The sequence below is a fragment of the Nicotiana tabacum genome, chromosome 23 (assembly GCF_000715075.1).
Source record: "Nicotiana tabacum cultivar K326 chromosome 23, ASM71507v2, whole genome shotgun sequence".
NCBI classification, from domain to species: Eukaryota; Viridiplantae; Streptophyta; class Magnoliopsida; order Solanales; family Solanaceae; genus Nicotiana; species Nicotiana tabacum.
Genome location: NC_134102.1, coordinates 8,505,349 through 8,577,437, shown reverse-complemented (window position 1 = coordinate 8,577,437; position 72,089 = coordinate 8,505,349). Strand labels below are relative to the sequence as shown.

At 39.1% G+C, this 72,089-nt stretch overlaps 1 non-coding gene and 1 pseudogene across 1 annotated transcript; both read right to left on the bottom strand.

The window, feature by feature from the left end:
• Positions 1-16,208: 16,208 nt before the first annotated feature.
• Positions 16,209-26,070, bottom strand: LOC107762174 (ferric reduction oxidase 6-like; annotated as a pseudogene).
• Positions 26,071-33,772: 7,702 nt separating this feature from the next.
• LOC142177823 (small nucleolar RNA R71) lies at positions 33,773-33,879 on the bottom strand. The gene has a single exon (XR_012706371.1). It is a non-coding gene; the product is annotated as a small nucleolar RNA R71 (small nucleolar RNA).
• Positions 33,880-72,089: the final 38,210 nt, after the last annotated feature.

The window sequence follows — 72,089 nt, the reverse complement described above, 5'->3', positions numbered from 1 at the left end:
TCTAGTAAGGTCGAACATAACCTGAGTTTAATTATGGCCGAGAGCCAGTAGGTATTAGTTCGAGCAAGGTCGAACATAACCTGAATGCAAGAAAGACGTGCTGATAAGCGTAAAGTTTATTGTTTTGGCATTGTTGCTTTTGTTACATACTTGGAGAAATTTACAGATTTTTGGGTGTTGGCTGGCGTTCCAGTCCCGGTCTATCTAGTCCCTTCATTGGTCGATCTGGAGAATAGTGAGAGGTCAAGCAATGAAATAGCAACCACGGCCCTACCTTCATGTACTTCGACTCGAAACATTTCCTTCACTGCCTCGTTAAAAACCTCCTTGAGAAAACCCAAATGGGACAAAACTCAGCTGAGAGAAAAAAAGTATGACTTTGGGGACGCTTTTTCTCTTAGAAGTTGAAGTATTTGAGGTGGCTGATATTTCAATTGTTTGGTAGTAGCTTTTCTTCCATTGTCTTTAATTGGAACGAACCCTTGTTTGCTTTTACTCTCATTGTTACTTGTGCCGCTCTCATGGGAGTACCTTAGTATGGGTTCTCCGAACTCGATTGGTATTACTGCCTCGGTCCCGTAGACCAAAGAGTAAGGCGTGTCTCATGTGCTTGTTTCTGGAGTTGTTCGGTAGGCCCACAATACTTCTGGTAGTATTTCCGGCCACAGTCCTCTGGCGTCTTCGAGCTTCTTCTTCATGATGTTTAGTATTGACTTGTTGGATGATTCTGCTTGTCCGTTACCAGCGGGGTGGTATGGGGTCGAGAGTATCCTCTCGATATGCCATTTCTCTAAGAATTCGGCGGTTTTCTTTCCTGTGAACTAGGGTCCGTTGTCATAACTGATTTCTTTGGGAAGGCCGAATCGGCAAATGATGTTTCTCCATATAAAGGTGATTACTTCCTGTTCCCATATTTGGATGAATGCTCATGCTTCCACACACTTAGATAAATAGTCAGTTAAAACCAAAAAGAATCGTACATTACCTCACCCTGCTGGTAGGGAGCCCACGATGTACATTTCCCATTTGATGAACGGCCAAGGGGATGTGACTGAGTGGCGATGTTCGCCTGCTTGGTGGAATATTGGGGCGTACTTTTGGCACTACTCACATCGCCTTACAAAGTCTGCGGCATCCTTTTTCATGGTGGGCCAGTAATATCTTGCCCGTATGAGGCATCTGACGAATGCCCGGTTGCCGGAGTGAGCCCCGCAATGGCCCTCGTGAACTTCTTCGAGGATGCGCTAAGTTTTGTTCGGGCCGAAGCACTTCGCCAGAGGGCCGCCACAGGTCTTCTTGTACATATCGCTACGGAGGATATTGTACTTGCCGCTTGCATTCTTAGTTTTTTGGCCTCCTTTTTATCGCTAGGGAGTGTGTCGTCCTTCAAGTACGCGAAGATACGATTGTGCCAATCCCAAGTTAGGTTTATGGTTCTTACCTCGATTTGGTGTAGTGATGAGTTGAGTAGGTGGACGACGTTTTTGTCTCCGGTTGCGATGCTTTAGGTGGCTGCGGCTAGTTTGGAGAGGCCACCTGCCTCGACATTCTGTGCCCGTGGGATTTGGTCGAGCTGACATTCGTCGAACTCAGGCAGTAGCTTGCAAATTTTGGTCTAGTACTTTTGCAACTTTTGTTCCTTGATTTGGAAAGTCCCCGTGACTTGATTGACTACGAGCTGGGAATCACAGCACAGTTTCAACCGTTTTTCTCCATATTTGAGAGCTAGTCTTAGACTTGCAATTATGGCCTCATACTCGGCCTCATTGTTAGTCATATCCGGGCACCTTATAGACTGGCGAATCACTTCGCCTATTAGGAATTCGAGTACGAATCCCAGTCCGGCCCCCGACGTGTTGGATGCATCATTGGTGTATAGGACCTAGAGGTCTTGTGTTTGGAGGGAGGTTTGGACGACCTCTTTTTCGACTTCAGGCATTATCTTTGCACTGAACTCCGCTACGAAGTCGTGAGTACTTGTGATTTTATCGTCGTTCGCGGCTGATAGGTGATATCGTGCTCGCTCAACTCGATAGCCCACTTGTCTAGCCTTCCCGATAGTTCGGGTTTATGTAAAATGATTCTACGGGGAAGGTCATGACGACCGAGATCGGGTGACATTGAAAATATGGTCTAAGCTTTTGTGAAGCTACGACTAAGGCCAAAGCCAATATTTTGAGGTGTGGGTACCTTGTCTCAGCGTCGGCAAGTGTTTTGCTAATGTAATAGATGGGAAATTGCATACCTTTATTTTCTCGAATTAAGACTGCGCTTACAGCTACCTCAGATACGGCTAGATAGACGAGGAGACGCTCCTCCGGCTCGGGCTTTGAAAGCAGAGGTGGAGATGATAGGTATGCCTTTAGTTCTCGCAGGGCCTGGATACATTCGGAAGTCCATTCAAGGCCGTTATCTTTCTTGAGTATGCCGAAGAATTTATGGCACATATCCGACGACCGCAAGATGAACCTCGATAGAGCGGCAATGTGACCGGTCAACCTTTGGACTTGTTTCTCGGTGGTCAAGAGTTCTGGTATCCCCTTCATGGCTTTGGTTTGGTCAGGATTGACCTTGATCTCTCGCTGTGATACTAGAAAACCCAATAACTTTCCCGAGGCTACACCGAATGCGCATTTTTCCGGGTTCAGCTTCAATCCCTACCGTCGGAGTATGTCGAAAGTTTCTTTCAAATGATCGATGTGATATTCTCCCCTTTTGGACTTGACTAGCATGTCATTTATATATACCTCCATTGTTTTTTCGAGCTGGTCTTTGAACATCTTTGTCACCAACCTTTGATAAGTAGCTCCTACATTCTTTAGTCTAAAAGGCATGACCCTATAGCAATACATTCCTTGGTGGGTGATGAACGTGGTTTTTTCCTAATATTCTTCTTCCTAAGGATTTAATTATAGCCTGAGTATGCATCCAAAAAGCTTAGTAGCTCTTGCCTGGTCGTTGCATTGATGAGTTAGTCGATATGTGGCAACGCGAATGAATCCTTCGGGGATGCCTTGTTCAGATTTGTGAAATCCACGTACATCCGCCACTTTCCATTCTTCTTTTTGACCATCACTACGTTATCAACCCATTTTAGGTACTTTGATTCTCTGATGGAACCATTTTCAAGCAGTGTTTTCACCACTTCGCACACTACGCCGTCATTAATTGTGGAGTTGAATTTACGCCAGACTTGCCTCACTGGGGGGTAGAGTGGGTCGACGTTTAATTTGTGAGTGGCGATTTCTTTTGGGATGCCCGGCATATCTGCATGACTGAAAACAAACAAATATGCATTAGTTGTTAAGAATTGACCGAATTTACCTGGTTCCCGAAGCTTACAACCGATATAGGCCTTGTTGTGGTCGTTGAGATCCAACTGAACGGGGTCGAGGTCTTCTATGGTCTAACCAGCGGCTTCGGCCGTATCTAGTTCCTTGATGACGTTCTTTGTTTCTTCTTGCTCTGATCTCGACCCTGTTGATTGCTGCCTCCTTTTCTTTGTCCTTTCTCTATTGGGTGGCCATGTTGTCTAAGGCAATGCGGTAGCATTCTCGTGATATGTATTATTCTCCTCGTATACTGAAAATCCCCCATGGAGTTGGAAATTTAATTACTTGGTATAAGCTGGAGGGGACGGCTTTCATGGGATGTATCCATGGTCGTCCCACTATGGCATTATATGCAGTGGCCTGGTCCATGATGTGGAACATTGTCTCCAGATTTATGCCGGCCAGAAAAGGAAGTGTAATTTCCCTGGATGTCTGCTCAACTGCATTATTAAGACCAGTTAGTGTGATGGAGCGCGGCACTATCTTATCTTCAAATCTTATTTAGGTAAGCACTCGGGGATGGATAATGCACGCGTCGCTCCCGTCATCTATCATAATGCGTTTAACATCGGTATCTAAAATACGTAAAGCAATAACAAGGGCATCATTATGAGGAAAGGTCAAACTGTTGGCATCCGACTTGTCGAAGATGATACTCTCTTCGAGTTTGCCGTACAGCTCGCGGGGTGATAGATCGCTTGAGTTTGTGGGTAGTCGTGAACTTCACGCTTTTGATAGAGGCGTCATCGCTGCCGTCGATGATCATGTTGATGGTGTGAGCTGGTGAGGGTGATTTTTGTGGTCCTTGGTATTCGCATCCTCTGGCGAAGTTGGTTCTTCCCCTGTCGCTTAGTAACTCTTTGAGGTGCCCTTGTCGCAACATGTTTACGACTTCTTGCCTCAGGGCAATGCAATCTTCAGTTTTGTGTCCTCGTTCCTGGTGGAACTCACAGAGGGCATCGGACTTTCTGGTGTTCGGGTCCGATCTCATCTTCGGCGGCCACTTCACTTTCGGTCTGAGTTTAACCAGAGCATAGACTATCTCTATAGGTGACACACAAAAATTGTGAGCAGATAATAGGGGAGGCATACCTAGGTCATTCCGATGAGTTCCCGTCCTTGGTCTAGACGGACCTTCTTCGTAGCGGGGGGAGGGCGCAAAGGCCGCCCTGATGTATGGTTGATGTCGTTCCCTGTTAGGTTATGGAATTAGATGATCTCTTCTGGCGTTGTCTCTTCAATCTTTTCTTGATTATGCTTGTACCGAGGTTAGTCGCTGAGTTGGTCCGTTGAGGTTGTCCTCATCTGTACGGACCTCGGCATAGTAAGCATTGTAGATTTTGTCCCAAGTGGTTGGGGGATACTTCATCAACCGACTCAACACTTTTCTAGTTGCTCTTGAACCATCTCTACTCAGCCCGTTCTGAAAGGCAGCCACCGCCATCCCTTCAGATACATTTGGCAGAGTCATCCTTACTCGGTTGAACCAAGCGAGTAAGTCTCATAGTCCCTCTCCCAGGGATTGCTTAATAGCAATATGTCGTTCACTCTTGCCTCGGCCTTCTTGGCTCCAATATGGGACGTTGCGAACTTGTTAGCCATTTCCTCGAAAGTCTCTATGAAGCATGCTGGTAGCTGCGAATACCATATTAATGCCCTTCCTGTAAGGATTTCTCCAAACTTCTTCAGCAAAATGGAAGATATTTGTTCTTTGGCGAGATCATTGCCTTTTACGGCGGTGACGTAATGAGTCACGTGATCTTCAGGGTCGATTGTGCCGTCATATATCCTAAGGTAGGGCGGCATTTTAAAGGTCTTCGGTATGGCATGTGTGGCTGTATCATCACTATATGGTTGTTCGACGAACCGGCTAGCGTCCCTTTTCGGCAATAGCTTAGGAGCACCCGGTATTTTATCGACCCTTTCTTGGTGGTACTTCATTTGATCTCAGAGCGCCTTGTTTTCATTCTCCATTTCTTCCATCCTTTTTAGAATGGATGCTAGGGCGTTGTCATCTGTACTATCAATGACATTGTGACTAATACCTGTCGTTGGAGGAAAGAGTTGGTTGCATTGCTCGTCTGTTTGTTGTATCATGCAAGTCCTTGCGTTTTCTGTAGTTGTGCCCTGAGCGGGCTTGTTGAGGACACTTGTTAGCGTTTCAATTAGCCACGCTTCGAGGAGTTTTTTCACAGCTAGGGGCGTCTCTTCCTCCACATACGTGGAGGCTTCTTTACCATATGATTTTGTTATGCTACAGTTAGGGGGCGGTGACCCATCTCGTCTAGGGGAAGCACTGGGCATCGCGCCCTCGTCTGCCATTTCACAGCTTTCGTTAATGAAGTTCATAAGGTTGGTTGGGAGGTCTCTTGTTATTCTCATCATTTCTTCTCGGTTACCTACCATGTTGGAATTTGTGTACACAAGAAAGGAGATCTTGTTTTTTGTTTTATGTTAGTGACCCGTGATAGTTGTAGATCTAGAAGAAACTAAAAGTTTAACTAAGAAATTCCCGCAGATGGCACCAAATTGTTTGACTTTCAAATAATTAAATTTATGTAACGAGGGGTTAATCTTATCTAGTAATAACATCCCTAAATGAAGCTTTCAAACATGCAATAAACATTAGATGGGTTCGGTTAGACAATGATAACAACATGCAATAATTGTTCTAGAAATCACGAGCAATAATGTAGCATTCAATAACAATGAATAGTAATAAATGACATTTAAGTAAATAGGAGGAATGATTCACCCAATAAAGGATGAGATAGGTGGATGTTCCTCCTGAAAATGATGAATGACCAACAAATTCTTGAATATTCGAATTATTCTCGGATCTGATGAAAAAGTATGGACAAGAATTTTAGTGAAAAGGTGGTGTTTGTATCTTAGCGAGAGAGAGAGAAAGAGAGAGAAATCTTTAAGTCAAAGTATTTTTTTTACAAATGAATATCAGATGCCCTTATCATTGTCTCATTTTTTCTATTTATATGGGACATGTTCCTAAGAAATCCTAATAGTACAAGTGCGTGGAATATCCAATAGAATATCCTCTTTCAACATTATATCTTGAAAACTAGCTGTTACAGCTCTATCAACGGTGCTCGACCTCGACCTTTATTGACATCTCGACCACGGCTCTCGTCGACTCTTGGACTATGGATTTTGCTGCTTCTTGGGCCATCTTGACTGACGACGACTCGAGAATTCTTTCCTTAGTAATATCTTGTCTATTATCTTGTCTTAAATATTCTAAGGGAAGATTTTGACCCATACATGCAACTGGAGTGAAAGGTAAAGGTTGTGGTGCACAGATCAAAAGACTACGGTGCTAATTATCAGTAAGGATGTAACATTCAATGAATCTACCTCACTGGAAAGTCAGAGGGAGAAGGCAATAGCAGAGGAAGTGGATGAGGTGCAAAATATTGATCAAGATGATAATGTTGATGCACCTGCGCAACAACAACCATATAGCATTGCAATATGCAAAGAGAAGAGAGTGATCAATCAACCGCAAAGATTTGCAAACATAGTTGATGGGAATCTTCTTGGATATACGAATCCCGTGGGATTTTCCTTGGTAATTGCAGAGACCGTTGATGCGTTTGAGTGTTATAGCTATCTAGAAGTTATTCCGAGTATAGAACTAAATCGACGGATTAGTGCTATGGCTGAAGAGATTGAGTCTCTTAACAAGTTTAGGCGTTGCTTAGACTTGGTTTATGTGTACGGCAATGGGTAGAGCCCTCGCAAGGGCTGAGGGCAAGGTAGAGAGACGTTGTTCCTGTTGATGAAGAGAATTCAAGCCAAGGGGAAGATCTGTTATTTTGCGGCTTGAATTATTTCCTTGTATTGTTAGAAAACCCATAATCCCTATAGGTTTAGGAAAATTCATTGTCCTAATAGATTTGGTAAAGGAAAAGCTATTGTCCTTGTCAAATTGGAAAATATTTCTTTTATAGGTTTGGGACTATTTGGGATCTATATATAGGGGTTGTAGTTGAGAATTCTATAGATTGTATTGCGCTTTTCTTCTCATTCATAGTGAAAAATGCTCTCTGCTTCTGTCCCGGGGATTAAGCTTAGCCGAACCTCGTTAAATCCTTGTGTTGATTTTTCTTCTCTATTTGCTTTGTATATAATTGTGTATTAGTTAACCCACGATCTTCCGCAATAGTTTGCTTAGGTTCTTGTGAAAAAGACTATGTATAGGAGTAATTCCTCTACGAACTTGCTCGCAATATTGCCTGTTCCAAGCCTCGTAAAGAAGGAGAATTGTGATATGCTAACTAACGGTGATAAATTCTCACACGATAGAGGTTTCATTGGTATCTGCTCAGCCTTGTAGTAGTTGTTTTAAACAAACAGGAGTACTAAGAGCTTAACGGAAAAGGAAGATCAATGTAGATGATACCTATTAGTTTGGAATAGGTTTTAGACTTGATAGAGAACTTCTATTATTATTATTATTATTATTATTATTATTATTATTATTACTACTACTACTTATATATATTTATTTAATTTTAGTAATGATAATGAATGAGTTCAGCTTAAAGATAAGTGAGGATTCGTTATTTATCGTCGACTCCAACTTGTTTGGGACTGAGGCATAGTAATTGAAGTTATTATATGAGTAAATGTTCAAATATGATATATTCGCCTTCATTTTCAGTTTTTACTACTTCCGAAAAGGTAAAGAACCCAAACATTTGCTTAATTTAATAGGAATAATTCTTTTAATGAGATCAATAGTACTACGTATTATTTTTTTAGCGATCCGTAACAAGCATGTTGTTTCTTCGGATCAGAGGACAAATTACACATGGAAATGTGTTAGGCTTCAAAGTATTGTTGAGCTGATTAGTTATTTGACCATTATTGGGCAAGCAAACATGTCCTAGGTAGTTGAACAAAATCGCAAGGATCAATTGTCAATAAACTGTACTATAGGAGAAACTATAGGAAAATGAGAAACAGTAAACCAGTTAATTAACATTTCATTCTGCTGTCTTTTAAAAAAAAAATTATTTCGTGGTTTTGTTAGTCATGCTACTCGAGAGGAAAAAATATGAATTTCTTAGAATGTTCTATGTGTATTAACTCAGTTGCAAGATTACCATCCTATCAATGGTGCCAACCAATAGAGAATAAAAGGGCAGCCCGGTCCACTAAACTCCCGTTACGCGTGGGGTCCGGGAAAGTCCGGATCACAAAGGTCTGTTATACACAGTCTTACCTTACATTTCTACAAGAGGTTGTTTCCGCAGCTCAAACCCGTGTGACCAATACGACAAGGGTCTCTTCCCAACCAATATAGAATATTAGTTTAAAACTATAGAAAAGATCTTACCAACTAGTGTTGTATCAAATGTCCACAAAATATCGTTGTTCTAAATTTCATCTACGCATAACTACTTTCAGAAATCTTCTTGACTTAAAAGTAGTACAACATCTCACCAAATCGTCATAGTCCCCCAATAATTAACTTCCCCTATATATACCCTTTAGTACTAATGATCAAACTCAAATCATCTCAAAACACAACTTAACTTCCTTGGAAAAGAAAGCATCAATCTTGAGCAAAATAAACAATGGCTGCTTCCAGTTGCAACTGCTCAATCCTTTTCTTGATCATAGCATTATTGTCCATATCAAGCATCACTATATACAAAGAGTACTATTTATATACGTGCCTCTCGTTTCAAGGCATAAATCATTACATTGAATCACAATTTATGATATTGAAGTAGTGTACTGCCTGTCCGGGTATCTCTGTTACACGACTTAACAGAGTGTTTTATTTTCTATTAGTATATCTTTCTGAATGTAACTTGTCAAGTTATGTTAGTTCTATATAATTACCTTATCTTCTAATGTGGATTATTGGTACACCTCACATATACTGGAGAAATGCACTTAAATCAATAACAGATAACTGCATGGAATTAATACAAAGGCTACTACATAATAAATGTATAACACTCAGAGAGCATAACTGATACGATACATATCGTTAAGAATCACTCAAAAGATAAAAACAACAACAGAGAAAAAGGGAAGAAAAAAAAAATCAAACGGCAGAGACCATAGGGTAAGACAGGAAAATGTTGGAAGCTGCAAAATCAGTTGGATGGTGGAGTTGCAAGTGTAGGAATGGTAGGAAGTGACGGCATTTTGGGAAGAGGAATATTGGCAGGCATTGGTGGTAGAGTCATCTTTGGTACAGAAGGCAATGTAGGTAAAGATGGTAAATTAGGTGTAGTTGTTGGAAGTGTTGGCAAAGATGCAGCACTTGGCAATGGTGGCAATGTGGCTGCTGTTGGCAAATTTGGGATTGTAGGCAATTGTGGCATTGTTGGCTGAGGCAATGATGGGATTGTAGGCAAGTTCGGAAGTTGAAGTAGGCCGCGAGCAGCATGTGTTGTAGTGATGCTTGATAAGGACAATAATGCTATGATCAAGAAGAGGATTGAGCAATTGTTGGAAACAGCCATTGTCAATAGGAGTATGTGTGTTTTGACTTAGTTTGCTAGATTGCTTTGTGTTCCAAGCAAATTCAGTTGTGCTTTGTTTGATCATCTCTAAAGGGTATATATAGGGAAAGATCTTGAGGGTCTATGAGGATTTGGTGAGATGTTGCATATGCTCTAATTCTAAAATTCTATTGTTAGTTAATCTTCTCAAATGTTGGTTTGAGAAAAATGCACCAGCTTTCAAGTCAAGAAGTTTTCTGAAAAAGTAGTTATGTATAGATGAAATTTGGATCAACCATATTTGGTTGACAATTTATACAATACCAATTGATGAAATCAGGGAAATGTTTGCTTGCCTAATGATGGTCAAATGACTAATCAGCTCAACAATATTGTGAAGTCTAAAACTTTTCCACGTGTAATGTTGACCTTAGAAGAATTAATGTGCTTGTTAGGAAGCTAAATCTAGTAATATTAAACTCATGGGTATTCGTCCTGCTAGATTAAGCAAATCTCTCTGTTCTTTACCTATCAGGAAGAAGTAAAAATTAGGGTTCATTTATTGTCGCGAATATTTACTTGCAGCATACAGTGGCGGATCCAAATTTTTATACAAGCGGGTTCAAACCTTAAAAATAATCGGCAGTAAAAGAGATATTGAATTAACAAATAAACATAGTTTACCTAGTGCTCTTTATTTTGGTTCTAACAAAACCTTAAAGAAAATTTGCCTATGTATATAACAACTGATCTATTTACCCTTACAATTTGACAAGTTATTAAACTTCAGAAATTTTTATAAATTTTACTGTAACAAACATAAGTTTGATCTATATTTATAATACTAGACTTTATTTATTAATTTTACTTTAACTTGCACTAACTGTTACCAAAACAAAAATAGAAAAGAGCTAAGCTAAATTAATAATTTCATAAAGAAAGTTCCTTAACTATGGAAAGAGACTAAACTAAAATTAACAAAAAAAGAAGACTAAGAAGAAGAAGTGATAACGAGCTTGAAAAAGTGAAAAAAACCCAAATAATGCTGAAGTTTTGGTTCGAACACGCGACCAATTGCAGAAGTTGACCCCACTTGAACCATCCGACCGGCACAACCTTGGTTAAATGAGTTCAACTACTTTCTTTTTATAGCAATTTCTTTATTCAAAAAATAATTTTCGCACACAAATAGTAAAAAATATTTACGAATCAGGTTCAGTTGAACTCCTTGAACCAATGTGGGACGTCCGCCCCTGGTAGCATACCATATTTCAATGGATTGACGTACTTTTTCTACTGCATATACATTCCCATAATGATGGTGTTTTTCCAAAATCAAACTTTGTTGTTCAACATCATGAACTAGTCATCCCTTAGAAGGTATTGTTACTAGAATTAATGAACGTAAATATATCACATTTGCTCGATATTGGTATCCTGCTCCTGTAATCTCCCCACTTTAATTCCTTTCTTTAAACAATCCAAGGGGTTCGTTTAGGGGGTGATTTACTCCTATTTATCAACAACAATTAGTACAAATTTGAGTAGTCTCAACGATATCTATATTAGGAGGAGTCATTAAGAATTGACTAGCTTTATGGCAGTTAGTCTATCATAATCCTCCTCCTTTATTTTGACTTGGGACATGTAATGTACGCAAGCTCATAGGGCTATGCATATTCTTTTTTCACATGGATCGATTATTATATTAGAAAATCTATATATTCAAACTTCACTTTGGAGGAATGTAAACTAATGAAAATATACTGCTTTTCAATATAATATGTAGAGGCAGAGTTAAAGCTGATTAATTACTTTTATACTGGTCATGGTCTTATTTGGAATTTCTAGCATAGTACATTCCAAAAATGTTGAACAAGAACGGTTTACTTCTTGAAAGCATCCTTATAACAACAATCACATACGCTGTAAGAAAGTTAATAAATGAATGCAGTGTAAGAAAGATTCCAAGTATTTGATTGAAACGAAGATAATTTGCATTGATTTGTTGCTATGGTAATTGGTTGATTTTCATGTATTTACAAGAGTTCTATTTATATACGTGTCGCTCATTAATAGTCATAAACCATTGTCCATTGCATCAGAATTTATGATTTCTAAATTTATTCAGGCTATTTTTCCGTTTTTATAGTACCGCATCATTATTACTGGTTTTTATTATTGTTTTTTCACCTATTTTCTAGTCCTAACGATGCTAGTATTATCTGTCTGGCTCCTGTTGCTGTTACTGATCTATTTGTCTCTTTTCGTATTCTTGAGCTGAGAGTCTATAGATAGTCTCTCTACTCCTCCGGGGTAGGGGTAAAATTTGCGTACACACTACCTTCCGAGACCCCGGTGGGATATGTTTCATGGGTTGTTGTCGTTGTAAATTTATTCAGGCTGATATTGAAGTAGTGCACTGCCTGTCCTGGTGTCTCTGTTACAGGATTTAGTAGTGTGTTATTTTGTATTATCTCTTTCAGTTTCTGAGTGTAACTTCAAAAGTGCATTATTGGTATGGCCACTGTTCTACTGAAAATGAACTTGTCAAAGTATAGTTTTTTGCGGAGTTTAATTATCAGTCACATATACAGGATATTCGAGAACTGCACATAAATCAATACTAGATAACTGCATGGCATTAATACAAAGGTTACTCAGCAATGAATGTATAATACTCGGAGAGTATAAATGATACCATACAATATCGTTAAGAATCACTCAAAAGATTAAAACAACAAAAGGAAAAAGGAAAAAGAACATCAAATGGTAGACACCATATAGGATAAAACAGGTAAAATATTAGAATCCGCAAGATGATCAGTTGGATGGAGGAGTTGCAAGTGTAGGAATGGTAGGAAGTGAGGGCATTTTGGGAAGAGGAATATTAGCGGGCATTGGTGGCAGAGTCATCTTTGGGACGATAGAGGGCAAAGTAGGCAAAGATGGTAAATTAGGTGTAGTAGTTGGAAGAGTTGGCAAAGATCCGACACTTGGCAATGGTGGCAATGTAGCTGCTGTTGGCAAGTTTGGAATTGTGGGCAATTTTGGCATTGTTGGCTGAGGCAATGGTTGGATTGTGGGCAAGTTTGGAAGTTGCAGTAGGGTGCGAGCAGCACGGGTTGTGGTGATGCTTGATAAGGACAATAATGCGATGATCAAGAAGAGGATTGAGCAATTGTTGGAAGCAGCCATTGTTATATAATTTGCGAGGTTGCTTTGTTTTACAAGGAGATAATTAAGTTGTGTTTTGAGTTGAGTTGAGTTGAGTTTGATCATAACTAAAGGGTATGTATATATAATAGGGGAAGTTTTTGAGGGACTACAAGGATTGGATAAGATGTTGGGTGTAGAAGCATGGGTACTACACTCCATATATTGTTAGCTCACCTTCACAAATGTTTGGTTTGAGGGCAGATGCACTAATTTTAATTAAGTCAAGAAATTTTCTTAAAGCAGTTATGCATAGATGAAGTTTGGAATAAATCATATTTGGTGAACAATTAGTTCGACACTAATTGATGAAATCATCTTTTATATCTTAATTGACTTTGCTACATATGCTTTCATGAAATATCAAGTCTTAACTGCCCAAGAAAAATGGCTTATCATCACTGCATGTGAATATAACTCTCTTCATCATAATTATTTAGCTCACTCTTCTCTGTTCCTATCTTAAGTAATTCACCCTCTTTCTAAACAGTGGTTTTGTTCTCCTTTAAAACTTTTAAAAATATTCAAACCAATATAGTATATAATATTTTGTATATGAATAAAAAAATACTTTGTGCCATTTTATATTAAATATGGCTGATCCGTACTTCATCTATGTATAACTACTTCCAAAATATTATTGACTTAAAAAATTTGTGCATCCTCAAATCAACATTTAGGCAGGTGAACTAACAATAGAGAGTTCTCATGTTTCCACAGCCAAAAATCACATACAATCCTGCTAGCTTTTTCAACAACTTTTCCCTATTTATACCCCTTTAGCAAATGATCAAACACACTCAAATTAAACACAACTTCCAACTTCTATTATTAACTTCATTTCCTTGAAACAAAACAATATATCAAATTAACACAATGGCTTCTTCTAGCAACTATTCAATCCTTTTCTTGATCATAGCATTATTTTCCTTATCAAGCATCACTACAACACATGCTGCTCGCGGCCTACTCCAACTTCCAAACTTGCCAACAATACCGTCATTGCCTCAGCCAACAATGCCGCAGTTGCCTAAAATTCCAAACTTGCCAACAGCAGCCACATTGCCACCATTGCCAACACTTCCAACAGCAACACCATTGCCTTCTTTGCCTACATTGCCCTCTGTTCCGAAGATGACTCTGCCACCAATGCCTGCTATGAATCCTATTCCCAACATGCCTTCACTTCCAAACATTCCAACTATTCCAACCTTGCCTACATTTTCACCTCCTCCATCCAATTGATCTTGCGGATTTAAAATTTTACCTGTTTTATGCTGTGTGATGTCTACCGGTTGATTTTTCTTTATTTGCCGTTTTAAACTTTTTGAGTGATTCTTAATTATGTATCGTATCATTTATACTCTCTGAGTGTAATGCATTTATTGGCTCAGTAGTAAGTGTCTTTTATTAATGTGATTGACTTTTGTGTAGTTATCCGGTATATTTTCATGATAAGCAAAGATCAATCTATTTGCATTTTTCGAAGAAATTTGATCATAGATATACATAGGGGAGAATTAAGTTATTTTGAGAATCCTACTTAATATAATATAATGAATTTAATAAGCTTTATCATTTCCATTTTTAACTGAAAGCAATCGAGAGTAGAGGAAGTTCAAATAGAGCGAATATAAAGCTTCCCAAACATTTATTGTTGTTCCGCAATGTGGCATTTCATGAATTTACAGAAAAAGAGTGATCATATATGATAGTACTAAAAAGGGACTAATAACTTAAACATGCTACATACAGCCAAGAATTGAAACAAGGGGATTCAAAAATAAAATTTTCTATGCTAAGGGAATTCAACAACTTACGTATAAACAAGTAAATTTATTTTTATTTTATTTACATAATATAATTTTCGGCCAAAGAGGATTCAATTGAACCCTTGCACCCATTTGGCTCCTCCGCTAAAAGGAATAAAGAAAATATATGAAGATAATTAAACTCCGCAAATTTGGGCTACTTTTCCTGTGATGACCCAAAAGGTCATCTTATACTTTAGAATTCGAATCTGCGCTGTTAAGCCTTAAAATCTTATTTTTACCCTCTTCGATTTGTGTGCGCAGTCTGGGCAGGTTTCCGGAAAGTTTTTATATTGAAAACTAATGAAAATAAGAATTTTTTGTCTTAAAAGTTGATTTTAGTTGATTTCGATCAACATTTTTGGTAAATAGGCCCGGATCCATATTTTGACAGTTCTGGTAGGTCCGTATCGAATTATGGGACCTGGGCGTATGGCCGGAATCGAATTCAGAGGTCTCTAGCTTGAGTTATGAATTTTTGATGAAAATTAAAAGTTTGGAAATTATTTGTTTTTAAGAATTGATTGATATTTTGCATTGTTAGTATCAGGTCCGTATTTTGGTTTTGGAGCCCGGTACAAGTTCATTATGATATTTAAGACTTGTCGGTGAAATTTGGTGAGAAACGGAGTTGATTTGACGTGATTCAGACGTCCAGTTGAGAAAATAGAAATTTTAAAGTGTTCTTGAGAATTTCATTTGATTTGGTGCTAAATTCGTAGTTCTAGGTATTATTTTGGCGATTTGATCGTGCGAGCAGGTCCGTATGATATTTTTAGACTTATGTGTATGTTTGGTTTGGAGCCCCGAGGGCTCGGGTGTATTTCGGATAGGCTACAGGGTGATTTGCACTTAGAAAATTTGAGATTTTTGCTGCAGCAGCTGTTCTGGTGTGCCCTTCTTCGCGTTCGCGTAGGTAGTGTCACGAACGCGAAAGGTAAAATGGGGGCAGGGGAATTTTCTTCTTCGCGAACGCGAAGCGTTGGGGGTGGTACCCTTCACGAACGCGATCTGTCTCACGCGAACGCGATAGTTTAAGGGACCTCGGGGGGGGGGGGGGGGGGGTCATGTTCTTCTACGCGAACACGTCCACTGGGTCGCGAACATGAAGGCTTGGGGGGAGCTGCCTTACGCGAACGCGTAGAAAGACTCGTGAACGCGAAGGCCTTAGGCCGCTGTGCATCGCGACTGCGACAGGCCTCTCGCGAACGCGATGAAGGCATGTCCAGTGACTTAAAACAGACTCCAAACACGGGTTTAAGCCATTTCTTCAACATTTTTCAAAAACCAAACGGGTAGAGGCGATTTTCAAGAGTCATTTTCTTCCCCAAATTATTGGTAAGTGATTCTAAACCATTTTCTTTCAATTACCTGAGAGGAGAAGCATGATCAAGCCAATTAATTAGTCAATGACTTGATAGCTTTAATAAAAGAAAATTGTATACTCAACAGATATGGCTGAGTATGTACATACATTAAGTGGTATGGGGATTCATTCCCATAAGGACCTTCAACAGACGCTGTTATCTTCCTATTATGCTGTAAAATGGGCTCCATCTCAGATTGTTCAATCGAAAGATTCAAGATGTGTCCCTTCAGTTTTTTAGTCCAATCTCCAAGAACCTTTATGAGAATCGCAAGATGATGTTTCCCATCAAGAGGACTAGAGGAGACACTGAAAGGGTGCCACTGCAGCCAGGACAACTCGGGTACTTGTAAAAATATCCAGCCAAGGGCGTTGTAACGTAAATATACATTATAAGAGAAGCAATATTAGAATCATTGAAAAATGCAGTGGAAATAAAATTAGTTGATGAGATTTATATTTACTCAAAGGTTTTGAAAGAAAAAGTTCAACGATTCCACAAGGAAAGCATGTGGCTGAAAGTATGTCAACAGTCTTTCATGACTGGAAGAATCTAAGGAACCGATCAAGCATGAAAAGAAAGATCCCAGCACCAGCTATCATGAAGATAAAGTCACCAACATGCAAGGCCAGGAACACCACGAACACCACATATAATTGGTGTGTATAGAAGAACAGTTCAAAGTTTTGTCTCCTTACTCCAGGAAGTGAAGTCACCCACATTAATAAACTAGCTGCTAGGCTGATAACTCCTGGAACATTGGCTACTCCTACGCTTTTCCACTGAATGAGATGCATTAAACACAGTGACAAAGTCCAAGTCTTCAATTTCTTTACCAACAATACTCACAAAGATGGATTACATGTGATGAAGCCCCTTTAATATTTGAATTACAACTTAATACAAGGGATCTCTATGGGCTAAGGAAATAATTTTCAGTTTTAGATCTCACTTCCTCCAAAAGATGGCCTCGCATTGCCCAGCCAATCACATAGAACAGGCCATGAAGGCTAAAAAGAGCCATAGTAAGATGTCCCAGCCAAACATATCTAGTGGCAAGTTCAAAAGGAATATCTATAGCTCGAAGAAGAACTGAACCCCGTGCAACTGGCAGAAACAGAAATGCTAAGCAGATTAATCCAATGAATCCAAAACGAAGGCCTGTAAGCTCCAGCAACAGAACACTGGAAAACTACAGCAGCAGATATTAGTCGATCCTGCTAATAAAGGAGCCTTCAAGTCAACAAACTATGTACTGGTCCCAACACTCCGAAACCTTTTGGCATGGAATTCTCTTTTATATTTATCAAGATGCGCAATTGTACACAACTAGCTAGCTATCAAGGATTACATGAATAAGCACGCAAGAGTTTCCTTTTACTTATCTAGGTTTCCCATATTTTGTGCTAGAAGATGAATGGATTATTATCATGGGCTTATCAAAAAGGTGCTTGACAAGTTGCAATCATGGAACGGTAAATTTCTCTCTATAGGTGAAAGGGCAATCTTGATATCACATGTCCTTCAGAGTATGCCAATACATTTGTTGTCAGCTGTGAATCCTCCTCCATTTGTTATTAATAAGCGTCATAAACTGTTTGCTCATTTCTTTTGGAGTAATTCAGTAGGTGGTAAGAGTAGACATTGGACATCTTGGGACACCTTATGTCAACCATATGTATAAGGGGGGGGGGTAGGGTTTAGATCACTACATGATGTTTCAAAAGCTCTATTTTGCAAGCTTTGGTGGAACTTTAGAACTTTACATTTTGTGAATTATCAACCTAAAATCTAGAGTTTTCATGGTAGAATTAGGGGTTAGGGTAGAAACTAAGGATTTCGAAAATTTGAGGATTTAGACCCCAATTTGAGGTCGGATTCCAAAACTAATTACATATTCCAGCTCGGGGGTGAATGGGTAAAAGAATTTTGGTCCGAACCTGAAATTTTGACCAAGCGGGCCCGGGGTTGATTTTTCGACTTTTTGGAGGAAAATTTGGAAGATTTAATTTATGAAATATAATTGATTACTTTAGCAATATTTGATATTATTGAGTCATTTTTGAATAGATACGAGTGGTTTGGAGGTGAATTCCAAAGGAAAAGCTGTGATTAAGAATTAAGTGGCCTTCAGAGCGAGGTAAGTGTTGTGTCTAACTTTGGCTTGAGGGAATATGTATTGTGTGAGTATTTGATACGTGCTTGGTTGTTGAATACGATGTATAGTTGAGGTGACGAGCATCTATACCTTGTGGCCGAGTCATAGCATGCGAGTGAAATTCCATTCTTAAAAATTTGTAGTCTTAAATCTTGTTATCCATACTTATTGTTGTTATTGAAATGTTGGGAGACTTGTATCCGGTTCTACCAAGGTTGATAAAATTGTGAATATTGATTCGAGGTTGAGATGTTAAATTGTGAAAGTAATCATTGATGAAATATTGATTTCTTTGTGAAACTTTCCTCTATCCGTTGTTATTGATTCTGTGAATTGTGAGAGAGAGTGTAAAGCATGGAGGGTGATGCCGTGCATAATTTATTTATATTGTGAGGAAGAGTGTAAAGCACGAAGGGTGATGTCGTGCATGAATTATTTATATTATGAGGAAGAGAGTAAAAGCACGAAGGATGATGCCGTGCAATCTTATTTATTATTTGGTGAGGCTGAGAGTAAAAGCACGAAGGGTGATGCCATGCAGTTTCCTTGCTGTTTTAATTGCTCAATTCGTTTAAGGATTTCCGGTTTAATCCTGTCTTTTCATTATTCTCACTCTTTATATTGTATTCCCTCAGTGTATGTTCCCCTCCCATTATTTCCGCGTTATTTCTTTATTTACTGTTGTTGCCACTAACATGATTATACTGTTCAGGTTATATGTGGGTGTCTTGTCCTAGCCTCGTCACTACTTTGCCGAAGTTAGGCTCGACACTTACCAGTACATGGGGTCGGTTGTACTAATACTGCACTCTGCACTTTCTGTGCAGATTTTGATACCCGTTCGGGTTGATCGAGATTTTGCAATTGATCCGCTGTCGGAGACTCAAGGTAGATCTGTCAGCGTTCACAGACCTTGAAGTCCCCGTCTATCTTTTCTGTTCTACTGTTTCTTTCATTCAGACAGTTGTATTTCTTTCAGACTATTACTTGTAGTAAATTCTAAAATGCTCGTGAATTGTGACTCCAGATCCGGGTGGTAGTAATTAATATATTTTTATGATATTTCGCACTTATTATATTTCATCTTAGTTAATTATTATTAATTACTGAATGAAAATAAGGAATTGGTTAATGATTCTCTAACGTTGGCTTGCCTAGCAAGTGAAATGTTAGGCGCCATCACAGTCCCGTCGGTGGCAAATTTCGGGTCGTGACATTTCCAACCATGTCAATACAAGTTTAGGCAATAACAAAAAATAAAGAAATAAAAGAACTTTTAAAGATTAAAGGGTTCACAAAAGAAAATCTTACATCAATATGAAGAATAAACATGCAATAAGGTAGGAGGTAGAATTATTACATAAAAAAATTAAATAAATAATAAAATAAGATTATTTAATAATAGAAAAAGGGAGAACAAATAAGGTAACGACGCGACCACACCATATTGATCGTTCCATAAAGTGGCATTTTCGCCGTTATTTAAAGATTACAATAAAATTTTAATTAACAATCAAAACAAATAGTATTTAATAAAGTAATAATACAATACAATACGTAATGGAAAAGTACTTGCCCAAAATGCAAGTACTTTTCTTTTAATGCAAGCCCTCGAATTAATAGGCCCAATGCTAAAAACCTAACGCAATACAAAAGCAAAAATACAAAAGTATCATAAGACCATTGGCAGCCGACTTCTTTTGTTTTGTTTTACAGTGTGTCTTCTGAACCAGAAACCTCCCTTCCATGTATACGCAAAGAATTGAAGATCTGCAGCTACAATGGCAACTGAGATAGATACTCTTAGTTCAAAGAGGAACGTCCAGTTGCCATCGCAATACTTAGGCTCAATAATCCTTCCCTTCCCGAAGAAATCATCTGCATGGAGATACTCCCAAAGCTGCCCGTAAAGTCACTGTTGCAATTCAGGTGTGTTTCAAAATCATGGCTTGCTCTAATCTATAGCCCTAAATTGTTACGATATCAATGGATGTCGTGATGACACCTAGCCTCTAAGACTAGGTAAGCCTAACACTTGCTGATTTAATAATAAATCTCTAACCAAATAACTAATAAGCATGAAACAGAAGTTTCTATAATAAACCAGCAATCTCAACATGATACAATATAACCAAAACCGGTAGTACAAGTCATAAACTTTTCTAAGAGTCACTAGAAATAACAATACATCACTGTCCCGGACTAATATGATACAATGGAAATAAAGTGTAACAGAAGGTGATTTCGGAGCCTGCGAACATCTGGCAGGTGTACCTTGAAGTCTCCAGCTGCACAGGAATAAGTCTTAGAACCAACTTGACCCGATGTACCTGGATCTGCACAAAAATATACAAAAGCATAACATGAGTACACCACGGTGGTACCCAATAAGTGTCAAGTCTAACCTCGGTAGAGTAGTGACGAGGCCAAGTCCAGACACCTACTGGACATGTAAACCTCTGCAGGATATGACATAAAACTAACAAGGAAAAAATATCAATATAAGGCCAATAGCAGAAAGATCTCAAATCACAATCAGCAGTGAAAATAAGGGGAGCACGAATGGCAACGAGAAACAACCAAGTAACTAAGCAAACAACATAGTCGAGGTACAGATGAAATATGAATGGGTTCAAGTAAGGGGACCCGATGACAACTCAATCAACCAAATCATTCCTAATGCACGAATTTCAATAAGAATTACCCCAGGTACCACATCTCGTAATCTCAGATCTTAAGTCATAACTTCCAAACCTTACACACATGGCACCTTGTGCTCATAGTTTTCCAAATCACTTTCGCACGGCAACCTGGATACCGGTAATAGTTGTCCAATAGCAACCTGGGTACCGGTAATACACTTCGTATTGAATAAATTCTTTTCCGGACCTCCGCAATGCTGCCCATGATAAAAGAAACATGCAGAAACTCATAACCACCCATGAAATCAACAAGCCAAGAAACTCTCTCGTCCATCAAGGGCCATTTCCCAATTCTGAGCGGAAATAGCATCATCCCTCCAAACACTCCTCATCTCGATACGATAGGGCAAATCTCAAGTCTAGAAATCTCATCTCAGCCAATACAAGCGGCCTAGCTGACAACTCATCACAGAACTACACGGATTCTCACATAACACGGTCCGTACACCAAACAAGCAATAACTCAGATATGCATCAAAATAGAAGGAAGGCAAGGTACGTGGATTATCTAACAAGTGCAACAGATATAACAACAAAGTACAATTTCATAAACTTATCCCACATAGGGGAAATGGAAACACAAAATAAACACAAGGAAGGGTATCCAACATAATATCTGTTGCAGAGTACAATCCGCTCCCAAACATATCAATCCATATAGGGATACCCATCGAGCCAAATTGCACGGCTCACTGTGTCACAACTCGAAATTTTCATCGTCGGGACCGTGATGGCGCCTAACATTTCACTTGCTAGGCAAACCAGCGTTAGAGAATCATTAAACCAATCCTTATTCCATTAAGTAAATAACAACAATTAGCTAAGATGAAATATAGTGAGTGCGAAATAATATAAAAACTGTATTAATTTCTACCACTCGGATCTGGAGTCACAATTCACGAGCATTCTAGAATTCACTACAAGTAATAATCTGAAAAAAATACAACTGTTTGAATGAAAGAAACAGTAAAACAGAAAAGATAGACGGGGACTTCAAGGTTTGTGAACGCCGACAGATCTACCTTGAGTCTCCGGATAACGGTCCAACAGCAAAAATCTCGATCAACCCGAGCCGGTACCAAAATCTGCACAGAAAGTGCAGAGTGCAGTATTAGTACAACCGACCCCATGTACTGGTAAGTGTCGAGCCTAACCTCGACGAAGTAGTGACGAGGCTAAGGCAAGGCACCTACAAATCATCATGTACCATTTAACAGTGTATATACAAATAACAGTAATAAAGAGCTAGACAGGAAATATCGGGAGGGGGAAACATGCTGGGGGAAATACGAGATAAAGAACTACATCAGAATAATATTTGGAACAACCAATATACTATGAATCAACAGGAACTACGAATACAGTAAAGGGGAAATGCACGACATCACCTTTCGTGCTTTTACTCTCAACCTCACCATAAAATCAATAGAAAGGGCACGACATCACCCTTCGTGTATTAACTCTCATATCATGGCACGGCATCACCCTTCGTGCATTAACACTCTCCTTTATCATAATGCAATGAATAAATAACAACAGGGAGATAGAATAGCAAGTGTGAGCTTAACTTCAACATTTGATTCCACAATATCAATCTCAACTTCGAAATAAATACTCAATTATCACCAGAAGATCCGTAAACGTGATAAGAACGATTAATTTAACAACATTAGACTAAACCTATAGCAATTAGGCATGGGAAAGATACAATATAAGAAAAACGGGAGAAACAGGGAAAACAGGTAAATTGGTGGCGCATAAGTACTCGTCACCTCACATATACACCGCTCATATGAATTTCACATAGCAATTAATCTAAGGTTCCTAATTCCCTCAAATCAGGGTCAACCATAACACTTACCTCGTTCCGAAGGCCACTCAATACTCAATCACAAATTTTTCTCTATAATTCACCTTCAAACCACTCGTATCTATTCATAAATGACTCAATAATATCAAATATTGCTAAAGGGATCAACTACATTGCATAAATTTAGATTTTCCCCAAATTTTCCTCCAAAAATTCGAAAATCGACCTCGGGCCCGCTTGGTCAAAAACCGAAGTTCAAACCAAAATCCATTTACCCATTCACCTCCGAGCCTGGATATATAATTGGTTTTGGAATCCGACCTCAAATTGAGGTCTAAATCCCAAAATTTCCGAAATCCCTAGTTTTTACCCAAACCCTAAATTCTACCATGAAAACTCTAGATTTTAGGTTGAAAATTTATGAAATGAAATATGTAATTGAAAGAAAATGGTTTAGAATCACTTACCAACACTTTGGGAAAGAAATTATCTCTTGAAAATCGCCTCTAGCCCGTTTGTTTTATGAAAAGTTGAAGAAATGGCTTAAGTCCCGTTTTTGGATTCTGTTTAAGTGTTGGGTGACAGTGTTCATCGCGATCGCGTGAACACTATCGCGTTCGCGAAGAGCAGCCTCCTAAGGACTTACATGATCGCTGGAGGCTCTACGCGTTCGCGAAGGTTTAGCCCGCCTTACCCTCGCGTTTGCGAGACAGGGCTCGCGTTCGCATAGAGTTATCCCAGGTCCTCTGCCCAGCCTAGCTCAAGCTACGCGTTCGCTTTCGACGGTTAGCGTTCGCGTAGAGCAACTCCCCCCAATGCTCCGCGTTCGCGACCATGGTCTCACGTTCGCGTAGAGTAAAATCCTCCCCAGCCCAGTTTCCCCTTCGCGATCGCGAAGCACAACATAGCAGACACCAGATACAGCATAGACACACCAAATTTTCCAAGTCTAAAATATCCCGTAGCTTATCCAAAACTCACCCGAGCCCTCGGAGCTCCAAACCAAACTTGCACACAAGTCTAAAAACATCATACGAACTTGCTCGCACGATCAAATCGCCAAAATAATACCTAGAACTACGAATTTAGCACCAAATCGAATGAAATTTTCAAGAAAGCTTTAAAATTCCTATTTTTACAACCGGACGCCCGAATCACGTCAAACCAACTCTGTTTCTCACCAAATTTCACAGATAAGTCATAAATATTATATTAGACCTATACCAAGTTCCGAAACCAAAATACGGACCCGGTATCAACAAGGCCAAACATCAACCAATTCTTAAAAATAATTAATTTTCATCAAAAATTCATTACTCGAGCTAGGGACCTCCTAATTCGATTCCGGGCATACGCCCAGGTCCCATAATTTGATATGGACCCACTAGGACAGTTAAAACACGGATCCGGGGCTGTTTACCAAAAATGTTGACCGAAGTCAACTAAAACCAACTTTTAAGGCAAAAATTCTTATTTTCATCAATTTGCAACATAAAAGTTTTTCGGAAACACTCCCGGACTGCGCACGTAAATCGAGGAGGGTAAAAATGAGATTTTAAAGGCTTAAGAGCACAAAATCGAGTTCTAAAACATAAGATGACCTTTTAGGTCATCACACACTAATCACATGTATGCCAACATCAAGTACGATAGAGTGCACAAATATAACTGTGGGAAGGTGAATACAAAATAAGACAACATGGAGGAAAACAAGCACAACTGAGGTAAAATGAGAAAATCAACATCACGAGGCTATGTTGCCCATATCGCCATAAGGATTGAATGGGATTACCACATGCGTGAGAACCATCATACCACCTCACAGTCCATCATAACATAAGAGAGAAACATATAACATAGGCTAGGGACACAAATAATATCCATTCAGTCCGGTAACATGACCATGATATCAACTTCACAAGAGTACCCCAAACCTGATCCGATGTAGAATACAAATTCTGTTTGGGCTTTCAAATAGCCCCCAAACAAATTCCGATCATTCCCAAATAGGTAAATATCCTTCCAAAAGTCCATAGCAACCTATCGATAATTCATACCATCAGTTATCCTATTCTCAACATTTCTTCACAATCCACACATAAAAAATAGTCTGCCTATGAGGACACCCAGCCCCGAACCTCATGAATACCAGAACTTCCATACCCAATCTCAACTACGCTACTCAAATGGCTGATGCGTCACTCATACTCCATCATCTTACAAAAACACCCACATAGATCTTCCATACCACGTAGCAAAACCTGAACTTTAGAAGCCCCCAGAACCCGGTAATCATCGTACCACTTGCCAAACATCCGCAACCCAAATCACATGGTGATTTCCTAAATTACACGCTCTTTACATGCGATATCCAATAATTTCAACATTCTATTAACTTCTGATATCCATCCAGGAAAAACCATAATGCACAACATATTCCTTATGTCCGCAGTGGACAACCAACTTATGCCGTGGTCGACACCATCGAGAACTCTCCGGGACCCGTCCACACATAACTACGCCATCAGGACCGAATCTTCCCAACTCAATCGAGTCATGCAAATCGTCTCACCCAAGAGTACTGCCAAAAACACCGGTAGAGAATTAACACCCAAAAAGGACCAATTAACCCTACTGCCATGTTGGGCCAACACCACCGAGTTGATCCACTTCTTCGGATCCTCATCGACTTTCCTTCAGGGTTGTTCCTCCTTATTGGTACACAATGATCTCAAAATCAAAGCTCAATATAGAAGACCCTAGCACGAACCACGTATTCCAGAAGCTCACAAACTACTGTATTTCCTCTGAAGCACCCCATAATGTCGCAACCGAGATGCCCACGCTGAATAAACCTTCTGTGAATCTGAAGTCGTTTCTCTAACCCTTCTGACACTGAAATGTATATTTATTAATGACGTAGAAATACCGCTAGTCCCAACATTATCGCATCCAAATCTTAGATCTTAATCATATACAAATTTTGGGGAACCTTTTAATACCACGTATATATACATCTTAGGTCAAAACTGATATAACACCTGACCTTGCAATCTGATCGCCGATAGTAGGCTCCCCCACTTGGCGCGAAGCCATAGGAAACAACATCCAATGATCCACAAAACTAACTTTGACAGCTCGTACAACACCAATCATGAGATACCCCAAGTCATCTACTAAGCTCATGTCCATTCTCGTGACAGTCAAACTCGCTTCCTCCAGTGCCTTGAATGATAATATGTACCTTCCACTGAGTAGAAATCCCATACGAACCACATGGTCTCTAATACCACCAACTATCCTCAAATCAACATCCACCTCATGCCTCTACCATGATCGCGATAACTAGCCAACCAATTAAAACTTCCCAAGCTTGTACTTATCAACTAGATGCCAGAACTCGATGTACCCCCACGTGCACAACTGAACGATCTCTAAATACTTCCGCATCCTCAATCTGGACGACACGTTAAGACGATGGTTGAGTATCCCTGCTCCCTCGTGGTCCATCCGCAACATCACGAACCGTTGGCGCATAGCTAATATCGAATGCGCAATATCATACATGAGAGGATGTAAAGGAACATAAGATATATGTTTCAAGCTGAATCAATATCGCACGAAAAGGAATGAAAGAAGTGGAATTTCCTAATAGTTTTCGTAACCTCTCCAAGATAAGTACAGATGTCTCCGTACCGACCCGCAAGACTCTACTAAACCTGCTTATGACTCATAGCACCTATGAACCTAGAGCTCTGATACCAACTTGTCACGATCCCAATTTCCCTCCGTAGGATGTCGTGATGGCACCTAATCTCTAAGACTAGGTAAGCCTAACACTTGCTGATTTAATAATAAATCTCTAACCAAATAACTAATAAGCATGAAACAAGAGTTTATATAATAAGCCAACAATGATACAATATTCCAAAACCAGTAGTACAAGTCATAAGCTTTTCTAAGAGTCATTAGAGATAACAATACATCACTGTCCCGGAATAATAGGACACAATGGAAATAAAGTGTAACAGAAGGTGACTACAGAGCCTGCGAACGTCGGGCAGGTGTACCTTGAAGTCTCGAGAAGCACATGCATAAGTCTCAGAACCAACTCGACCCGATGTACCTGGATCTACATAAAAATATGCAGAAGCATAGCATGAGTACACCACAGTGGTACCCAGTAAGTATCAAGCCTATCCTAGGTAGAGTAGTGACGATGCCGGTCAAGATACCTACCGGACATGTAAACCTGTGCAGGATATGACATAAAGATAACAAGGTAGGAATATCAAAACAAGGCCAATAGCAAAAGGATCTCAAATTACAATTAGCAGTGAAAATAAGGGGAGCACAAATAGCAACAAGAAACAACCAAGTAACTAAGCAAACAATATAGTCGAGGTACAAATGAAATATGAATGGGTTCAAGTAAGGAATCCGATGACAACTCAATCAACCAAATCATTCCTAATGCACGAATTTCAACAAGAATTACCCCAGGTACCACATCTCGTAATCTCAGATCATAAGTTACAACTTCCAAACCTTACACACATGCCATCTTGTGCCCATATTTTTTTAAATCACTTTCGCACGCCAAAATCCACGTGCTACCATGTACCTTGTATCTGTATCAAATGCCACTTTAAAATATTCAGGAGATTTAATCTTATACAACAAGGCATAATAACAACCTGGTATAAAGTAGGAAATCAATTGAAAAAATAAAATTATTTTAGAAATCATTTGGGTGAAGAAAATAGCATTTTCAATTAAAATAAAGCATCAGATAGCTACTGAATTAAATTTAGAGTTTGTTAAATAAAAACATAACAACAATCTGTAAGTAAGATAAAACCATCAAATAGGGTGAGGAGTTTAAGTTGAAAAATCAATTAAAATTAAATATGACAACTATTAAGAATAGTAAAATACCAGAGGAAAAGACGAGTTTTAACGTAAGAGTCACATAAGATAAGCATGTTAATAATTTCTTTATTTAAAACCGTTGTATTACCAACAACTCTACATGGTATGGGATAATAACTCAGCGTAGTAAATTCATCTTAAAAATCAGTTTACCAAAATAATAGTAATAGGAAAGGAAAACAGGAAATGACGGTAAAGCAGTAAACTAGTGAAACCAACTCAATCCTCTAAATCAGTAAACTCAGAGATATCAGTCCTCAGCATCTCACATGATAAATATAGAAGCTAACACAATACAACAATGAATACAACACACATAATTTGTTGCGGCGCGCAACCTGATCCCACCGTACAAACACGATCTTCCCTTATTCCACCATATAAATATCAATAATAATAAGTACATATATGTTGCGGCGTGCAACCCGATCCCACCATATAATTAGAGTCAATATTATAATCCTCCCTTATTTCACCTGTTGCGGTGCGCAACCCGATCCAACCGTATCAATATAAATCCTCTTTTATTCCACCTATTGCGACGCGCAACCCGATCCACAAGAAATTTAAATTAACCGCAACAATACAATTCTCAATTTACAAGAATTTATACTATCATAGGGTATGAGCACACGACAATAAAGGAACCACATAAAAATCGAGGAACACAACAAATATTACAAAAAAAACAGGACAAGTGAAGCGCGTGAGAACTAAGGTGTGCAATTACAACAATTAAGATAAATAGGAGATAAGCACGGAGTCATGGAAGGAACGTAACAATTAAGAGGGAACAAGACAATGAGGAAGGCAACAACTTCAACTAAAATATATAAGTGCAAAATAACAAGAAAGAGGAAGAACAAGTGCTAACAACGTCAAGTATAGCATGTAAGAGTAAATTAATAATGAAAGATATCACAAGTTACGACACTTCAATTAAAGGCATAGGAAGTGTTTAGATACTCAAAACCGGTCAAATACCATATATAGGTTGTGTACCCATTCGTCACCTCGCGTACACGGCTTTCACATAATACGAATAACACAATCATCTCAAATCCTAAGGGGTGGTTCTTCCCCCCCCCCACAAAGTTAGGCAAGATACTTACCTCAATTCAGCCAAATCAATTACTCAAATTAGCTTTTTCTTTACAAATTCACCTCTGCTCGGCTCAATCTAGCCAAATACGACTTAAATTCATCAAACAATGCATGAAAAAATAATTTCAATTAACAAAGATATGATCTTTATATAATTTCCAAACAGTCAATAAAAGTCAACCCCGGGCCCGCCCGGTCAAATTCCGGGTCCAAGGGTAGGTCTTGACTACCCATAGCCCCACGAGTCCATATATGTATTTTGTTTACAAATCCGAGTGCAATTCGACTCTCATTTCCCAAATTTTTATTTTTTCAAAACTTTGGCAAAATCCCCAAAATTTTCCTTAGATTCTCATGAATTTGATGTTAAATCTAATGTATAATCATAAAATATAATTGAAAGTTTATTAAATTACTTACCCAATACTTTGGTATGAAAACCCCTCCACAAAGTCGCCTCACATCGAGGCTAGGGTTCAAAATGAAGCTAAATCCCAAAATGCTTAGCTAAAAACCAGCTGCAGATCTCGCATTTGTGACATGGGGTTCGCAAATTCGGACAAAGCATCACAAAAGCGACCCCTGACAGACCATACGAAGATCGCATTTGCGATCATATCTTAGCAAATGTGAAGCAACAATAGCCGCAAAACCGAACAATGTCATCGCAAAAGCGAACAACCCAGAGTCGCGAATGCGACTCCGGTATCGCATTTGCGATTGAAGCCCAATCCTCCCCTAGTTCTCAAATGCGAGAAAGTACTCGCAAATGCGGTGGTCGCATTTGCGACCTACTCATCGCAATTGCGATGGCACCAGTACCAGCACAGACAATTTTTAACAAAACATTCCGAAGCTAATCTAAAACTCACCCGAGCCCCAGAGACTCTAAACCAAATGCCCACACCAGTACAAAAATATAACACGAATTTGCTCGCGTGGTCAAAACATCAAAATAATCTCTAGAAGCACGACTCGAACGCCAAAACGCATGAAAATCACAATGGACTTCAAAAACTTCTAGAATCGAAACCAAGCATCCGAACCATATCAAATCAACTCCAAATAACACCAAAATTTGCAGGCACGTTCCATATGATGAAACAGACCTATTCTAAGTCCCGAAATCAAAATTCTAATCCGATAGACTTAAATTCAAACCATGGTCAAACTTAGGAAAATGCTAAACCTTTAACTTGCCAACTTCCGCCAAATGATGTCAAAACCCTATAGAAATATCCAAATACATATTCGGGTATACACCCAAGTCCAAAATTACCATCCGACCCTACTGGAACCATCGAAACTCCGATTCGAGGTGAAATACTCTAAAGTCAAACCTTGGTTGATTCTTTCAACTTCGAGCTTCTCAAATGAGAGTCGCTCCTGAAACTCATTTCCGAACCACTCAAAATTCCGAGCCGATGATGCATGCAAGTCATAATACACTATGTGAAATTACTCCTGACCTCAAACTGCCTAACCGGATACAACTGCTCACAACGATTAGTCGAGCCGTTACATAAATTTATAAAATCCCATCTCCATTCATCGTCAGTTATTAGTACAAATTAGATTACAACCAGCATAAGGTTTTGTTATGGTTTCATTCCCATCTCAAGGTCTGTTATAGACATTTCTTAGTTTACAGCCCCATGACTGAGGCATTTGACATTGATTATCCCATGAAAAACTCCGTTTTTTCTTCTGTTTGGTATGTTGGTTCTGCCAATGGATTGATTTGTCTGGCCACAGAGAATAAATTTCCAACAAATTCAGAAGCTGATTTGTATATTTGGAACCCATCAATTAGGAAGTCGACGAAATTGAGTAAGTCAGGAATTACACCAAATGTGGCGTTTCTCTAATCACTTTAGATATGGTTGTGGATATGATGAGTTGCATGAAGATTATAAAGTGGATGTAATCAACGTCATTTGTGATTATCCTCAGTATAGTAAGATAAGGATTTACAGTCTGAAGAAGGATTGTTGGAGAACAGTAAAGGATTATCAGGGGTTTCTGATGGATTGTTCGGCCAAGTTTGTCAATGGAAAGCTTTATTGGTGCTCATCTGCAACTGAAAAGGTTGGTCAGTATAAGGACTGCAACATTATTTCTCTTGATTTAACATATGAGATATGGGGAAAGGTAGAGCAACCAAATTATGGACAACAATGCAAATTATTTAGTTTGAAGTTGGGAGTATTAAGAAGTAATCTTTTCGTCCTTTGTACTTATAATAAGGGAGCTCATTTCGATGTGTGGGTTATGAAGGAGGATTATTATGGAGTTAAAGCATCTTGGACAAAGATGTTGACCATCAATTATCCTTATGTGCATTATCAACCATTTTGTGTGTCAAATAAGGGTGAAATTTTACTCTTGTTTAAATTATTTTTCATGATATACAATCTAAAGGATGATTCAACAAGACAGCTATAGATTCCTGAAATTAAAGGTAGTTTTCAGGAAGAAACCTTTGTCGAAAGCCTTGTTAGTCCGTTAGTTTATAGCGACAATCATGTCATTGATAACATGTAAGAGTTATACGTTATCCATTTTCAACTAGTACATTTAACTAGTTCACCTTCTCTTTTTGCAGTTCTTTTTTACATATTTATAGGACATGGCCCTTCATAAGAAGGTGTAGAGGACGATGATTGTATAATTACGTATTTTAGTCACTTATTGCACCCTAATTCATTGCACTTTACTTGTATTTGATGTTTAATTGATAGTGTTTTGCACTTATTGTGTGTTTTATGCCTTGTAGCTATGTAGATGTTGTGGAATGAATTCGAGTGATTTGGAGCTTTGAAGTCTGAGTAAACGCCCAATGGATCAAGCCAGGATCGTGTTCAGGGGTCGAAGATCAAGTCTGGACGTCAAAACTCGAAGTTTGGTCCGTACTCTGAGAATTCTCCAGTGTCGCGGCGTGTGGGGTGCCACGCTTGTGCAATCCTTTGCTTCCTGTCAGAAACTAGCTCTCAGGATTTCCTCACTAATGCTCTGCATGGCGCGTCGCCCCATGCGGCGCGCCTGTGCAATTTTTACAGAGTTATTTTCCTATTTCTGCTAGGAAAAGATGATTTCATCTGAGCCCGACCCTACTTGGTATAAATACATGAAAAAATATTATTTTCTGAATTTTTGACAGATATTCGACCTAAGGAGGCTAAAGTGGAGTTGGAAGAATACAAGCACAATGATTTCATTGTTCATTCCTTACTCAAGACCCGAGTTTGGATCGAATTTATGTATTCCTATACTTTAATTTTATTTGTGATAAATTATTCCATATATATGGAGTAGTTCCCCTTTAGGGTTTGATGGATTTGATGTATTGATGATTGTTTGTGGATTATAACTCTAGTTTTATGTATTGAAGCATTTTTGGATTGTTGCATTTATATTCACTTGTTCATGTAATCGAGAGAGGTATAACTTGTGATATCTTTGCATTATATTGTTTGTTGAGTTCATTAATTCTTTTTAGTAATCGAAAGAGGTTAGTTGAATTATTGTTTAAACCTAGTTAGGAGAATAATCGAAAGAGGTTTTCCTAAAGACCAATCCACTACGCAATCTTGCATATCTTCATGTGCTTAAATTGGTTCATCTTGTGAGGTTAAGACTTAATCGAGAGAGGAATTTTTGCTTAATGTTTGAACTAATAATTGAGTGAATTCGAGAGACTCATTTGAATATAAGAAGTGAATTATCTAGAGTTAGATCCCAACCAATTATCTTGCACCTATACTATCAACCCCTATTTTCTCCCATTGATAACTTCATTGCTTATCTTTGTTTCGATTGTCATTAGTCAATAGCTTTAGACTCTTAGTTAATTTTAGTTAGAAATCATATAAATCTCAAATGTTGATCATGTTGGATAGCAACCAAGCCAGAAATTACGAGAATATTATTTAAATCCAATTCATGTGGATACGATATTATACTATATTATATTTGATTAGCGAGCATAATTTAAGTATGTGTTTCGAGCTAGTCAAATTTTTGCGCCATTACCGAGGATTGACAATCAATAGTGTTTGAAATAATTTATAGTGGTAATTAAGGAATTTCTTTTTATTTCTATTTTCTCTTTTTACGTTTGGTGTTTTTTGGATGTGCGCATGTTACAGGTTAAGATTGGTGCATGACTCAAACTTCTGCGAAGGAAGTGCTACCATACGAGCCAGAAAGTGAAAAACTGCTGCGACAGCTGAGGAAAGAAATAAATCTCACCTAGATATCAAAAAAGGTTGGGCAATCCTCAAGAAAAGAACTTATGGCTAGAAATGGTGAAGATAATATATATTTGGTTGCGAGAGAAGTAGCCCAACAAAGAGAATAAGCTACACGGCATGCTGAGGAAGCAGCTACTAGAAATGCACAGATTATCTACGAAGAAGAGACGGGTCGAAGAATTGCTCAAAATCAACTTTTGGCTGCAGATTAGTTCGAAAATATAGCTCCCATGCCTAGGAGATCCTTGGGCGATTATGCTAGACCGGTATACAACCAAAGATTATCAAGTGTGAGACCACCTCCAATTGCAGCTAACAATTTTAAGTTGAAGAAAGCGTTGCTTTAAACCCTTTAGAACTGCCTTGTCTTCAGTGGGAAGCCAAACGAAGATTTAAATACACATCTAATGGACTTTGAGGAGATTATGAACACTTTTCAATACAATGGTGTGTCACAAGATGCAGTGTATTTAAGGGCATTCCCCTTTTCTCTTAAAGATGATGTAAAGGAGTGGCTTCGAAGCTTGCCCACGGGATCGATTAGAACATGGGAGGAGACGACCAGAAAATTCCTTGATAAATATTTCTCCTCAGCTAAAACGGGAAAGTTTAGAAGAGAAATTCATAACTTCTGCCAGAAAGAGACTGAAACTATTTTTGAAGCATGGGAGAGGTTTAAGGAGATTGTTAGAAAGTTTCAAAATAGTGGAATTGAACTCTGGATGCAACTCCAGGACTTTTGGAATGGATTGACACCGGCCTCACGTAGAACATTGAGCAATGCAGCTGGAGGCCCTTTGATGAAGAAGACTCCAGAGAAGATAGTCACAATTCTTGATGAGTTGTCTGAAGATGCAAATCAGTGGCCCTCTGAGAGTGTTGAAAGAAGAAGATCAACTGGTGTTCACCAAGTTAATGCTAATACATCTGTGATGGTACAGCTTGATGCTATGGCTAAAGAAATAAGGAAGCTGACCTTGGCTGCAATACAAAGTGAGCCGCATGCAGCACGTGATATATGCGGAAGAAGACACCCTACTCATGATGTCAAGCCTCAATTGAGGAAGTAAAAGCTGTGGAAAATTACAACTTTAATGCAATGGGTCAAAAGCACCCTGATTTTTCATGGAGTTCACCTGGGGGTACCGCAAATACATGGCAACAAAACAACCCCAGATTTCTGGGACAAAGAGCTCCTGGTTTTATGAATCAGCCAAGGCAGCAGTTTCAGCCTCAATAGCTCAATCAACATGGTCTAGAAGATCTCATGAAGGCCTTCATTGTGAAAACACATGAAATATTTGAACTACAAGGGACAACAATACGTAATTTAGAGAAGCAAGTGGGACATATTGAAACAATATTATCTGAGAGGGTTCATGGCACTCTTCCTGCTGATATTGAAAGAAATCCCAAAGAAACAGCGAATGTTATATCCTTGAAAAGTGGGAAAGTGTTGAAAGACCCCACCCCGATTCAAAAAGATGTGATACTTGAAAAAGAAAGTGGGGAGCAACTGAAGAATGATGTTGATAAAAATAAGAAGGGCCAAATGAAAGTTGAGAAAAAGAAGAAGGAAGAAAAATCGAGAAGGGAGGAACATGAGGAGAGCAAGCATATGCCGACGCTACCTTTCCCTCAAAAGCTATATAGAGAAAAGCTGGACAAGCAGTTTGAGAGATTTCTGGATATGCTGAAAAAGGTTCATGTAAACTTACCATTCATAGAAGTTCTCTCACAAATGCCTACTTACGCCAAATTTTGAAGGAGATCCTTACAAATAAGAGGAAGATAAAGGAGATCTCAGTGGTCAAGCTCACAGAGCATTGCAGTGTAATATTGTAAAATAAACTCCCACAAAAGTGTGGAGATCCAGGGAGTTTTACTATACCTTGCTCTTTAAGCTCTATTAAGTTTTGATAAGTCTTTATATGATTATGGTGCCTCAATTAATCTAATGCCTCTATCTATTTACAAGAAACTAGAGAAAGAGATCAGAGAGATAAGGTCTGCACTAATATCTTTGCAGCTGACAGACCAAACAACTCTGATACCCGAGGGGGATAGTGGAAGGTGTGTTAGTTCAGGTGGATAAGTTCATATTTCCTGTGGATTTTATAGTGCTGAAAATAGAGGAAAACAAGGAGGCCCCCCTCATCTTAGGAAGACCATTCTTAGCAATGGGCAGAGCGATATTAGATATACACGAGAGAAAACTCATGCTTAGAGTGGGTGAGGAAACTGTGATTTTCAAGATGGATGTAGAAAAGGAGGTGCAAAAAGGAAAACCAGCTGCAAGTGTTGAGTGGAAAGGGCTCAAAAGAGAAGGCTGCATTGAGCGAGAAAGACAAGTGTGGGGTGTACCCCAAAAAGGCTGAGAAGAAGCTATCTGCATGGATGTGTGCATTAGTTCAGGCGGGGGGAATGGAGCCACTACTAGAAATTCGGCAAAAACCGACCAAGGTCGACCGACCAACATTGGTCGGTCAAAAAACCGGCCAAAAAACCGACCAAAGTTGGTCGGTGTTTCAATTTTTTTTTTTTTACGAAATCGACCAACTTTGGTCGGTTTTCTTTGGCATAAAAATACGAGAAACTATTTTTGAGTCCCGAGAAATTTATTTTTCAAGAAACCGACCAACTTTGATCGATTTTTCAATTAAAATAAATAAAAATTAATATTAAAAAAACCGACCAAAGTTAGTCGGTTAATTCGGCCGGTCATTTTAAAAAACCGACCAACTTTGGTCAGTAATTTTATTTTTTAATAAAACCGACAAACTTTGGTCAGTTATTTTCGTGCGAAAATACAATTAAAGAGTATAAATCAAATAAAAGACAGTCTTAAAACAAAATACACCAATGGTCAGACCTCGATTTGATTCCCAGATGGTGAATCTTTTGATTACATAATTAAAATACTGACCAATTTTGGTCGAAAAAAAACCGACCAAAGTTGGTCGGTTTTTTTTTGCAATATTTGTTTTTGAATTTAATTGACCGACCAAAGTTGGTCGGTAATTTGCGACCAACTTTAGTCGATATGGCTTTCCGACCCCTAAAATACCGCCCACACGTAAATGGTCGCGTTTTGGACGGTTATTAGCCATTACCGACCAAAGTTGGTCAGTTTTTACCAGATTTCTAGTAGTGAGCCTGACTTCGACTCAGACCCCGACTAGATATTCAGGGAAGTTTCCTCTATCTTGTGCTTTTTAATTGTGTGTCATGGGGACATGCCACAACTTAAAGTGTAGGGGTGGGGGATATGTTGTATGTATGTATGTATATTAGTTTTAGGTTTTTTTTTTTGTTTTGTTAGTTTTAGTAGTTAGAGATAGAAAAAAAATAGAAAAAACATAAAAATTTTAAATTTTTTTGATTTTTCCGAACAATGGATATCATTCGACAGGTTTCTTGAGGGATTAAAGTCGAATGAAAAAGAAAAATTATAGGTAGTGTAATAATTTCTCCTTGGCTTTTCTTTGTACCGCGGTTCTTTTCCAAGGGTTTTGTTTGAACCGGGTGTAGTTAGTTTTTATTTTTTTTAGGAGAGGAAAATCTTGTGTTGTGGTTTGAATTGAAGGCAGTATCTTATGACTTTATTATACCTTGAGAATAGTGAGTGCTTTAGTTGTGACGCTTAGGCTTAGTTTTTGACTCGTGGATAAGTACCTTAAATTGTATGATCTTAACTTTGCTTAATTGCTTTGACTAGAGTGTCGTGATAGTCCTATCCTGAGTGAGTTATGTGTCATGTGTGTGTTAGGCGTTGTGTATTTTGTGCATTGCATTTGATGTCTAGAACTTGCCCCGTGTGTTTGCAAAGCGAAATAGTAGTTTATTCAGTCATGGAAATGATATAGGCATTTCTTTATTGAGCCAGTTATACGCTTTTACCCACCTAATTGTTATGTATCTTAGTTAACTCCTTTGAACCTATAATCATGTTTCTTTGGCAACCATATTACAAGCCTTACCCATTTATTTGAATTGACCATCTATTTAAACCTTGTACCTCTTGTGAGCACTTAAAATTTGTTATGAACTTTGTAAAAGTTGAAGTGTGGGGTGGTTGGTTTGGCTTTTGAGTGGAACTATTGAAATAAATAGAAAGGTGCATTTCTTAGAAAAAGAAAGATCCACTTGAATTGAAAAAGAAAGGAAAAAAAAAAAAGTGTATGATTGTGAAAAATATTCTTTGATAGTGATGAATCTTGATGTAATTGTGCTTAAAGAAGTAGGGAGTTAATGTATATTGATGTGAAGGTGTAGTTGTGGTTTGGCATAAATGTGGGGTTTTGAATAGCTAATGGTATGTATTAAAATACTTAGGGAGGTGTACCCACTCTTATATCTAAATGTATCCTACTCATCCCGCAACCTACATTACAACCAATGAAAGTCCTACTTCATCCTTGATTGAATGAGCTCATTTAGTAGAGTAATACACTACGGGCAAGCCTATGGTATGTCTTTTGTGGCATATGAATGTTGTTTCTAAGAGTGAGTGAATTCTTTCTAGCTTGAGTTTCTGATTGTTCTTAAATTTTATTGTGTGTGGAACTACTCTTTATTGTTGTGTGAGGGCACCTGATTCATGAAGGAAAGGTAATGCTTGACCTCTGTGTTAGAGTAAGTGAGAGGCGATGATGTTACAGTATTGTGTTTAATCTGTTTTAAATATTTGTAGTGTGATGAGTTATGAGAGTTATTGAAAAAGGTCATGTTTATTTGAAGTGTAGTTTGATTGCTCGAGGACGAGCAATGGTTTAAGTGTGGGGTGTTGATGGTAGGCTATAATTGCATATTTTAGTCGCTTATTGCGCCCTAATTCACTGCACTTTATTTGTATTTGAGCTTTAATTGATAGTGTTTTGCACTTATTGTGTGTTTTATGCCTTGTAAGAGTGATTCCGAGCTATGTAGATGTTATGGAATGAATTTAAGTGATTTGGAACTTTGAAGTCTGAGTATAAGCCCAAATAATCAAGCAGGGATCGTGTTCAGGGGTCGAGGACCAAGTCCGGACGTCAAAAATTAAAGTTTGGTCCGTACTCTGAGAATTCCCCACTGCCATGACACGTGGGGCGGCGCGTGGGGTGCCACGCTTGTGCAATCCACTACTGCCTGTAAGAAATTAGCTCTCCTGATTTTTCCACTAATGCCTCAGATGGCGCGTCACCCCATGCGGCGCGCCTGTGCAATGTTTATAGAGTTATTTTCCTATTTCGGCTAGGAAAATGTGATTTCGTCTGGGCCCGACCCTACTCGGTATAAATACATGGAAAAACGTTATTTTCTGAACTTTTGACACATATTCGACCTAAGGAGGCTAAGGAGGAGTTGGAAGAACACGAGCACAAGGATTTCATCATTTCTTCCTCACTCAATACCCGAGATTGGGTCGAATTTATGTTTTCCTATACTTTAATTTTATTTGTGATGAATTACTCCACATCTATGGAGTAGTTCCCCTTTAGGGTTTGATGTATTTGGTGTATTAATGATTGTTTGTGGATTATTACTTTAATTTTATGTATTGAAGTTTTTTTGGATGATTTAGTTGTTGCATCTATATTCACTTGTTCATGTAATCGAGAGGGCCATAACTTGTGATATCTTTGCATTATATTGTTTGTTGAGTTCATTAATTCTTCTTACTACTCAAAAGAGGCTAGTTGAATTATTGATTAAACCTAGATAGGAGAATAATCAAAAGAAGTTTTCCTAAAGACCAATCCACTACATATTCTTGCATATCTTTACGTGCTTAAATTGGTTCATCTCGTGAGGTTAAGACTTAATCGAGAGAGGAGTTTTTGCTGAACATTTGAACTAATAATTGAAGAGACTCAGTTGAATACTAAAAGTGAATTATCTAGAGTTAGATTCCAACCAATTATCTTGCATCTATCCTATCAAATCCTATTTTCTCCAATTGATAACTTCCTTGCTTATCTTTGTTTCGATTGTCATTAGTCAATAGCTTTAGACTTTTAGTTAATTTTAGTTAGAAATCATATAGATCTCAATTGTTGATCATCTTGGATAGCAACCAAACTAGAAACTACGAGAATACTGTTTAAATCCAATTCCCATGGATACAATATTATACTATACTATATTTGATTAGCGAGCATAATTTAAGTGTGCGTTTCGAGCTCATCAAATTTTGGCGCCGTTGTCGGGGATTGGCAATTAATAATGTTTGAAATAGTTTGTAGTGCTAATTCAGGAATTTTTCTTTTTATTTCTATTTTCTCTTTTTACGTTTGGTGTTCTTTGGTTGTGCGCAAGTTACAAGTTACATGTTAATATTGGTTCATGACTCGAACTTCTGCGAAGGAAGTGCTACCATACGAGCCAGAATTTGAAAAACATCTGCGACAGTTGAGGAAGGAAAGAAATCTCACTGAGACATCAGAAAAGGTTGGACAATCCTCAACCAAAGAATTTATGGCTGGAAACGGTGAGGATAATGTAGATTCGACTGCGAGAGAAGCAGCCCAACGAAGATAACAAGCTGCATGGGATGCTGAGGAAGCAGCTATTAGAGATGCACAGATTATCTACGAAGAAGAGAGGGGTCGGAGAATTGCTCAAAATCAACCTTTGGCTGCAGACCAGTTCGGAAATATAGCTCCTATGCCTGGGAGATCCTTGGGCGATTATGCTAGACCGGTCTACAACCAAGGATTATCAAGTGTGAGACCACCTCCAATTGCAGCTATATAGCCCCCTTAACCTACAACAGGCTCCATCAGTTATTTGTCCCTCTCGGCTCCCTGTACAAAAGTTTGTATAGTCAAGGAACATCAGAAAGATATAATCTGTCCATATGTCTCTCCAAATTGAATGCATTCTGTACATGTCTCATTCAAAGAGAGTTGAAGTATGTCCATGTAAAATTCACCCCTAGCTTCTTTTGGCAGGGTTATGTATTCAGGTTTTCAGAACACTTATTGACCATTTCATTTAAGGAAACTAGATTGAGAAAAAAGAACAATGAGAATTATGGAACTAGTGTTAAGTTCTGACATATATTAAATCTGACTTTGGTCTTTTCCTTGCGTTATGTTGTTAATTCTCTCTTTCCGACAATCTTTCTCTGTCATTTACTTCTTTGATGAAGTACTGACCAAATCTTCTTTCACTATGACAAAAATTGTAATGAAAGCACGGATTTTGGGAGCAAAGCTGCAGCATATAGTCGTCAGAGTGGAGTGAACACGATTTCTAATTTTTCGTATGCTAATGTCACGCCATCTTCATGAATTCGGGCAATAGGCTTTGAATCGCCTAAAATTTTGTGAGTCTTAGAAACGACCTAATGAATAATAGTTGTTGTTTCACCATGACCATTCCTCATTTTTTAGTATTTTAGGGTCATAAAACAGAAATACAAGACGATTTCCAATTTTTCGTATGCTAATGTCTACGCCGTCTTCATGAATTCGGGTGATGGGCTTTAAAATTTTGTGGGCCGATAAAAAACGACCTAATGAACAATAGTCATTATTTCACCACGATTGTTCCTCGTTTTTAGGCATTTTAGGGCTTACAACATGAATTCAGGATAATTTTTAATTTTTCGTGTGCTAATGTCCACGCCACTTTCATGAATTTGGGCGACAGACTCCAAATCGCCTAAAATGAGCAGTGTGTTGCAATTTATGATTTCTTAAATTAATCAGGCCGGCATGATCTATTGAAGTGGTGTACTACTTGCAATTTGGTTGTCCCTGTTACACAATTCAAACCAATATAGTATATAATATTTTGTATATGAATAAAAAAATACTTTGTGCCATTTTATATTAAATATGGTTGATCCGAACTTCAACTATGTATAACTACTTCCAGAATATTATTGACTTAAAAAGTTTGTGCATCCTCAAATCAACATTTAGGAAGGTGAACTAACAATAGAGAGTCTCATGTTTCCACACCCAAACATCACATACAATCGTGCTAGTTTTTCAACAACTTTCCCTATATATAGTTACCCTTTAGTAATTGATCAAACGCACTCAATTAAACAGAATTCCAACTTCTATTATTTACTCTATTTCTTTAAACAAAGCAATATATCAAATTGACACAATGGCTTCTTCCAGTTGCAACTGCTCAATCCTTTTCTTGATCATAGCATTATTGTCCTTATCAAGCATCACTACAACACATGCTGCTCGCAGCCTACTGCAACTTCCAAACTTGCCTACAATCCCATCATTGCCTCAGCCAACAATGCCACAGTTGCCCACTATTCCAAACTTGCCAACAGCAGCCACATTGCCACCATTGCCAACACTTCCAACAGCAACACCATTGCCTTCTTTGCCTACATTGCCCTCTGTTCCGAAGATGACTCTGCCACCAATGCCTGCTATGAATCCTATTCCCAACATGCCTTCACTTCCAAACATTCCAACTATTCCAACCTTGCCTACACTTTCACCTCCTCCATCCAATTGATCTTGCGGATTCTAAAATTTTACCTATTTTATGCTGTGTGATGTCTACCGGTTGTTTTTTCTTTATTTGTCGTTTTAAAGTTTTGAGTGATTCTTAATTATGTATTGTACTGTACTCTCCGAGAGTGTTGTGCATTTATTGGTCCAGTAGTAACTGTATTTTATTAATTTGATTGACTTTTGTGTAGTTATCCGGTATATTTTCCTGATAAGCAAAGATCAATCTAGCTATATGCATTTTCCGAAGAAATTTTAATAAGCTTTATCATTTCCATTTTTGACCGAAAGAAATCGCGAATAAAGGAAGTTCAAGTAGAGCGAATATAAAGCAATCCCGAATTCGTGCAGACGGCGTGGACTATAGCACACGAAAATCTAGGAATCGTCCTGAATTCCTATTTTATGGCCCTAAAACGCCAAAAAAGGAGGAACAATCATGGTGAAATGATGACTATTGTTCATTAGGTCATTTTTATGGGCTCGTAAAATTTTAGGAGATTCAAGGCTGGTCGTCCGAATTCGTAGATTGTGAGGACTATATAGCACACGAAAGTCTAGAAATCGTCTTGAATTCCTGTTTTTATGGCCATAAAACGCCAATAAATGAGGAATGGTCATGGAAAAATGATGACTATTATTCATTAGGTCGTTTTTATGGGATCACATAATTTTAGGAGATTCGGGGCTTGTTGCCCGAATTCATGCAGATGACATGGACTATATCATACTAAAAACTAGGAATCGTCCTGAATTTCTATTTTATGGCCCTAAAACGCCAAAAAATGAGAAACAATCATGTTGAAGCGATGACTATTATTCATCAAATCGCCCGAATAAATGCAGATGACGTGGACTATAACACACAAAAATTTGGGAATCGTCCTGAATTCATGTTTTATGGCCCCTATAGCACCAAAAAGTGAGGAACGGTCTGGAAAACAGATGACTATAGTTCATTAGGTCATTTTTGATGGACCAACAAAATTTGAAGAGATTCGGTGCCGGTCGCCCGAATTCAGGCAGATGGCGTGGACTATAACATATGAAAAATCTGGGAATCGTACTAAATTCCTATTTTATGTTCCTAAATGCCAAAATACGAGGAACGATCATGGCGAAGCGATGATTATTTTTCATTAGCTTGATTTTGATGGGCCTGAAAATTTTTAGGAGATTCGGGACTAGTCGGCCGAATCCATGCAGATGGCGTGGACTATAGCATACGAAAATCTAGAAATCGTCCCGAATTTCTGTTTTATGGTCCTAAAACGTCAAAAATTGAGGAACGATCATGGGGAAGAGATGACTATTACTAATTAGGTAATTTTTATTGGCCCATTAAAGCTTAGGAGATTCAGGGCCGGACGCCAGAATTCATGCAGATGGCACACGACAATCGGAAAATCCGGCAGAATTTTAATTTTATGGCCCTAAAATACCAAAAATTAAGTAACGGTCATGGCGAGGCGGTGACTATTGTTTCCTAGGTCATTTTTAATAGGCCGACAAAATTTTAGGTGATCCGTGTCCGATAGTTCGAGCCCATGCAGAAAATATGGGCTATAGCACATGAAAATCTGAGAATAAGGTAGAATTCTAGTTTTGTGGCCCTAAAACGTCAAAAAAAGAGTAACGGTCATGGCGTGGTGGTGACTATTGTTCTTTAGGTCGTTTATGATTGGCCGAAAAAGTTTTAGGTGATCCGGGCCTGGTCGCCCGGGACCATGCAGAGGCATGGGCTATAGCACACGAAAATCTCAGAATCGGGCGGAATTCTAGTTTTATAGTCCTAAAATACCAAAAAATGAGTAATGGTCAAGGCGAGGTGGTGAATATTGTCCCTTGGGTTATTTTTTATGGGACGGTAAAATTTAGGCGATCTGGGTCCGGTGGCTCGGGCCCATGCAGAAAGCGTGGGCTATAGCACGCAAAAATCTGGTAATCGAATGAAATTCTAGTTTTATGGCCCTAAAATGCCAAAATATGAGTAACCGAAATGGCGAGGTGGTGATCATTGTTCCTTTGGTCATTTATGTTGGGCCGATAAAATTTTAGGTGATCCGGGTCCGGTGGCCTGGGCCTATGCAGAAGATGTGGGCTATAGCACACGAAAATGAGCGAAATTCCAGATTTATGGCCCTAAAATGCCAAAAAAGAGTAACAGTCATGGCGATACGGTGACTACTATTCCTTAGGTTATTTGTGAAGGACCAGAAAACTTTTAGGCGATCTAGATCCGGTGGCTCGGGCCCATGAAGAAAGCGTCGGTAATAGCAGACGAAAATCTTGAAATCGGGCGGAATTCCAGTTTTATGGCCCTAATACGCTAAAAACGAGTAATGGTCATGGAGAGGAAGTGAATACTGTTCCTTAGGTCGTATTTGATGGGTTGAAAATTTTTTAGGCGATCGGGTCCAGTGGCCCGGGCCCATGCAGAAGGCGTGGGCTATAATAGCATAAGAATATTTGGGAATCGGGCGAAATTTCAGTTTTAGTGCCCTAAATCGCCAAAAAACGAATAACGGCCATGGCGTGGCGGTGACTATTGTTCCTTAATCTGTTTATGATGGGCCGGCAAAATTTTAGGCGATCCGGACCTAGTTGCCCGGGCCCATGCTGAAGGCGTAGGCTATAACATACGAAAATCCGAGAACCTACCGAAATTTCAGTTTTATGGACCTAAAATGCCAAAAAATGAGTAACGGTAATGACGAGGCCTTGACTACTGTTTCTTAGGTTGTATATGATGGCCGGAAAAATTTTGTACTGTACTCTCTGAGAGTGTTATGCATTTATTGGCCCAGTAGCAACTATCTTTTATTAATTTGATTGACTTTTGTGTAGTTATCCGGTATATTTTCCTCATAAGCAAAGATCAGTTTAGCTATATGCATTTTCCGAAGAAATTTTATTAAGCTTTATCATTTCCATTTTTGACCGAAAGCAATCGCGAGTAAAGGAAGTTTAAGTAGAGCGAATATAAAGCAATCTAAATTCATGCAGATAGCGTGGACTATAGCATACGAAAATTTAGGAATCATCTTGAATTCCTGTTTTATGGCCCTGAAATGCCAAAAATGAGGAACAATCATGGTGAAGCGATGACTATTGTTCATTAGGACATTTTTATGGGCTCGTAAAATTTTAGGAGATTCGAGGCTAGTTGTCCGAATTCATATAGATTGCGTGGACTATAGCACACGAAAGTCTAGAAATCGTCTTGAATTCCTGTTTTTATGGTCATGAAACGCCAATATATGAGGAATGGTCATGGAAAAGCAAGTCGTTTTTTATGAGATCACATAATTTTAGGAGATTCGGGGCTTGTTGCCCGAATTCATGCAGATGGCGTGGACTATAGCATACTAAAAATTGGGAATCGGCCTGAATTCCTATTTTATGACCCTAAAACGCCAAATAATGAGGAACAATCATGTTGAAGCGTGACTATTGTTCATCAAGTCATTTTTATGGGCCCGTAAAATTTATTAGATTCAGGGTTGGTCACCAAAATTCATGTAGATGGCGTGGACTATGCACACGAATATTTGAGAATCATCCTGAGTTTCTGTTTTATGGCCCTAAAATGTCAGACATGAGGAACGGTTATAGTGAAGCGAAGGCTATTATTCATTAGGTTATTTTTTATGGGTTCGCAAAACTTTAGGTGATTCGGGTCGGTCATTTGAATTCATGCAGATGACGTGGATTATAGTACACGAAAATTTAAAAATCGTCCAGAATTCTTATTTTATAGCCCTAAAACGCCAAAACATGAGGAACTATCATGTTGAAGCGATAACTATTATTCATCAGGTCATTTTTATGGGCCCGTAAAATTTATTAGATTCAGGGTTGGTCGCCCGAATTCATGTAAATGGCATGACCTATGCACACGAATATTTGGTAATCTTCTCGAATTACTGTTTTAGGGCCCTAAAACACCAAAACTGAGGAATGGTAATGATGAAGCGGTGAATATTGTTCATTAGGTCATTTTTTATGGGCTCGCATAATTTTAGGCGATTCAGGCTGGTCATCCAAATTTATGTAGATTGCGTTGAATATAGCTCAAGAAAGTTTGGAAATCGTCTTGAATTCTTGTTTTATGGCCATAAAACGTCAAAAAATGAGGAATGGTCACGACAAAGTGATGACTATTGTTCATTAGGTTGTATTTTATGGGCTCGCATAATTTTAGGAAATTTGGGGCCTGTTGCCCAAATTCATGCAGATGACATGGACTATAGCATACGAAAAGCTTGGAATCGTCCTAAATTCATGTTTTATGGCCATAAAATGCCAAAAAATAAGGAACAATCATGGAGAAACGATGATCATTTTTACTTACTTCATTTTTTACGGGCCCGCAAAATTTTAGGAGATTTAGAGCCGGTCGCCCGAGTAAATGCAAATGGAGTGGACTATATAACACATGAAAATTTGGGAATCATCCTGAATTCATGTTTTATGGCCCCTATAACACCAAAAAATGAGGAACGGTCTGGAAAAGCGATGACTATAGTTTATTAGGTAATTTTTGATGGGCCAACAAAATTTGAAGATATTCGGTGTCGGTCGTCCGAATTCACGCAGATGGCGTCGACTATAACATACAAAAATCTGGGAATCCTACTAAATTCCTGTTTTATGGTCCTAAATGCCAAAATACGAGGAACGATCATGGAGAAGCGATGATTATTGTTCATTAGCTTGATTTTGATAAGCCTAAAATTTTTTAGGATATTCGAGACTAGTCGGCCGAATTCATGCAAATGGCGTGGACTATAGCATACGAAAATCTAGGAATCGTCCTAAATTCCTATTTTATGGCTCTAAGATGTCAAAAAATGAGGAACAATCATGGGAAAGAGATGACTATTACTAATTAGGTAATTTTTTATTGGCCCACAAAAGCTTAAGAGATTCAGGGCCGGACACCAGAATTCATGTAGATGGTATGGACTATAACACATGAAAATCGAGAAATTCGGCAGAATTTCAATTTTATGGCGCTAAAACGCCAAAAAATAAGTAACGTTGATGGCGATGCGGTGACTATTGTTTCCTAGGTCATTTTTGATAGGCCGATAAAATTTCAGCCGATCCGGGTCCGATTGCTCGAACTCATGCAGAAGGCATGGGCTATAGCACATGAAAATCTGAGAATTGGGCAGAATTCCAGTTTTATGGCCCTAAAACATCAAAAACGAGTAACGGTCATGGCGTGGAGGTGACTATTGTTACTTAAGTCATTTATGATAGACCGAAATTTTTAGGCGATCCGGGTCCGGTCGCCCGGGACCATGTAGAAGCATGTGCTATAGCACACGCAAAATCTGGGAATAGGGTGGAATTTAGTTTTATAGCCCTAAAATACTAAAACATGAGTAACGGTCATGGAGAGGTGATGACTATTGTCCTTTGGGTCATTTTTGATGGGCCGGTAAAATTTAGGCGATCTAGGTCCGGTGGCTCGGGCCCATGCAGAAGGCGTGAGTAACGGAAATAGCGAGGTGGTGACCATTGTTCCTTAGGTCATTTATGTTGGGCCGATAAAATTTTAGGCGATCCGGGTCCGGTTGCCTGGGCCTATGCAGAAAGCGTGGGCTACAATATACGAAAATCTGGAAATTGAGCAAAATTTCAATTTTATGGCCCTAAAATGCCAAAAGAGTAACAGTTATGGCGAGGCGGTGACTACTGTTCCTTAGGTCATTTGTGATGGACTGGAAAATATTTAGGCGATTTGGGTCCGGTGGCCCGGGCCTATGTAGAAAGCGTGGGCAATAGCAGAAGAAAATCTGGGAATCGGGCAGAAATCCAGTTTTATGGCTCTAACACGCTAAAAACGAGTAATGGTCATAGCGAGGCGGTGAATATTATTCCTTAGGCCATATTTGATAGGCTAAAAATTTATTATGCGATCCGGGCCTAGTGGACCGGGCCCATGCAGAAGGCGTGGGCTATAATAGCACACGAATATCTAGGAATCAGGCAAAATTTTAATTTTAGTGCTCTAAAATGCCAAAAAATAAGTAACAGCCATGGCGTGGCGGTGACTATTGTTCCTTAAGTCGTTTATGATGGGCCAACAAAATTTTTGGCGATCTGGGCCCGGTTGCCCGGGCCCATGCAGAAGGCGTAGGCTGAGAATCTAGCGAAATTCCAATTTTATGGACCTAATACGCTAAAAAATGAGTAACGGTAATGGCGATGCCTTGTCTACTGTTCCTTAGGTCGTATATGATGGGCCGGCAAATTTTTAGGCGATCAGGGTCCGGTGGCCCGTGTCCATTGATAAGTGTAGATTTTTACCATTTATTAGCTCCTTTTACCTTTTGTTTTAGTCCGAAAGTATTGATTTATATTCCCAAAACTAATGAAAGTGTGCAAATTGCAGGAATGTTGGAAGTTTTGCTCTTTTGAAAAAACTCGACTCAAAAAGGAGTGTTCCGACTCACAAGGCAAGAAGGGTAGCAACACACAAGAAGTGTAGTCCGTAGAGGTATTTCTGCGGCCGTAGAACTAGTGAAGAAGCCGAACAGACTTTAAGTAGAAGTGCAGACTACACATGAATTGTGCAGCCGAAAAACAGGGTCCACATTGACAAAAATTCAAAAATTCAGAGAGTGTGCAAATGACCAAGACTTGAAGCCTTGCCTGAAGTGCGGACAACACAAGAATTGTACGGCCACATAAGCTAACTTGCAGCCGCATACCAATTTTTGCGGCTGTAGAATCCAAGTCCCTGCAAGACCAAGCAATCTGCGGACCGCACATGGAATTGTGTGGTAGCAGAACCTCCCGAGGGGCAGTTTTGTCAGCGAATTTTGGGCCACTATAAATAGATGAGAATCACATTTTTAGGTTAAGTTTGGAAGTTCAAGCAGCTGTAGCCGTTGTAATTTTCCATTTTAGTAAATTTGTGGTCATTTAGGCATTAAAACATCATAGTTTATCATTTTAATCTTACATTATGAGTTTAATTAATATTTCTTCTTTGTTTTCTTTATTTTCTACTATGAGTAGCTAGACTTTTACTAGGGTTGTGACCCAAGCCTAGTGTGTAAACCTTATGCGTATTTAATTTAATGCTTGTTTATGATTCAGTGTTGATTAGCCTTGTTTATGCTTTAATTTTAGAATTATTGGATGCAAACATTGATTCATGCATTTTTGACTTGGTCTTTGCTTGAGAAAGATGGACCTAGTCTAGGAAAGCTTGGCTAACAAGAAATTGTTCTAATTAAGGATTTGATTAGCTAATTAAAGGGTTTGAACTATAGATAGGGAAAATCCGACTTGACCTCATATCAACTATTTAGTTTGATACCCATTTGGGCTTGAGAAAGCCAAATTGGAAAAAATCATTCTATGACCGAGAGGTATTGAGTGAGTAACTTAGAGTTGAGAGCTATAATACACCCCGATCAATAAAACAAGTGTTAACGTACTTAACCCATTAAGCGAACATCTAGGTGAAGGTCATATCCCTAGGCTTTTTAACCATTTGGTAAAAATAACAAAAACAATCATTCACTTTCTAATTTCTTCTCATTAGTTCATAATTGTTAGTGATAATTTAGAAGTAGAAAACACAGCCCTTTGTTTGGAAGTGCAATTTCGTTATTTCATTTGCTCTCATCAAGTGTATACCCTAACACCCATATTAAACTCCTTGTGAAAATTGACCCCGACTCTTGTTGGGTACTATTCTTCCAACGACCGTTTCCACTCACTATTGAGCGAGAATTGGACGTGGATCAGTTAGGAACTGACGTTGCCAGGAAGTTAAAATGGCACTAGCTATATATTTGAGTGTGTTTTTGGAATATCTTTTTTCCCTTCCGTGTTACTAATTTGTGTGAGAAATTATAGGTACCAACATGGCGAACAATGATCTCGGAAATTTGCATTTGGGGGAATTGAACGGCGAGGAGGATCAAGTAGATGTGGTACCTCTTGAAACTCAAGCCAACCAGGGAATCTGGGTACCTCATGACAATGTGCCCATTCCACCCCTACCTCCACCACGAGCGACTCCACACCAGATATTGCCCAACGAAGGTTATGTTAGTGCAATAGTCCCTCCCCGTATTAGGGCGGGCAACTTTCAAATCACCAATGTGATGCTCTCTTTGCTTGAGCAACGGGGTTTCCTTACCGGTGCTCCAACTCAAAATTCTTATAAACAATTGAAGGGCTTTGTGGGCATATGTTGGGGTAGCAAGCAAGCTAATGTTTCCGAGGATGCATTGAGGCTAAGGTTTTTTCCCTTCTCTCTACAGGGGAAAGTTTTAGATTGGTTGGAATGATTGCCAAGTCATTCAATTCACACTTAGGATGAGTTGGCAGAAAAGTTCATTGCTAGGTTTTTCTCTCTCAGGCACATGGCTACTCTTCGAGATGAGATCTTGGCATTCAAGCAAGAGCCGAATGAACCACTACACGAAATATGAGAGCGCTATAGGGCAATGGTTAAGGACTGTACCAACAACGATATGACAAAAAATATGATTCAACAAACCTTTTATTGTGGGATTAACAACACCAACCAATATGTAGTGAATCAACTAGCTGGTGGGAACTTTATGACTATGCCTTATGCGGAGGCATATGAAACATTGGATGCGACGGCGGAAACGTCGTCGGCTTGGCAATCCCGGGCTAATATTTCACAAGGTGATCCGAATATGATCCACCTTCACAAAGAATTACAAGATCATGGGCAAGCCATTGCCGAACTGACCACTACCATCATCAATTAGGGAAGGCCCAACTAAATCAAGTGCAAGCTCCTAAGCAAGTTAATGCTATGGAGGGAGTGAATATGATGGTGAACAAGAGGAGGACCAAGGGTCCACACGTACAAACTCGAGTGGTGAACTATGTGCAAGATGATGGTGGTTTCGAGCAAGATGATTCTTATAATGACCAATAGGAGGAAGTGCAATACGTGGATAATTTTCAAGGGCAAAGAAACAACTTCCATGGCCAAAACCAACAACAATGGCGACCACAAACCAATCATGGAAATTGGAATTCTAACAATCAAAGGAATTGGCATAACAATAACAATCAAGGGAATTGGAGTGAAAATAACCAATGAAATTGGGGAGGAAGCAATTAAGGTGGATGGAGTAACAACCAAGGCAACCGGGGGTAGGGTTTTCAAAGGCCCCCAATATACCAACAACCGAGTAAACCACCTCCTTATTCTTTCCATGGTTCAAGTTCTTCAAAAAATGAGATGGGACGTATTGAAAGTATGTTCAAGAAAATTATGAAAAAAATGCCGATTCGGATGCCCAACTTGCCTCACACAACACATCAATATGAAACCTAGAAGTTCAAATGGGGCAAATCTCTCAAGCTTTAAATTCCCATCCTAAGGGGGTACTACCAAGTGACACGGTGGTAAACCCAAAGGGTGGTAATAATACAGGGCATGCTATGGCGGTTATCACAAGAAATGGAAGAGGTGGGAATATACCCAACTCAAGTAGAAGGCTACTTGTTGATGATGATCAAGTAATGCAAGAAGAAGAGATCCCGAACAATGTTGTTCAACCTAATCAGGAAGTTTGGACTGATATTGATGATAGTGTGGAAGAGACTCAAGAGGAGGTGAACCCGTCTAGGGAGTACATTATTGACATACCAGAGCCGATAGTGTAAAAGTCTAAGGAATCATTGCCTAATCCTCCACCTCCATACCCTCAAAGATTAGCCAAGCAAAATGGTGAGAATCAATTCAAGAAGTTCATTCAAATGATGAAGAGTCTTTCAATCTGTGATGACCCGATAGGTCATATTTAAATTTAATAATTATTTATGTATTCTAAAACCTCAAATAGCACCTTTCTGTATTTCTCGACTTGCGTTGCAGTCCGTAAATTTTTTCGGAAAGTTTTTATGTGAAAGATTGATTAAAATGTGAAATAGAGCTTTAAAACTCAACTGAGTTGACTTCGGTGAACATACTCAAATAGGCCCGGATAAGTGTTTTGATAGTTTCGGTAGGTCCGTATCGTGATTTGAGACTTGAGCGTATGCCCGGAATTGAATTCAGAGGTCCCTAGCTCAAATTATCGCCATTTAACGGAAACTAGAAATCTAAAGGTTAAAGATTTCCAAAATTTGACCGTGAATTTGACTTTATCGATATCGGAGTCGGATTGAGATTCCGAGAGTTGGAGTAGCTCCATTATGTCATTTGGGACTTATTTGCAAAATTTGAGATTATTACGGATTGAATTGAAATGTTTCGGCGTGAGTTATAGAATTAAAAATTTCATAAACTCATAAGTCCGAATCGAGGTGCGAATTGTAGTTTCGATGTTGTAAGACTTGATTTGAGACCTCGTGTAGGTCTGCGTTATGTTATGGGACTGGTTGGTATATTTGAACGGAGTCCCGAGTGGCTTAGGTGAGTTTCGGGGTGAGTTTTGAACAAGTTTGGGCATTTCGACACTCTGATGGTGTTTTGGAACAGTTGAAGTGCGTAGGGCACATTTTGGAGTGCGGATGTGCGGCCGGAAACTTCCAAAGTGTGGAGGCAGTGGTAATTGTGCGGACCACAGTTGAAATTGTGAGGTCCGCGTTTGAAATTGTATGGTCCGCAGAATTCCTCTCGCGACCGCAGAAAGGAGATTCTGCAGGTTCGATGGTCCGACTTCGGAAACTTATATATTTTAATCTACAAGGAATTTGGAGATGATTAAAAAATGAAAGTTGTAGCTCTTTGAGTTTAGTTTTCAGAAAGGTATACCACTAATCATTTGGATATTTTTAGGGAAAGTTATGGTCAATATACTGAAGCCTGGTAGTGTAGAGCTGCTGAAGTGCGGCCGCACAATTTGGATTGCGGCCGCAGAACGTGGGATGTGCGGACTGCACAAAAAAATGTGCGGTAAGCACATTGGGAGATTAGATGTAGTGCCATTATATTAATTGTTTCTCTCATATTCCACGCCTAATATTAAGTCTTGAATTCATGCTATAATTGCTACATGCTTATTTGACTTATGTGACTTAATTGCTACTTGACATTTAGTATATTAGATATTAAATTTCCTATTTTCTCCCTGATTTCCACAATTAATTGCTACTTGTCATTATTTGTTTCCTAAATAATTTATAAATATTGTATGCTTTGTTGCATAATAATTTCTTATTGAAAGTGGTATTTATTGGAGTCTTTATATTATATTTAAGAGTTGTTAAATTATATTGTTGGAGCGAGTTGCACGCCCCAACGGAGATGAAATTGAATATACTGGGGGATCGGGTTGCATGCCGCAACGGATTATATTTTAAGTTTATATTGTTGGAGCGTGTTGCACGCCACAACGAAATTATTATTATTATTATTATTATTATTATTATTATTATTATTATTATTATTATTATTATTATTATTATTATTATTATTATTATTATTATTATTATTATTATTATTATTATTATTATTATTATTATTATTATTATTATTATTATTATTATTATTATTATTATTATTATTATTATTATTATTATTATTATTATTATTATTATTATTATTATTATTATTATTATTATTATTATTATTATTATTATTATTATTATTATTATTATTATTATTATTATTATTATTATTATTATTATTATTATTATTATTATTGCGTACAGGTTAATGTAAGTGACCTGCCTTAGCCTCGTCACTACTTCGTCGAGGTTAGGCTCGGCACTTACAGAGTATATGGGGTCGGTTGTACTCATAATACACTCTACACTTCTTTTGCATATTTTGGAAACGGTCCCACCGACGGTCATTAGCTTTTGCTAGGATTCAGCTATCAGTGGAGACTTGAGGTATAGCTACAGGGAGTTCGTAGCTCTGAAGTTCCCTTCTACTTTATTTTAGCTGTGTGCTTTCTTTCAGATAGCTTTATTTTTATTCAGACCCTTGTTTGTATTATTCTAGAAGCTCGTGCACTTATGACTCCAGTTCTGGGATGGTATTTAGACAGCGTTATTATTTTGGATTGTTTCCTTTAATTTAGACATTTTTTTTCAATTGTTTGGTTTCTTTATTAATTAATTAAAATGGATTGTAAAAAATGGTTTAAATTATTCTAATATTGGCTTGCCTAGAAAGTGAAATGTTAGGCGCCATCGTGGTCCCGAAGGTGGGAATTTCGGGTCGTGACAAGTTGGTATCAGAGCATTAGGTTACTTGGGTCTCACGAGTCACGAGCAAAGTTAGTAGAGTCTGAAGGATCAGTACGGAGACGTCTATACTTAGTTTTCAGAGGCTATGAAGTTTTGGAATAATATCACTTCTTTCTTATTCTGTCACGCGATTTTATTCTATGATCGATGATTGAACCATTCTATTCTTACTCTCTCGCAGATGGCGAGAAAAGATAATACATCTACCGACGGACATGGACCAGAGCCCCCGGTGGCAACTATGACCAGGGGTAGAGGCCGAGGAAGAGGCAGAGGTAGAGGTAGAGCTCAGTCTAGAGCTCGAGAAGCAACACCTGTTATGGAGCCTCAGGTAGATTTCGAAGCGGAGGTTCCAGCTCAGACGGTTCATGTTGGACCAATTCAGGTCTCGGAAGGGTTCATAGCTTCTCCAGTACTTCAGGACGCTCTAGTCCATTTGGTGAGCCTAATGGAGGGTATGGCCCATAATGGTACATTTCCAGTGGCACCAGCCGTCTCACAGGCTGGGGGAGGAGCACAAACTCCCACTACTCCCGTTCCGGAGCAGATAGCTCCCCAGTATCAGGCTCCAGCAGTCCTGCCAGTTGGGATAGCTCAGCCAGTTGTTGCGGCACATGTCGATGATAGGCCCACCATGTCTTCTGAGGCTTTATTGAGATTGGACAAGTTTACTAAGAGATTTCCAGTTTACTTCAGTGGTACACCTATGGAGGATCCACAATATTATCTTAACCGCCGCCATGAGGTGCTGCGGAACATGGAAATAGTTGAAAGCAACGGGGTAGATTTTACTATGTTTCAAATGACTGGTTCCGCCAAGATGTGGTGGAGAGATTATGTAATTACTAGACCAGCTGATTCGCCTGTACTTACTTGGGAGCAGTTTTCACAGCTCTTTCTAGAGAAGTTTGTTCCTATTACACTGAGAGAGGAATACTGCAGGCAATTTGAGCATCTCCAATAAGGTAGTATGACTGTTACCCAGTATGAGACACGATTTTTGGACTTAGCATGTCATTCCATTGTCTTGCTTCCTAGTGAAAAAGAGAGTGAGGAGATTCATCGATGGACTTACTTATACTATCAGGATTCAAATGGCCAAGGAGGCAGGGAGTGATATTTCCTTATAGACAGCCGTGAAATTGCTAGACAGATCGAGTTAGTTCGTGCTGAAGAGAGAGGGCCAGTGTCAGATAAGAGGCCCCGTCATTCCGGTAATTTCAGAGGCACCTCATCTAGAGGCAAGGGTACTTATGGTAAGGGTCATCCTCCTAGGCCATTTTATTCAGCACTTCAGGCATCGCACGGTGCTTCAGGGAGTCATGGTCCTATTGTGCCATACTCTGGGCAGCCGATATTTAGTGCACATCCAGCTCCTACTAGTGCACCACCGCTCCAGAGTCACTACAGCGGTTATCTGTCCCGTTCGGGTCAGCTTCAACTACAGTAGCCACAACAACAGGATGGGTGTTATGAGTATGGGAACATTGGTCACATCAGGAGGTATTGCCCTAGGTTGTTGAGCAACAGATCCCAGCAGAATGCTTGTGCCATCATACCAGCACCGGTTACTCCACCGCCCGCCCAGCCAGCTAGGGGCAGGGGTCAGACAGGTAGAGGTGGAGGTCAGGTTGTTAGAGGTGGAGGCCAGCCAGTTAGGGGCTGTCCCAGAGATACAACTCCGAGTGTTGGGGCCTAACCCTGATTTTATGATTTTCCAGGTAGGCCTGAGGCTGAGTCTTCCGATGCCGTGATCACAGGTATTGTCCTAAATTTCCATAGAGATGCTTCAGTTCTATTTGATCCAGGATCTACTTATTCCTATATGTCCTCCTACTTTGCTTCATATTTGGTTTTGCCTCGTGATTCTTTGAGTGCTTTTGTGTGTGTGTCCACACTGGTGTGAGATTCTATTGTGGTAGATCGTGTCTATCATTTGTGTGTAGTTACTATTGGGAGTCTTGACACTAGCATGGATCTTCTACTTTTTGATATGGTGGATTTTGATGTCATATTAGGTATGGATTGGTTGTACCCCTATCATGCTATATTGGATTGTCACGCTAAAACAGTGACCTTAGACATGTCGGGGTTACCTCGATAGAGTGGAAATGGACTCCTGGCCATTCCACCAGTAGGGTTATCTCTTACATGAAAGCTCAGCTTATGGTCGAGAAGGGGTGTCTAGCACATTTTGCCTATATTCGCGATCCCAACGCGGAAGTTCCTTCTATGGATTCAGTTCCAGTTGTCCGTGAGTTTCCAGATGTATTTCCTGCAGATTTGCCAGGGATGCCACCCGACAGAGATATTGACTTATGTATCGATTTGGTTCCGGGCACCCAACCATTTCTATTCCACCATACCATATGGCTCCGCCGGAGCTAAAGAAATTGAAGGGGCAGTTACAAGACTTACTTGACTAGGGATTTATTAGACCTAGCGTATCGCCCTGGGGTGCACCAGTGTTATTTGTAAAGAATAAAGATGGTTCAGTGCGAATGTGTATAGATTATCGGCTGTTGAACAAGGCTACTATCAAGAACAAGTATCCGTTGCCAAGAATTGATGACTTATTCGATCATCTTCAGGGTGCCAGGGTCTTTTCAAAGATAAATTTGAGGTCAGGTTACCATCAGTTGAAGATTAGGGCATCCGATGTCCCTAAGAAAACTTTTCAGACTCTGTATGGGTATTTCGAATTCTTAGTGATGTCATTTGGGCTAACAAATGCCTCAGCATCATTTATGTATTTGATGAACCGGGTATTCAAAACCTATTTGGATTCTTCTGTGGTTGTATTCATTGATGATATCTTGATTTACTCCAGCAGTCGAGTAGAGCGTGAGCAACATCTTCGGACTGTGCTTCAGACTTTGAAGAATAATCAGTTATATTCCAAATTTTCAAAATGCGAATTTTGGTTAGACTCAGTTGCCTTTTTGGGGCATGTTGTATCGGCAGAAGGCATAAAAGTGGATCCTAAGAAGATTGAGGCAGTTCAGAATTGGCCTAGACCTACTTCAGCTACAGAGATCCAGAGTTTACTAGGTTTGGCAGGTTATTATCACCGGTTTGTGATGGGGTTTTCATCTATAGCATCTCCATTGACCAAATTGACCCAGAAGGGTGCCCCATTCAGATGGTCAAACGAGGGTGAGTTGAGTTTTCAGAAGCTCAAGACTGCTTTGACTAAGCGCCAGTGTTGGTATTGTCCACAAGTTCAGGATCTTATACGATATATTGTGATGCATCTCACATTGGGCTTGATGCAGTATTAATGCAAGATGGCAGGGTGATTGCATACACGTCATGACAGTTAAAAGTTCACGAGTAGAATTATCATGTTCATGATTTAGAGTTTCCAGTCATTGTTCATGCGCTGAAGATTTGGAGGCATTACGTTTACGGTATCTCGTGTGAGGTATTTACTGATCATCGTATCTTACAGTATCTGTTCAAATAGAAAGATCTCAATTTGAGGCAGAGAAGATGGTTGGAGTTGTTGAAAGACTATGATATTACCATTTTGTATCATCCCGGAAAAGCCAATGTGGTGGCCGATGCTTTGAGTAGAAATGTTGTGAGAATGGCAGCCGTAAGTATATTCCGGGTTGGTGAGAGGCCGTTAGCCGCAGATGTTCAAACTTTGGCCAATCAGTTCGTGAGGTTAGATGTTTCAGAGCCCAGTCAGGTTCTAGCTTGCACAGTCGCTCAGTCTTCTTTATATGAGCGCATTAGAGAGCGACAATATGATGATCCTTATTTGCTTGTCCTTAAAGACACGGTTTGGCACGGTGGTTCCAAGCAGGTTTTTGTGGGGGAAGATGGAGTTTTACGGAACAGGGTCGTATTTGTGTGCCTAATGTGGATGGGCTTCGTGAATTAATTCTTGAAAAAGCCCATAGTTCCCGGTATTCTATTTATCTAGGTGCCGCCAAAATGTATTAAGATTTGCGGCAACATTATTGGTGGAGGAGAATGAAAAGGGATATAGTTGCATAGGTAGCTCGGTGTCTAAATTGTCAGCAAGTCAAGTACGGACATCAGAGACCTGGTGGTTTACTTCAAAAGTTAGAAATTCCTGAGTGGAAGTGGGAGCATATCACTATGGATTTTGTTGTTGGACTCCCACAGACTCAGAGGAAGTTTGATGTAGTATGGGTAATTGTGGATAGGTTGACCAAGTCAGCACATTTCATTCCAGTAGAAGTTACCTATTCTTCAAAGCGGTTAGCGGAGATTTACATCCGCGGGATTGTCTGCCTTCACGGTGTGCCCGTGTCTATCATTTTTGATCGAGGTACCAGTTTGCCTCGCACTTCTAGAGGGTTGTACAATGTCAGTTGGGCACGCGGGTTGAGTTGAGTACGTCATTTCATCCTTAGACGGATGGACAGTCCAAACGCACTATTCAGATATTGGAAGATATGCTTCGCGCTTGTGTTATAGACTTTGGAGGTTCTTGGGATCAGCTCTTTCCACTTGCGGAGTTTGCCTATAATAACAGCTACCAGGCGAGCATTCATATGGCTCCATATAAAGCATTATACAGGAGGCGATGTCGTTCGCCAGTTGGCTGGTTTGAACCGGGAGAGGCTCGATTGTTGGGTACTGATTTGGTATAGGATGCCTTGGATAAGGTCAAGATTATTCAAGATCGACTGCGCACAACTCAATCTAGGCAAAAGATTTATGCCGACCATAAAGTTCATGATATTGCATACATGGTTGGAGAAAGAGTATTTCTACGGGTTTCACATATGAAAGGTGTAATGAGATTCGGAAAGAAGGGCAAGTTGAGCCCTAGGTATATTGGACCCTTTGAAATTCTTGAAAGGGTGGGTGAAGTAGCCTACAGGCCACCACTACCACCTAGTTTATCAGCAGTCTATCCAGTATTTCATGTGTCTATGCTCTGAAAATATCATGCTGATCTGTCCCATGTGTTATATTTCAGCTCAGTCCAATTAGACAAGGATTTGACTTATGAGGAGGAGCCGATAGCTATTCTAGCCCGGCAGGTCCGACAGTTGAGGTCTAAGAGGTATAATCCATCAGTTCGGGTGCAATGGAGAGGTCAATCGATTGAGGCAGCTACCTGGGAGTCCGAGTCAGAATGCAGATTAGATATTCACACCTTTTCACCAGCCCAGGTACTTTTTTAATTTCGTTCGAGGACGAACATTTGTTTTAGAGGTGGAGAATGTGATGACCCGATATGTCATATTTAAATTTAATAATTATTTATGTGTTCTAAAACCTCAAATAGCACCCTTCGGTATTTCTCGACTTGCGTGCGCAGTCCATAAATTTTTATGTGAAAAATTGATTAAAATGTGAAATAGAGCTTTAAAACTCAACTGAGTTGACTTCGGTCAACATTTTGAGGAAATGTGCCCAGATCAGTGTTTTGACAGTTTCGGTAGGTCCGTATCATTATTTAGGACTTGGGCATATGCCCAGAATCAAATTCGGAGGTCCCTAGCTCAAATTATCGGCATTTAACGGAAACTAAAAATCTAAAGGCTAAAGATTTCCAAAGTTTGACTGTGAATTTGAGTTTATCGATATCAGGCTCGGATTGAGATTCCAAGAATTGGAATAGCTCCGTTATGTCATTTGAGACTTACTTGCAAAATTTGAGATTATTCCGGATTGAATTGACATGTTTCGGCGTGAGTTATAGAATTAAAAGTTTCATGAACTCATAAGTCTGAATCGAGGTGTGAATTGTAGTTTTGACGTTGTTTGACGTGATTTGAGACCTCGAGTAGGTCCGCGTTATGTTACAGTACTGGTTGGTATATTTGAACGGAGTCCCGAGTGGCTTGGGTGAGTTTCGGGGTGAGTTTTGAACGAGTTTGGGCATTTCGGCACTCTGATGATGTTTTGGAACGGTTGAAGTGCGGAGGGCACATTTTGGAGTGCAGATGTGCGACCGGAAATTCCCAAAGTGCGGAGGCAGTGGTAATTGTGCGGACCACAGTTGAAATTGTGCGATCCGCGGTTGAAATTGTGTGGTCCGCAGAATTCCTCTCGCGGCTGCAGAAAGGAGATTCTGGTGGTTCGATTGTCCGACTTCGAAAACTTATATCTTTTATTCTACAAGGAATTTGGAGATGAATCCAAAACAACATTTGTAGCCCTTTGAGTTTAGTTTCAAGAAAGGTATACCATTAATCATTTGGACATTTGTAGAGAAAGTTATGGTCAATATTCTAAAGCGTGGTAGTGCAGAGCTGCTGAAGTGCGACCGCACAATTTAGATTGCGGCCGTAGAACGTGGGATGTGCGGACCGCACAAAAGAATGTGCGGTCAGAACATTGGGAGATCAGATGTGGTACCACATAAATGAGGGTTTCATCTCATTTCCCATTTTTGTACCTATAGAGCTCGATTTGTGGTGATTTTTCATGGGTTTTTCAAGAAATTCATCGGGGTAGGTGATTCTAACTCAGATTTGGTTAATATACATGAATATATCATTGTTTTCATCATTCAATTAGTATTTTGAGATGAAAATTTGGGAAAAATTATAGAACTTCATAAACTATAATTTTAGGATTCGAAGGGCAATCCGATGTCGGAATTTGATAACTTTTGTATCGTTGAATTCATATCGTAACAGGTGTTCGGATTTCATGAGTTTTTCCGAGATTCGAGACGTGAGCCCCACTATTGATTTTTTTGAGGTGAATTTTGGATCTTAATTCAAAAAATTAGTAATTTCATATGAAATTAATTCCTACGATTTGTGTTGAGTATATTGGATTGTTTGTGACTAGATTTGAATCTTTCAGACACCAATTAGTGAGGCAAAGGTTTATTGGGATCTTTGAGAATTGGGAAACCAAGACCCACCTCTTTTGTTTTCAAGACTTTGAGAATTGGGCAACCAAGACCCACCTCTATGAGATTGAAAATGGCCGATCGTATCATGAAAGAGGCCATTGGGTGTGATTAAAGATGTTTTGGTCCGGGTTGATAAATTCATTCTTCCAGCAGATTTTGTCATTCTAGATTGTGAGGTTTATTATGAAGTGCCGATTATTCTCGGGAGACCTTTCCTTGCTACGGGTAAGGCTCTTTGTGATGTTGAAACCGGAAAACTCACTTTCCGGGTTGGTGATGAAAAAGTGGTATTCCATGTGTGTAAGTCAATGCGGCAACCAAAGAGCAATGATGTGTGTTCTTTTGTGGATTTGGTGACCAATATCATTTTTGATGATAAAAGTGCTACAATTAATGTTGGTGATATGTTAGAGGTCGTCTTGCTCAACTTTGATGATGACGAGATGGATGGCTTCATGGAATGTGTGAACTCTTTGCAAGGAATAGGGTCGTACAACTATGCACCTCAGAAATTGTCCTTGGATCTTGAAAATAGGAAGACTCCTCCTACAAAGCCTTCTATTGAAGAATCACCTACCTTGGAGTTGAAGCCATTGCCTTCACATCTTCGGTATGAATTTCTTGGCCCTTGTTCTACTTTACCGGTTATTCTTTCCTCTTGTTTGACTAACGTGCAGGTAGATTCCACATTGGTAGTGCTACAAAAGAGGAAGAATCTATTGGGTGGACCTTGACAGATATTCGGGGTATAAGCCCCGCCTTTTGCATGCACAAGATCAAGTTGGAAGATGGCACTAAACCATCTAATGAACATCAAAGGAGACTTAATGAGGCTATGCAAGAAGTTGTCAAGAAGGAGATTATTAAGTGGTTGGATGTTGGGGTTATCTACCCCATCTCTGATAGTTCATAGACTTCTCCGGTTCAATGTGTCCCAAAGAAGGGGGCATGACGGTGGCCACTAATGACAAGAATGAATTGATTCCTACAAGAACGTTGACCGGTTGGAGGGTGTGTATGAATTATTGCAAGCTCAACAAAGTAACAAGGAAAGATCACTTTCCACTTCCTTTCTTAGATCAAATGCTCGACAAATTGGTTGTCCGTGCTTTATTTTGTTTTCTTGATGGTTACTCAGGATACAATAAAATTCTCTTGCTCCTGAAGATCAAGAGAAAATAACCTTTACTTGTCCCTATGGTACTTTTGCTTTCAAGCGGATGCCATTTGGTTTGTGCAATGCATCGACGACTTTTCAAAGGTGTATGATGGCTATTTTCACGGACATAGTGGAGGACTATCTTGAAGTTTTCATGGATGACTTCTTGGTGGTTGGAGATTCTTTTGATGATTGTCTTGCAAATTTGGACAAAGTGTTGTCTAGATGTGAAGAAACAAATTTAGTGCCCAATTGGGAGAAATGCCATTTCATGGTCGAGGAAGGTATTGTCCTTGGCCATAAAATCTTAAGGAATGTAATTGAAGTTGACAAGGAAAATATTGAGGTGATTTATAAGCTTTCACCCCCAACTTCAGTGAAGGCTGTGTGAAGTTTCTTAGGCCATGCGGGTTTTTACCGGCGCTTTATCAAAGATTTCTCTAAGGCGGTGAACCCGCTGTGCAAACTTCTTTAGAAGGATGCCAAGTTTAATTTCAATGATGATTGCATGAGAGATTTTGAATTGTTGAAGCTCAAGCTGACAACTACTCACATCATCACCGCTCCAAATTGAAGTGTGCCTTTTGAACTCATATGTGATACAAGTGACGTAGCAGTTGGGGCTGTTTTGGGGGCAACGTATCAACAAGAGTTTTCATCTGGTCTACTATGCTAGTAAGACCATGAATAGTGCCCAAGTCAACTATACCTTTACAGAGAAAGATCTCCTTGCTATTATGTTTGCAATTGAGAAGTTCCACCCGTACTTGATGGGTACAAAAGTTATTGTCCACACGCCGCATGTGGCGCTTCGTTATGTTCTGAGCAAATAGGTCTCCAAAACTTAGTTGATGAGATGGGTACTCTTGTTACAAGAATTTAATATTCACATCCAAGATAAAAAAGATAGTGAAAACCAAGTGGCGGACCACTTATCTCATTTGGAGGAGGAGGGGAGGTCGCATGGTGGCCTTGAAATCAATGACTCCTTCCCCGATAAGGAACTTTTGACAATTTCAATGAAAGAGGTGCCATGGTTCGCGGACTTAGCAAATTTTCTTGTGTGTGAAATCATTCCGGATGAGTTCTCTTCAAGCCAAAGGAAGAAGCTCAAAAGGGATTGTCATGAAATTTATTGGGATGAACCATACCTTTTCTGAATTTGTACAGATGGGGTGAGTAGGAGGTGTGTACCGGAAGAAGAGCAAGGTGATATTCTTGGGGCTTGTCATTCTTCGCCATATGGTGGTCATCATGGTGGCGTAAGAATGGCCACCAAAGTGCTTAGCTGTGGTTTCTATTGGCCCACTCTTTACAAGGATGCTAGTGAGTTAGTGAAAAGATGTGATGAATGTCAATAGGCCAGTGGAATCTCAAAGAAAAATGAAATGCCTCTCACCACCATTTTTGAGATTGATATTTTTGATGTGTGGGGCATTGACTTCATGTGCCCTTTTGTGAGTTCTTGTAGAAACACCAACATCTTGGTCGCAGTGGATTATTTGTCCAAATGGGTTGAGGTCGTCGCCTTACCCAACAATGAGGCGAGAAGTGTAGTGGATTTCTTGAAGAAGAATATTTTCACAATATTTTGGTACTCCTCGTGCATTTATAAGCGATGGGGGTCACACTTTTGCAACAAAGCTTTTAACACTTTACTTAGCAAGTATGGTGTTACTCACAAAGTCACGACTCCCTATCACCCACAAACTAGTGGGCAAGTGGAAGCTCCAACCGGGAGATAAAGAGTATCTTGTCTAAAATGGTGAATGCTAATCGGACGGATTTGTCATGCCCCGAACCTGGGCTTGGACGTAACACGACACCCGGTGCCTGACTACATGTGACCGAGCGAATAAAATGGTTGGCAGAATCAACATGTGATATCATAATATACTGAATGCGGAAGATAAACTAGCACATGCTGATATACTAAAAGTTTGAATGATATAAATCAAAAGGCGGAAACACTAATATAATTCTGGAACATATCTGTAGCAAACATTGCTTCACATAAAAAGCTTGCGACTCTGTCTAACTATTACTCTAGTCTATGAAGCCTCTAATGAAGTACTGGAACACCGACTATCCGTAAATACTGAAAGACTGTAATGTAATGATAATGCCTCGAAAGAACTGAGGATCACCAAATAGCTGGTACGAGAATCCTAGCGTTTTGAATCGTCAACTACTTGTAAACCGTTACCTACATTGTGAGATGCAGGCCCCAGGCAAAAGGGACGTTAGTACATTTGAATTGCACTGGTATGTAAAGAATTTGAAAGAAAGAACTATAAATGCTGAAACTGATACTGAGCTGATAATTGAGAATTGATAACTGAAGTGATAACTGTTGAAACTGAAATGATAACTGATAACTGAATTGAACAAAGGAACTGATAACTAATAACTGAACTGAACAAAGGAAGTAAGGCTATGAATACTCCCTCTTTTGAATGATGAACAACCTGTTTATCTGAATAAACTACGGTCTCGGGCCAAATATATATGTGCACAAGCTGCTTCCTTAGGCCCAAGTATACATATACATAACTACGACCTCAGGCCCAAGTATAGGTATACATAACTACGGCCTCAGGCCCAAACATGCATAAAGCATAAACTATGGCCTCAGGCCCAAACATGTATAAAGCATAAACTACGGCCTCAGGCCCAAACATGCATAAAGCAAAAACTACGGCCTCCGGCCCAAATATGCATAAAGCATATAAACTGTGGCCTCAGGCCCAATAACAGGTGTTCAACATTCAGGAATTTAAATTCAGGAACTAATAATCATACTGCAATATGTGATGCTGAAATACAAAATCATATTGAGTTACGTGATATCGGAATACTAAATAAGACTAGGCTAAGACATGTATTCTTGAACTGATTATGAAAACTAAAACTTCAATTGTTTATGACATGCTGAGTAATCTAGACTGAGACTCATGGACATCAAACCCAAGTCTATATTGATTACGCATTGAGCTCACAACGTTCAGAATGAAAGTCATGAACGAGTTATGAAGCTAAATAATAGAAGTTCTGCAACTATTCAAGGAACTGGGCTTAACTATATTTCTGAGGCAAGTAGTAATGTCGTAAAAGAAACGTAGTGTAGGGTAAATCATTAACATTCCCAAACATAGAGAGTTAGCCTTACATACCTTGGCTTTGCCCCTTTTGAGTGTATCACAATGTTCGTCACCTCTTTCAATAGTAATCTATGACAACATATATCAAGAGGAACCAATATTAGCACTAATGCTCATGTTTTAGGTACTTAGACATTTTATCAAACACTTGGTGGGCATAAAGATTCATAGACCTTGTTAATGGTGTTTCTACACCCAACAACACATTCTCTTGCTCCTAGCTAATTTTAAAATATCAAATTGTTATAATCAATATCATTCTTCATCACCCACAAGATAAACAACACCCTTAACCAATAATTAATAATCAACAACCAAACTTATAACCGTTCATGCTTTTCTGTTACACCCATCAACTCACATCTCATGAACTAGAGTATATAATCATTAATCCAATGCTATTGTAAATTAAAGGGTGAAGACATTACCTTTTTGAAGTTCAATCCTCTTGAATTCGAGTTCTAGGGTATATTTTCTCAACCATGATGTCCCGATCGAATATCTAATGGTTTGGAGGGTTTACCCATGTTAATAAGGTGTTGGGAAATTTAAATTAACTTAGAATCACCATTAGAACTTACCTTGGATGGTGGAGGGACCTTTGAGGAGTTAGGTTCTTGAGAGCTTCCCTTTCTAGAGCGAGTTTTTGTGTTTTAGGGTGTAGGGAATGAAGTAGGGCTTTTAAAATGACCCCCAGCGTGTGCTCCCGCGCACCTGGATGCGCAGCAGGGCAGTAACACTGCCATAAGTGCGCTGCCGTGCATGGGACCATCCGGGTGCACATACTGCTTATTGTCCAGTAAAATGCACATAATGTTTTGCTCAGAAATCTTTTCGAGCTTCACAATATACTGTTGGAAAGCTATTTCAATGGGATACAACTTTTATGTTTTACCTTTTCCAAAATTCTCAACGGATGTTTACGAAATGCTTCTAGAAGATAGATCTTCCATAAACTTAGTCGATTTTATCGAATCTTATGCACCCCACTCTCTTTCTTGATTCCAAAACAACTAATTTCACCCATACTCATCCCACTAGGACTTCATATGTCTAAGATGTCACATTAATACTCATTTAACACATCCACACCTAGTCCAAATTCACATAGTGTTACATTATCTCCCCCCTTGGGATCATTTATCCTTGAATGATTGTCCTGGATGTAACTACCACTAACTCTGGACCTAAAACAAGTATGGTGGAAACTCGTGAACACTGAAATTTCATGAACACTTGCATACTAAACTGAATGAATACCTGATTACTGAACTGCTGAAATACTACTGAACTAAATGACTACTGCGTTAACTGATTATTGAGCTAACTAAATACTGATAGACATGGAGATTATACTATAAGGTTCAAATGAAAAGGTTAGTTACCATCAACATTTCTCCGAAATACCGTCCAGCTATCATAGCATAACACTATAAGTACGGGGGGGGATTGCTTATTTTAGAATTAGTTATTATAAGTTGACTAGTTTACCAATTAGTCGACTAGAAATAAGAATGAGATAGTAAGAAGTACAGAATTAAAATATAAAAGTAAAGGGAATCAATTAAAAGCACCAGAGTTTTTATACTGGTTCGGATTCAATGTGAATCCTAGTCAAGTCCGCTTGGGTTGCAAGGGTGTTCTCTTTTCAGTGATTGAGTTTCTTGAGTACAAAGTGAATGGTGTAGTTTTACACCAACTGCTCAGTTTCTATGTCTCTCGTCTTTTCTTGATATAATGCCTCACCAGTGATTTTCTCGCTTTCTTTTCTAACTTGTTACACAACGGATCTAGTAGAACTACAATGTTTGTTTAAGTAGAACAAAGAGAGGGTAAATGGTTTGATCAAAGTATATATCTTTAAGTCTGAAACGATCGTATATATACTTTCTAGGAGGCCTTAGATTCTGGAGAGATTTGTGAACCCAAGAGATTTGATCCTTGAAAGGAATCATAGATTGATTCTTTCCAAGAATAAGGTTGATTCCCGTTATACTTCCTTGATGAGTGGACTTTGATAGCTTTCCATCTTTAAGCCTTGATATCCGCTGGATTTTCAGTGTTGGTTATGCCTTTGCCGAACCTTTAGTACTTCTTTCCTTTTTATTGTTGATAGCTTCAATCATCTTCTGATTGATATCTTCCTTTAGCTTTGATTCCTCTCCTTGATGGCTTCAATGATCCTCTAATTGATATCTCCCTTCATCTTTGATTGATTATCTATTTCCGGACCTTTATTGCTTCGCTGATTCCGTGATTGCATCAGTCAATCTTTGATTGATACTTTCCTTTTTACTTTGATTCTCATTATTTCCTTGAGTCCCTACATCAAACACAATTATATTATTTTTCATCACTAAAACTAAAATCTAACAATCTTCCGCTTTTTGATGATAGACAAAATAATATGTATAAACACCAGTTAACTTCCCTGTAATTTTACTCCCCCTCAAAGGGTGCAGTTGACAACCCCTCAATGGTTGCAGTTGACTCCCCCTCAATTAGTCCTCAATGGTTGCAGTTGACTCCCCCTCAATTAGTCGACTCATGTACTTGCAGAAGTTATATCTTTTTTCTTCCCCTTTTTGACATCAGCAAATAGGGAATACCACTAATGTAGATAATAGAGCGTGTAACCATAAAACATGCAATATAACTAAGGATGGCATGATAAGCATGCAGAGTCATAAAAGAAAGAAAAAACATCTAGTTGACTGGTTAACCAGTCCAAAACAGCAAAACACAAAACATTATTTGAGATTTCCACCACTAGTGACGCAGGAAATAGGTAAGAGTGTTGCAGATGGCCTCCTTTAGACAATCAAAGATGGAATTTACTTCAATGGTGACCCCTTCAATCCTGTCATGAACTTCCTTGAAGGCTTTGACTGCATTTTCTCTAAGTCTCTGAATTTTGACCCTTATCTTGGAGACGTCCGACACATTTTCCTTCGAAATTGTGTGAATGTCACCAACAGTGGACTGAGTGGTAGTAAGGAGTTCTTGGATATTGGTCAGCTTGTTGTCAATGACAATCAATTTTTCAATGATAGCAGGATCACTTACACTGTGAAGAGAGACAGAGGATTTGACCTTGGAGTCAGGTTAAACACTGTTGGCTTCACCGTCCTATTTCTTTACCCAAGTGCCCTTTACACACATATACCCCATACTAGCAAAAGCCCTAGAATTGTAGGATTTTGACACAGAGACAAGATGGTATTCTGAGATGGAGATATTGTGGGCTTCTAGGATATAAGAGATGGCCATACCATAAGGCAGACTGGTGGGATCATTAGGACTCTCTATCATAAAATTTATGACCCAAGAGGATAACTTAATCTTGAGTTTTGTCACAAGACAATAAACAAGAATGGTGTCTCTTTGAGATAAGGTAGATTATGATCCAGTTCGAGGAAGAATAGTGGTTGCAACAATGTGGGCTAAGACACGAGTTTCAAAGTTAACATCACTAGGACCTAACTGGTTTAGGATAGAATCAGAAGGGCACTCAGCAATATAACGTTTTTCTTGATCAAAAAATAATTTTAAAATCATCAGGCCAAGTGTTTTTGAAAAGCATTGGAAAACTAGAGAATTTACACGAGAAAATTGAGTCAAATGTAGCACAATCAAGAACAATGCGCTTACCCAGAACTAAGGATTCTAACCTATCAGGCTTACTAGAGCGAAGATTTGCATAAAACATTTTCGCTAAAGGTTCAAAGACTTTAGGAGGGGGTTAAGAGAGGAATTTTGACCAACTTGAAAGGCAAAAAGATCTTTTACCTTACAGTTGAGGGCTTCCATGACATCAAGATCAACAATTCTGCCATGAGCAATGGGCTTGTCTTTTAGGGCAAGAAAGAAATCCTTGTTTGGAGAATCCCAAATATTTGAGGTATGATTCTAAGGAGCTTGAAAGGTCTACTCTGGAATTTTTTGGAGTAAGGGTTTCAGGAGGATATTCCATGGGCCTTTTTCCTAGAGCTTTTTCTCCTAAGTGAGAGTAGTCTGAAAGTTCTACATGTGAAGAGGCAAAACATTCGGAGTGGTCAGATCCTATGTCTACGGGTTATGGGGGCTGAGAAGAGGGTTTGCCTCTGGACCGAGTACTTTTTCTGGTGGAGGCAGAAGGGGTTTTGGGGTGTTTATCCATGGGAGAACCTACTTTTAGAGAGAGGGTTTCTGAAAGATGAAGACAACGAAGTCAGAGAAAGGGGCTTAGAGTTTAAGAAGGAAATATTGACGGTTGAGTATATGAAAGGAAAGGGTGTATGATGATTGGTTTTCCTTTATTGGAAGCAACGATTGATGTGAAAAGAGAGGAAAAAATGGAGGCGATACATAAATGATTACACACAACCCAAATTTGAACATTAGTCAAATAAGAAATTAAAAAGACAAACAGGTCCTAATTTTTGAAATTAAGAGAAATAATGCCAAGTAAATCTCTTAAAAGACAAAATCTACCTTCTAGTAGAGGCTTAGTGAAAATATCAGCTAATTGATCAGTGGTAATAACAAATAACAGTTCTATATCACCTTTGATAACATGATCTCTAATATAATGATGCTTGATGTCTATATGCTTAGATCTAGAGTGATGCACAAGATTCTTTGAAAGACATATAGCACTAGAGTTATCACAAAAAAAAATTGAATAGGTTTAAAAAATAATTCATAATCACCCAATTGATGAGATATCCATAGTAACTGTACACAACATTGTCCGATGGCAATGTATTCAGCCTCTGTTGTGGATAATGCAACTGATCCTTGTTTTTTTTACTATTCTAAGAAATCAAGGGTTTTCCCAGTAATTGACACGTGCCACTGGTGCTTTTCCTGTCTTCCTTGTCACCTACAAGATCAACATCTGAAAAACCTTCTAATTGAAAATTGTTAGATCGTGGATACCATAGTCCATGAGAAGTAGTTCCAATGAGATAACGAATAATTCTCTTTACTGCAGTCAGATGAGATTCCTTAGGAGCTGACTGAAACCTGGCACATTTGCAAACACTGAACATAATATCTGGTCGACTAGTAGTTAGGTAAAATAAAGAACCAATCATTCCATGATATTTTGTTTCATCAACGGGATTTCCCTTTTCATCTTTATCAAGATTTGTTGTCGGGCTCATAGGTGTGCCAATAGCTTTAGCATTGCTCATGACAAATTTCTGAATTAGCTCCTTGGTATATTTTGTCAGGCATATGAAGGTTACTTCTTCAGATTGTTGGATTTGAAAAAAAAGTGAGCTCTCCTATCATACTCATTTCAAATTCGCTTTGCATAAGCGTTGCAAATTCCTTGCACAACAAGGGGTTAGCACTACCGAAGATTATATCATCAACATAAACTTGAATAATAAGATTACCTTCTAAATATCTTTTGATGAATAGAGTAGTGTCTACTTCACCTCTTATAAAATAGTGATCAAGTAGAAATGAACTGAGTCTTTCGTACCATGCTCGTGGAGCTTGTTTAAGTCCATCCAGTGCCTTGGTTAACTTATACACATGATAAGGAAACTTTGAGTTTTCAAATCCAAGAGGTTGTTTTACATATACTTCCTCCTCAATGAAACTATTTAAGATGGCACTCTTGACATCCATCTGGAAAAGTCTGAATTTCTTGAAGGATGCATATGCAATAAGAATTCGTATTGACTCTAGTCGAGCTACTGATGTAAAGGTTTCATCATAGTCGACTCCCTATTGTTGAGAATATCCTCGAGGTACTAATCTGGATTTTTTCCTTATGACTTTTCCATCCTTGTTGAGCTTATTTCTAAAGACCCATTTAGTTCCAATTCCAGTAGCGTCTGCAGGCTTAGGCATCAATTTCCATACTTGATTCTTATCAAATTGATCCAGTTCTTCCTGCATGGCCTGAACCCAACTTGAATCTTTGAGAGCCTCATCTATCTTCTTTGTTTCAATCTGGGAGATCAAGGCTAAGTTTGCCTTCTTCTTGTGAGCTTCTCTGGTTTTCATCCATTCACTTGGATCTCCTATGCTAAACTTCTGAGGATATTCTGGTTCACTCCTCTATTCATTTGGTCGTGTTATGCTTGTAGGAGTAGTCGACTCTATCTGTGCTTCTGGTTGACTGTTCCTAATTTCATCAGTCGACTCTGTGACATTTTCTACCCTATTAATCAACTCTTGGAGATTGTTTGACTGAGTTGTTTCTTGATTTTGATCTTCATCACCTGCAATGGTTCCTTTCTCGGCCGTAGTGTTATTTTCAACAAATACTACATGTACTGATTCTTCTACAGATAAAGTGCGTTTATTATAAACTCTAAATGATCTACTGTTTATAGAATAACCTAGAAAAATACCTTCATCACTTCTTGGATCAAATTTACCAAGATTTTCTTTACCATTGTTGTGGATAAAATAATTGCTTGCAAACGTATGGAAGTAGCTTATATTGGATCGTTTACCTTTCCACAGTTCGTATGGAGTTTTCTTCAAGATTGGCCTTATGAGACATTTGATGAGAATATGGCAGGCTGTACTTACTGTTTCTTCCCAGAAGTGGTTTGGCAATGAGTATTCTAGTAACATGGGTCTAGCCATATCTTGTAGAGTTCTATTTTTCCGTTCCACTACCCCATTCTGTTGAGGTGATCTTGGGGCTGAGAAATTGTGAGTGTATCCTTGATCATTGCAGAATTCTTCAAATGTTCTGCTCTCAAATTCTCCTCCATGATCACTTTGACTGGTTGTAATAAGCTATCCTTTTTCTCGTTCAACTCTTTTACAGAAGATCTCAAAGTTTTTCAAAGCTTCATCTTTGTGAGATAGAAAAATTACCCATGTAAAGCGCGAGTAGTCATCAATAATAACAAATGCATATCGTTTTCTTCCTATTCTAACAGTTCTAGTAGGTCCAAACAAATCCATATGAAGCAGTTGTAAAGATTTGGATGTGGACACAATGTCTTTGATTTTGAAAGAGTTCCTAGTCTGTTTTCCAATCTAACATGCATCACACACATGACTTCCAGAAAAATTGAGTTTGGGAAGACCAATAAC